At 34.0% G+C, this 60,948-nt stretch overlaps 1 protein-coding gene, 1 long non-coding RNA gene and 1 other non-coding gene across 3 annotated transcripts; 1 reads left to right on the forward strand and 2 right to left on the reverse strand.

Annotated features, from left to right (window-relative positions):
• Positions 1-7,211: 7,211 nt before the first annotated feature.
• LOC146905303 (transcription factor TCP20-like) lies at positions 7,212-8,732 on the reverse strand. The gene is made up of 2 exons (XM_085723090.1): positions 7,563-8,732; positions 7,212-7,475 (listed from the first exon to the last, which is right to left on the reverse strand). Exon 1 carries the CDS (start codon positions 8,599-8,601, stop codon positions 7,729-7,731), a length of 873 nt encoding a protein of 290 aa, XP_085579216.1. The 5' UTR covers positions 8,602-8,732; the 3' UTR covers positions 7,212-7,475; positions 7,563-7,728.
• A 28,565-nt stretch (positions 8,733-37,297) lies between these two features.
• On the reverse strand, positions 37,298-52,629 carry LOC146905304 (uncharacterized). The gene is made up of 2 exons (XR_015017743.1): positions 50,703-52,629; positions 37,298-38,127 (listed from the first exon to the last, which is right to left on the reverse strand). It is a non-coding gene; the product is annotated as an uncharacterized LOC146905304 (long non-coding RNA).
• Positions 48,734-48,840, forward strand: LOC146905305 (small nucleolar RNA R71). Its single transcript, XR_015020931.1, has one exon. It is a non-coding gene; the product is annotated as a small nucleolar RNA R71 (small nucleolar RNA).
• Positions 52,630-60,948: the final 8,319 nt, after the last annotated feature.

Genomic DNA, 60,948 nt, shown 5'->3' on the forward strand with positions numbered 1-60,948 from the left:
TTTGAATGTACTATTTTTCTATCTTCAAGGAATTTAAAAAGGCGACTCCAATAAAAATAGTTATATCTTTATTGTTATATCGCTATTTTATCACTATTCCCACTCTCACAAAAATAGTTATATCTTTATAAAATTTAACCTTTTTGGTCTCAATAAACAATGATTTATTGTTTCAATTTTAAATATGATGATAAAGTACAACATAATGTCAAAATTCTGGAATGAAATCAAACTAAAAAAAATCAAATAATATTTGAAAAACCTATTTTTGTGTAAAACCCGTTAAAGAATTTTAAATAAAATGTATCCCGTGCTTGGCACGGGGCGTTACACTAGTATAATACAAAAGATGAAGTGAGAAAGATAATTAATTATGTAATCGGGGGATAAGGTTGTTGCATGACACGTTTGATTTGTAGACAAATCAATTTAAAACTATGGCACGCCCAAATAAAGAAACAGTATATCTAAGCTTAAGTATCAAGTTGGGCAAAATACTTTCTTTGTTGGCATGTAATGATATTGTCTCATGATTTTTCTTTTTCTTTTCACACACTGAAACTTCTCCATCAAGGCATATGACTTGGTGTATCCTTAAAAACGAAGGTAAAATATTTGTAGAAAAATTCAAATGCAAAAATTATATGAAAATCTCTTTTTTATTTTTATTTTGGCTTAAAATGAATGAATATGAAATTAGTATTTATGTTTCAATTGCAAGAATTGGCTCTCTCCTAAATAAAAAATAATATTTGTCGTGAATGAATGACACAAGAATCTGTCATGACAAAGTCGACATGTTTTAATTGTATCATTCATATGTTTCAATTGATTAGAAGGGACAAAAACCGTGAATCAAATAGTTAGGTACATTCATACGTTTCAATTGATTAGAAGGGACGCAACTCCTACAGGACCTGGTTGTAATTATTATTTAAGAATGGCTTAAATAGGTCTTTCGTCCCTGCAAATATAGGTCATTTGAATTTTCGTCCCTGAAGTTACTAATCCTTCCAATCTGCCACTGCAAATATTAATCATTTGACTTTTGGTCCTAATTAGGTTTTTTTGATGAGGTGGGTTGTCATTAGTGACGTGGTGCCCATGTGGCAAGTGATGATTGAGCGAGGTGATTGACTTAAATAGGTCTTTCGTCCCTGCAAATATAGATCATTTGAATTTTCGTCTCTGAAGTTACTAATCAGATGTAATTAGGACCATTTTTCAAATGATTAATATTTGCAGTGACAGATTGGAAGGATTAATAACTTCAAGGACGAAAATTCAAATGATCTGTATTTGCAGGGATGAAAGACCTATCTAAGCCTTTAGGGATTCAGTTTGTGCAATTGGAGCATAGATTCCAAAATTGAATATTTGTGACTAAGGGTGGAAATAGGTTAGGTGGAGCTATGTTTTGAAAGGCCCGAGTCTAGTTTGTCGAATTTTTTGAAGGCTTGAGTCTGACCTGTGACCTGTCATAGACTTACATTTTAGGCATGAATCTGACCTTTTGAAAGTCTGACACGACATGCTAACCTGTTTAAAAGCATATTTCATATGAACATCTTTAAATAAGCACTGCGATCTAAGTTTAAATAGACTAGCGGACTAATATATCAATTAGATTAAACTCTCTTTTGATAATCAACATGAATTTTTAGGGACTTTGACTATATATTGTATCATATTTCAATTCTAGTTTATAATAATACATTTAAATATGCAAAAAATTAATGTATACTAATAAACTTAAATTACTGAAAAAGTTAAATTAATTTTTTTTTTTTAATTCAGAGAACAAAATATAATATAATAATAAATAATATTATTCATATATATTTACTTAAATAGGTCGTTTTAATAGGCCTACGAGACTTTTTGAATGACATGTGGTCTGACCTTTTAAGATAAATAAGCTTCTAAAAAAGTCTGAGCCTTCTCTATTTAAGAAAAAGTCTGACCTGATCTGATCTTCCGTAAGATAGGTCGTAGACCCCTGTAGGCGGTCTAACCTATTTCCATCCCTATTTGTGACATCTAAAGGACTAAAAGTGCACTTAATTTTTTGTAAATTAGATTTTTTTTCCAACAATCTAGTAGTACCTAGACTCATAAATCTTCAGCGTGGAATTCTGGGTCGATCTCTGATCTTTACATATCAACATCGTTGCAGTTAACAATCATGTTGCATTTACATGACGACTTAAACATGGCATTCAATCTATGATATTTACATATCAACATCGTTGCAGCTAACAACTAGGTTGTATTTACATGATTGATTTTCTTTTATTTTTTGACAATAAGATACTTTTCAATAGGTTCAATCCGGTAAAAAGTCACTCAACATAGAAATCTTTGGAGACCTAAAATTAAGTGATTGATAGAGTCAATCAATCACACTTTTTTTCTTTCTTATTTTCAAAAAGAAAATGTGCATGATTGGTGAGAATCGGTGGATGCATAAATGAAATGAAATGAAATGTAAATTAGAATCACAAAGAGATTGGAGTGAGAAAGCAAAATCATGGTAGCCACTCATGGCCATGCTTTGAGTTGACAAAAATCAATTGCGAAAACACAAAGCTCTTCATGCCTACTTTAAATTGCAATAAACAAATCATAGTGTTTGTTCAATATATAATATCTAATTAACTACCATATATCTTGTGAACTAGAAGGAATAAGTTATAATTCATTCACACTATATATTTTGTAGGGTGAAGTTTAGCCTGGGAAAGGCTATTTTTTCCCACCATATGGGAAAGTTAGTTTTTGACCATTAGATCAAAAGAAGAACACATTCTTATCATACTCCCTCATCACTAGATTTTCTCCTTTTTTCTTCAACCTCACAACCATCAACCAAGACGGTGATAACAAACAACATCATCTTCATCATGTTCTTAAAAAAAACCAGAAAAAGTAAATTAAACAACAAGCCGAACAATTTTTAATTTCAGTTTGGTGCACTTAATTAAGAGTATTTAAAAGATTATTATCCCCAAATATCTTCATCTTCTACCTATAGAAATATGTGTTTTATTAATTTCTGATAAACTCCTCCATTTTTTTTTTCTTCTTGTTCTTCTTCAAACAAACCATACGATAACGGCAAGATCACAGTTTCGGATCTGCATAACCCTTTCTTTGTTCTTGTTTTATTTTCTTTCACCGAAAGCACTGTTCATCGTCATCTTCATCATTAGATGGGTTTCCCCCAACCCATTTTTTGACCCGATTCAAATTGTGCATTATGGGCATCGATTTCAGATTCTAAAAACATAATTATTATATGAATGCTTTCAAATACTAAATTTGTATGTTAGATGGGTTGAAAGTATTCAAACTGTGCATTCTGTTATAAAAGATGATTCTTTTGATATTGATAGAGAAAACACATAAGTCTATTGGTATTGCATAAGGGTTGAATTAAAGAAAAGATGGAGGGTGTGAGATCTGTGTTACAGTCCAGCCACAGTTACAGTTGAAACCGCACAAAGGTAGGGGAAGGGTGGTGGTGGAAGATGATGTGGAAAAAATTGAGTGTTGAGAGACCATGGTAAAATTTTGTTCCCTATTTAATCTAATGGTCAAAAACTAACTTTCCTATGGTGGGAAAAAGTAGCCTTTCCCAGGCTAAACGTCACCATTTTGTAGAAGGAAGAAGTTATAATTGGATTCACACCAGCTGTTTCAGAAAATTATAGCATAAATTGCACTTTTCGCCCCCGAAGTTTTAAAATGTTGTGATTTTGAGTTCCTATTAAAAAAAATAGCAGTTTTGGCCTCTTTCGTCCCAAAATTGCTAAGAAGACACAATGTGTCCCAAAATAGGGGGCATAATCGCAACTTTTTGAGAAGATGTCAAAAGATCATATTTCCCTTGTGTTAAGGGGTCAAAAGAACATATTTCCCTAAACATGGAAGATCACTTTTGCCATTTTTTTTAATAGGGGACCAAAATCGCAACATTTTGAAACTTAGGAGGCGAAAAGTGCAGTTTAGAAAAAAATATATGATATATTCAACAAAATGAAGACAAAGTCATTATCAAGACAAAGTGTACACACCTTTGTCATCTACTACAATCAAAACTGTTTGAAGATTGGGAACGCCAAATCCACTTGCAATCAAAAAGATAAGCTCACGATTTCATTATCACTCGCTAACACACTCCTTATGAAAAACAACTGGGTGCATCGTAACAGACGTCTATAGAAACACCCACTTTTGTTTTAAAAAAAGTACGTTAGCAAACTACACACACCTTCAAGTATGTTTGACCATTTTTTTAGGTATAACTTTCTAAAATACTTATTCTAAAAAATAAGGCTAAACTGCACTTTTTGACCTCTAAGTTTTAAAAAGTTACGATTTTGGCCCCCTATTTAAAAAAATGACAATTTTGGTCCCTTTCGTCCCAAAATTGTTGTGAAGATGCCACGTGTCCCAAAAAAGGGGCCATAATCGCAACTTTTTGAAAAGATAAGGGGTCAAAAGATCATATTTCCTTTATGTTAGGGGGTCAAAAGAGCATATTTCCCTAAACATAGGGGGTCACTTTTATCATTTTTTTCATAGGGGACCAAAATCGCAACTTTGTAAAACTTAAAGGGTGAAAAATGCATTTTAGCCAATAAATAAATGGATGTAAGTTAGCAAATCTCAAATATATAACAAGAATATATTTATGTTTATATTAAATGTCATTGAAGCACTAGTAGTCTGATGATGGCACCTTCATTGTCATTGTCATATACTTGTTTAAATATTAAGAGCTCAAACATCCACTTGCATTGGAAGCCAAAAAATGAGCTCATAAAAACCACCATGCAGTGGTACTAAAAACTACACACACATTTTGGCAGTTTGTCAGTGTTTTCTGGAGCCGCAATATTCTTTGTATTTATTAATTAAAATTAAGAAATTGAAAATTACATTATTTCATTAAACGGTCGCTTAAGTCATTAAATGTATGAAGGCTACCACTATGGTTTGCAAAGTAACCAAAATTACAAAGAATATGCTCAAATATATCTTTCGTTAATCAATTTGATACTCAAATATGTTTTTCCTTAGTAAATTTGGTCGATCAATGATGTTTTCTGCATTCCCGACACCTTACTTTTGAAGGGGGCACTCGAGCTTTCACTGACCCAAAACCCTCGAATGACCCCCCCCGACATCAAAAGCTTCAAACCCAGAGGTAATTTTGATACACCCAAGGTTATAATTATAAAAACATCGTCCCTTAGATTTAGCGATTAAAATGACTATTTACTCATTTATTAAACTAACATTAATGGCTATTTAACAACTATTCTGACGGATTTGAACTCCATCTCTTGAGATTACAATACCAATATCTTGGTACTATGTTGACACCTTATGGAGAGCCGCAATACTCTTAAACAAATTACTTGTTTGAAAAATTTCACCTTCTTCAAGATAAGAGTCTATTATATATATTTTTGATTAGAACAACATTCAACAACTAGATCATGTAATCAATATAATATTATTAACATATAATTTAGGCAGCCAAAGTTTCAACTTCAACAGGGTTAGCACATGACAGATTACTCTTACCACCTCATTACCCTATTAATCAATTGGTAGAGTAGTTAAAAAGTTGAAACAATATGCTGATGCTTAAAAAACTCATTCAAAGTGCATGAGTATAAAACCAATACTAGTTTGCATATGACCTATGAATCACGGATACGGACACAAACACCGGATACGATGCGGATACTGACACGCCAACACCGTTAATAATATGAGAAAATCACATAATTCAGTGTAATTATATGTGTCGGTGTCGTGTTGGACAAGATATGTGTCCGACACCGGGACACGCCTAATCAAGGGAGTGTCCGTACTTCATAGCATATGACTCACTGGCACAAACATAAACATCAGACACCGCATTGATGTAAAGTTAATGTAACTACATGTGCCGGTGTCATGTCGGTGTACGACATTGACATGTGTCAGACGCCAAAGGCATCTTATCTGAAGTGTCAGTGCTGCATAAGTTTGCAATATTTCTAACCAAGATAAGGGTGAATGCTTTGAAGCAAGAATGAAGAAAGGATGCTTAATTTGCATTGGTGAAGCTATGTCTAATGTTCAATCTTCTACAAAGTCACCTTTACCACTTCCATATCCAATTGCTTGCAACTCCTATGTAACTAAAAAGATTATAGACTCTTTAAAGAAACACTTACATGAGGAATTTAACTGATTGTGAATTAAGGTCTTAAAAGTGAATCAAGCAAAGTTCAGATGCAAAACAATTAGGAGAGTACTAAAGAAAGGAAAAAATGACATTTATCATAAGGGACCTGGTTTTGTGACAGTAGAAAAATGGTGCAAGCATTGTCCATTAAGCATCAATACAAACACCGACACAAACACCGATAATAATTTAAGAAGGAAATAATTGAATATAACCAATGGTGAAGCACGAATACGGACAGCGACACCGCTAATAATTTAAGAAAATCACATAATTGATAATTTAGTGTAATTATATGTTTCAGTGTCATATCAATGTCGGACACGACACGTGTCCGACACCGGGACACAGCTATTACGAGAAGTGTCTGTGCTTCATAGACTAACCACATAGAAAAGACATCTTTTAATTTGAAGTGTCGGTGCTACATAGAAAATCGGAGTCATTAGATAAATTAGATGACTGATATTTTGAGTGTGTTTTGTATCTAATTTGTTGAGATCAAAACGGGAGACATCTGATTTTTGCTGTCCAACATGCAACAGCTTCAATTTCTTGATTGAAGTGACTGCATTATTTTTTAATTGCAGCAGATTCAGCCGAGCTGCAGAGTTGTAAATACTTACATTGAACAACTTTAGCTTCTTTAGAAGCGATGAAACACTGACACAGATATCGGACATGACAAATTGAGCCTAATAGTAATTTGAGAAAATAGAATAATTGAATGTAACCACATGTCTCGAGTGTCAGACACACCTCTAAAGTGTTGGTCCTAAATAGTTTAGACTTGATGCATATTTGGAATCATGCTGAGATTGAACGGTGATTTTGTTGACGTTTTAAAGTCTAGTTTCTGCCACAATTATGGTGGTGGGATGTGGTTATTTGTCAAACTCACCATCAATCCAAACATGAATCGAGAGCGTGTTTCAAATTGACAAATTCATAAAAGTATTTTGCATTTTGCAAGTGTCTTTTCACACATAGATTAAAATTTCTGAGATGATAAAGTTCTAATAATACCAGATAGATCCAATAAGAACTTTGACACATATATGATCATGAAACATTGAAACTATATCATCAATTTTCACACACAAACTGATCATCACTCCATCCTGATCTATATATAAGAACAAAAAATAATCAACACACCTCTGAATTCAACAATAAGTTTTAAGGCCAAACCAAATCAACAAAGCTATATCTGGCCATCCAATTCCACCTGCAACAAATTATTAACATCATCATAAACAAAAACAACTAAACATAACAAATAAATCAAAAACCAAATAACATGTAGAATCCTCACTTGTATCAGAAGACTTGAGTACTGTGGACCAAACCAAGCCAAATCTGTCTTCTATTGAATTTCACTATTTCCTCAAACTCTACCAAATATACAACAAATAAAAAACACTTTTTTTTTTTTTTTTTTATAAAACCTCAAACTCTGCACAAATTCATGAAAAATCTCTCTACTGTTCTGAATTGTGAGAATCATCTTTAGGAGTATTATTATTCTGCTGATTCTGGTGCTGAACCCTAGTTTGATTTTGACCAATCTGCTGATAAATCTGAGTCAAAGCTTGTTGATTCAACACACCAATATGTCCATCTTGTGACAACCCTAATTCCAAACCAGGCATCTGCTGATTTGCACCCCCCAAAATTGATGTAAAACTCATCCCTCCCACTCCCAAATTTGTTCCTGTTGGCATATCAAATCCAGAAAACCCAATTTTCTGAAAATAATTTCCACTATTATTTTCACCAACAGTAGTAGCTACTAAACCACCAGAAGATGATGATTGATGAAATCCATATCCACCAACTTGATGATGAGGCCATAAACTTGTAGAACTAACATGATGACCTTGATGGGCCTGATGGGCCTGGTGGGCTTGATGGGTCTGAGCCCAATTATTCCTATCATTCAACTGCAAACCAGAAGACAAAGATGAACCTTGTGGTGTCAAAGTATTACCAGAAGAAGCTAAAGCTGAAGCTGGTATTGTTCCTGTTCCTGTTGCAGCTATGATTGATGGTTCAGATTGTTGTAAAAGCCATTGAATTGTTTCACCATCTGATTTATGACCTAACTCTCTTGTTAGTTGAAAGATTCTTGCTGCACATAAAGCTGGCATCCTTATTCTTCTTCCTCTTCCTTCAACTTTTGTGTGTCTGTCTTTGTTTGATGTTCTTTTTGGTGCTAGTTGTTTCTTTGTTTCATCTTTTGTTGTTGTTGTTGTTGTTTCAGATAACACAATTTGAAGATTTTTTGCCTCTGATTCTTTGTTCTCTCCCATGTTTGCAAGTTGTGATTGTTGCTTTGAGTTTTTGGGATCCATGAATAGAAAAAAAGATTAAATATATAAAAAAAATAGATTTTTTTTTTATGGGTTTTGTATGATTGAAGGTGTGAACTGAAAAGTCTTAAACTTTCATGAGTTTTCACTGTTTCTGGCAAGATTTGAGGGACAAAGCTTTTGATGATAATAATAATATATAATTGGAAAAATATTAAAATCCCAATGTGCTGTTTCTATGTCAAAAAATTTAGTATATGTTATTTTAATGAAAAAATTGTGTCTTTTTTTCTCTCTGTTGTCTTTTCTTACCTCTTTCTTTGTGTAAGTGGGTTTTGAGTTTGACCAGCCAGATATGAATGAATTTTTTGAAAGTAACTTTAACTGCTAGTTTCACTTACATTGGATACTACAACAACACTGTGTTATGTCATGTTTCTCTATGCTAGGTACAAAGTACAAACATGAAACAAAAACCATCTTACATTTATAGATCTCCTTGGTTATTTCTGAAAATAGATTGCTTGTGGTAAAAGAATGGAGTGGATTATCTCAATTGAAAAATCAATTGAGAGAACAATAGGAAGATCTTGACTATTACTCTCCACAATATTCTTTTAATATTTCTTTTTCTACTTCAATGATTTCTTTGTGATGTCGGTCAATTTTCAAAACATTAATTATGAATAATAATTTGGTAAATGTATGATACAAGTTATCTTTTTATTTTTTTATTTTTTTTGGTACAATGATACAAGTTATCTAATCTTTTAGCTTGATACTAAAAATGAAGTTCCATTTAAACCTTGTCTCAAATTAAATATTGTTTTTGAAATTTTTTCCTTCAAATTATATGTCGTTTACAATATCAATGAAACATTAATGTTACTTTTTATACTACATCCGTCCCTAATTATATCGGCCTTTTGAAAAAAATACGGGAATTAAGAAAGTTGATTGTTGAATTATTTTTGTTGACAATTGTTATTGTTTTACATGTTTACCCTTTATGAAAGAGAATTAGCGGATGTTTTCATAGAGTATTTATTATACATTGCATAAAAATATGCAACATAAATAGGGATGTAAAGAAATAATTAATGTACATTGAAATTTGAAAGGGGTCTTATAAAAAGAAACAAAGAAAAAACACAAAATGGTCTTATAATTAGGGACAAAAGTAGTATTATATTTTTAACTATTTATTACTTTTTTTTTTCAATTCTTTCATTTATCGTTCTCATATCATTTATTAAGGACAACTTTGTAAAACAACTGATAATATCTCTTTCCCACACAAAATTAATTACATTTTTTGATACGTGGAAAATCTCAAAACATCATATAATTTGGGGCGAAGGGAATATGACATTGAGAGGGATGAGTGAAATTTGTCTCGTCTGAGGGTATTCTCTCTGTCCCATATAAATGGTAGCATGCATTGGCTTGTTGTGGCTCAAAGAAGGTGATGCAAACTCCAAAATTTTCATGGTGTCATGTCTAGCTAGAAGAGGGGAAATGTCATAACTAGTGTTGTTGTTAATCGTGAAAGGATTGAAAGTGAGAATAATGTGAGGAAACCATGTTCAATCATTTTGGGAAGCACTTCGAGTCGATTCCTTTATTGAGGCCTAATGTGGAAAATTTTATTTTCAAGACACTTAAAAGTGTGGAAGTGGCCCAATTAGAGATTCCATTTATGAAGGAGGTTAAGAGGGAGGTCTCTGATTAGAGTGTTACTTTTCCCACCCTATGGCCTTCTCGCGCGCCCTGCAAAAATTCCAAAAATACCCCTGGTCCGGATTATGTTTTCCGGACCATATTGTTAGTGTTTCCGGATTATAAAATCCGAACAAAGACGATATGAATATTTTGTGTCTTTCTTTGATGTCAAGGGTCTCTGTTGACCGTTATATGAACCCCACACAAGCTGAAATGCTATTGCAGGGTTCATAGGAACGGTCAACAATGACCATGACACCACAAACACTCCTACAAAACTTAAAAAATTTGAAGAGAATGGTAGAAAAGAGGTGAAGAGAGTTCCGGAAATTATAATCCGAACAAAGACGAAATGAATATTTTGTGTCTTTCTTTGATGTCAAGGGTCTCTGTTGACCGTTATATGAACCCCACACAAGCTGAAATGATATTGCAGGGTTCATAGGAACGGTCAACAATGACCATGACACCACCGACACTCCTACAATACTTAAAAAATTTGAAGAAAATGGAAGGAAAGAGGTGAAGTGAAGAATGAATGTATTTGTTGAAGATAGAAGCCTATTTATAGCCTTAAACAAGTCCTAGGTCATTAATACAGTCAATGAAAACGTGTTAGTAGTTGTAACCGTCCAACCACTAATTGATGACACTCTTTCAAAAGAAGCCAAGCAATTTTTCAAAAGAAGCCAATGCTGAAGCATTCCGGATTATACATTCCGGAATGTCCTTAGCCCTACAAAGAAGTGCAAACGTTCCCCTCGTTCACCATAATCCCCTCTTAGGAGATTAGAATAAGGCTCTTAGGAGATTAAAAATAGATTTAGGATGTTATGTAATAAGCTTAAAATGCTTGAAAATTATTGTAATGTATTGTTCATATATTAATAAAATGAGTTGTTTTTATGTTTGTGTCTTTTTATTTATATTTATTATTTTATTCGCATTTTATTTTACGAATTGTAGAGCTTAAAATTGCAAAAGTTCTGCTAAAATACATATCCGGATTTTATAATCCGGAGACATCTGAAAATTAATAACAATACATTCCGGATTACGAAATCCGGGTTAGGGGTAAAATTGGAAAAAAAATAGGGCACGCGAGGAAAGCCATAGGGTGGGAAAAGTAATACTCCTCTGATTATGATACTTTCAAGAGTTTAGATCCATATAGTATCAACTTTAGTCTTACTAAGGATTTCTGGGTTGATCTCAAAGCTGATTTTATGAGGTTTTTAAGTGAATTTTATTCCAATAGTAAGTTGGTGAGAGGCTCTAACTGTACTTTTACAGTGTTAATTCCTAAAGTGTTAAGTCCTTATAAGCTATCTGACTTCCGCTCTATCTCTCTAATTGGTTGTATCTATAACGTTTTGGCGAAGGTGTTAACTAAAGATTGAGATTAGTAATTTACATTGTGTTTTATGAATCTCAATCAACTTTTATTAAGGGTAGACAAACTGTGGATGGTATTGTCATTGCCAATGAAATGGTGAATGAGGCTAAGAAACTGATGAAATAGCTTATTTTGTTTAAAGTTGATTTCAAGTAAGCCTGTGATTGTATTAAGTGGGAGTAGTTTGTTGATGTTAATTTTAAATTGGGTTTTCTATGTAAATGGCGTTGTTGGATCATGAAATGTGATAGAACAGCTACGATGCCAATTCTAGTTATTGGAAGTCCTATTGAGGAGTTCTCTTTAGGCAGAGATTTACGCCAAGGTGGTCAAATATCTCCCTTTTTCTTTCTTTCTTGTTTTAGTTGTTGGAGGGTTAAATATGATGCTAAATAGATTTGAGGAGGCGGAGTTGTTTACTGGTTACGGCGTTGGTTAAAATTTTAATTTTGGGATTTTCCATCTTCAAATTGTGATGAAACGTTGAGTTTGGGTGCGAAGAGTTGGGGTAACATTAGAGCATTGAAGGCAATTTTGATCTTATAATATTTCTAGATAACCTTGTTTTGCAAGATATTGTTGTGGACAAATGGATTTGAAAATATGAACCACGAGACGACTATTCAGTAAAAGGAGTTTATCACATTGATCCGAAGAGAGCAACATACTCTTCCTCCTTTCTTGGATATTATTTGGAACAAAGTTGGGCCTTATATAGCTTCATTATTTGCGTGGAGATTTTGGAATAATAGAATTTCGACCAAATATAACTTGATTTGTCGCATAGTTGCTCCTTAGAATCAATGGCCCGTTCAGGAAAGGAGGTGGAATCTTAATCATCATTTCTTGGATTGTGATTTTTTTTTAGCATTTAGTCTCATGTTTTGCAATGGTTAGGAAATTGTATTATGTTACCGTATGATGTTTGTATCCATGCTTTGCAATTTTTTGGTTTACATTTATTTTGAAAGGACATCCGACAATTTGATTTTCAAGTAATGTGGTTGACATGTATTTGAGATATTTGGAAGGAGCACAATTCTTTGATTTTTTTTGCAACAAGCAAATCTCTCCGGAGCATTTACTTGATCTTGTTGAACTTTTTCTTGGTGGTGGCTAAAGGCTCAAAAACCTAATTTATTTTTATTTTAATTCTTGATGATTTAATCCATATGTTTGCAATGGTTTTACCACCTTCTAATGTCATTCTTTCGACTTTTGTTTTCAACTCTTCTTTGTGTAATTTTAGGCCTCTTTAGCCCCTTTTACGCACACCTTGTGGTTGATTGGATCTTATTTTTAATATAATTTCATTTGACTTCTTAAAAAAATAGTTTTCTTTTAATGTTCTATTTAATTGCAACATTATAATATAACATTATTTTTATTATCATAGTTATTTTTGAAAGAACAAATATTATCATAGTTATTTTGTAAAAAAAAAAAAAAAAAAAAAAGCCATATCTGGCAGGGGAAAAGAATGTCATGCAGGATGGTTTTCATGTGGGTTTTCAAAGATGTAGTTTTCAAAACAGAATCAAATAACCTCTCAAAAAAATAAAACAGAATCAAATAATAAAATTAAATAATGGGATCAACCATAATAACCATAAGTAATGGTCTCACTAAAGAGAGGTATGTCCCATTTTAGAAACAAATAGGAGTCAAAGATATGTTGTGTTCAGTAAGTGACATAATTCACAATGGAAGCAGATTCAGTGACTTTGGCACTTGGTAACTTTGTGACTTTGACCAATAAAATTTTGACACATGACAAAATCTTTTAAAACCAGCTTTTACAAAAAACGACTTAGAAGGTTAAGAATATATAAAATAAATCCAAAAGGAAAAATGATTTTACTACCATTTATTTTAGATCCAAATTATCAAGATATTATTCAGGTGAAAGCACAAATTAAATGGTGCGAAGAAACAGCTCGATATTATCTAAAAGAAGATTTTGATTATTTTCTCTTTAAAGAAAATATAGAATTAGCTGATTCGTTAAGAAAAAATCTTCAAAAACTAGCCAAATAAATCATGGATGGTCTTATTAATCCATTTGGAAAAATAATACCTCAACCATTTATATTAGAACCTAATTATAATAATATAATTAGAATGAGAAACCAAATTAATTGGTTAAGAGAAACGGCATATTGGTTCCTAATATTTGAAGATAATTACACTACATACTGGGAGTATGAAAATTTTGCAAATCTTTTAAGCCTTAAAATACAAAAGTTTATACATGGCTAGTAAAGGTGTAAGTGAAAATATACAAGATATTTTTGAAAATCTAACAGTACTTCAGAAACAGTTAGATAAAATAGTAGAAGTTCTACTAGAAAAAGAGTTTGAAGAAAAACTCAATGAAAAATTATCTAACTTAGAAGAAAACCAAAAATTGTTAGATGAGAAACTTTGTGTTAAAATAGATGATTTGATCGATCTATTAAAACTCTTACCCATAAGAGATAAATGTCTAACCCTAGAAGAATTACAAACTTTTGTCAAAAAAGAAGGGGGAGATATGGTAGAAATTTCAGAAAATATTGAAAAATCAGGAAAAGAAATTAACTTTTTCGCGCCGTTACCCTAATATGGACGAAACAGAAGAAGAGATAGCTAACCAGCTAAATGAATTACAAACATTAATGGCTTCCCTAGACATTAATAGAAAAAACCAAATAACCGAAGAATCTGATGATGAAAACAAGTTTGTTTACGACTTTGGATCAGAAAGTTCTTTCAGTATGGAAGAAGAACCACAAGTAGGGCTTGTGAAAACCAATGAGCAACCAGAGTCATCAGAAATGGGACGTAAAAGAGGACGTCAAGAGGATAGTGAAAGATTTATTGATCAACAAATCATTCAAAATAAAATGGATGAAAGAAAATTCAAACAAATACCATCTAAATATATACCTACAATAAATCGTCACAAAGAAGATAATGTTTTAAACATTGATTGTAGTGAAGATACTAAAAAGGAACTAAGAAGTTGGTACCATGATCACATGGTAACAATCCAATTAGACCCTACACTTGGGAAACTAAGTCCAAAGAGTATTTTCAACTACTTAAAAACTAAAACCATAGGTAATGCTTGGAGTTTTATGTCTGAACAATCAGACTCAGAACTTCCATCAACAACCGAAGAAGTAATAAATCATGTTTATTCAATTCTGAAAAAAGAATTCGTAGGCTTTGATGCACCAGAAGCAGAAGCAGACCTAATGAATACAAACATCCATAGGATCTTTAATCTAAGAATTTGTGATATGTGTTATGTTGAACCATTTATATGTGAATTTAGCAAATACTATTATGCAATATCTCCACAAAAGAGATTACAATATAATCTTTTAGGATTATTCTACAATAAACTTCCATCATCTGTTGGAACAATAATGGAAAAAATAATCCAAGAACACTTAGAAGTAATCGTAGGACTAGACGATACTCTAGGAACAAGAATAACTGCTTTAAGAAAATGGATATCTGAAAAATGCATGGAAAAAACTGCTAAAAGAGAAGCAAAAATAAATGTTTGCTGTGATAGAATTCAAAACAAAGTAGGAAACTATGGTTGTAGTAAACCTAGAAGAAAGAAAAAGAAAAAAGTTTTTAGAAAAATTGATCGTTCTGAATATAGAAGGAAAAAGAAATTTCCAAAAAAATTCAATAAACAAAAATATTTTAGGAGAAATAAAAAATATCCTAAAAAGAATTCATGTCCTAAAGGAAAGAAAACATGCACATGTTGGTTGTGTAATGAAGAAGGACATTATGCAAATGAATGTCCTAAAAAGAAAGATTCTAAAAAAGAAACCTTGAAATTAATTTGGGAAGTAGGTTTTGAACCAATAGAATCAGATATAGATTCTGACGAAAGTAGTATTTTTGAATATACTACCGAAGAAGAAATTGAAGAATGAGTAGAAAAATTTTAAAAAATGGAAATCCTAATGCAACATTTATCCAGGTAACACTGAATAAAAAGAAAATTATGGGATACATTGATACGGGTGCTACTTTATGTTTTGGTAGAAAATCCATAATTAAGGAAGGATGGATTAGACTACAAAAACCAAAAGAAATTATCTTTGCTGATAAGAAAAAACACCAAATATGGTTTGTTCTAAAACATGTTTTTATTAAAATTGAACATAGATACTTCTATGTAAAATCAATTTATGAACATGACTCTGGAATAGATTTGATAATAGGAAATAACTTTTTAAAGTTATATAATCCTTTTATTCAAAAAACTGACACTATAACATTAAATTGGTTTGATGTCAATAATCCAAAAGAAAGTGAATTTGTTACAACAAACATTATAACAAAAAATGAAATTTTAAAGGCAATTTCAGAAAATCTTAACATACTTAGATGTATGTGGGATAAAAGAAAGTTTTACTTAACAACTGAACAAAATCTAGAACATCATCTAGATCAAGTTTGTTCTGAAAATCCATTAGATACTATAATAAATAAAATACAAGATTTAATTGTTATAAAACTTAAGGATCCTAAAAAGGAAGTTAAAGCACTATACAAAATCCCTTATTCAGGAGAAGATAAGGAAGAATTTAAAAAAGAAATAACAGAACTATTAGAGAAAGGATTAATAAGTCCTTCAATTAGTCCACATTCAGCGCCAGCTTTTTATGTCAGAAAACATAATGAGATAAAAAGAGGAAAAGCTCGAATGGTGATTAATTATAAAAAACTTAATGAGGCAACTATAAGTGACTCATATAAGTTACCAAGAAAAGATTACGTTTTTGAAAAAATAAGAGGATGTAATTGGTTTTCATCTTTAGATGCAAAATCTGGATATTGGCAGTTAAGGTTATCAGAAGAAACTAAACCTTTAACAGCTTTCAGTTGCCCAGAAGGACATTTTGAATGGAATGTTTTACCATTTGGTTTAAAACAAGCACCATCAATATATCAAAGATTTATGGACAATACTCTTAAAGGTCTTGATCATATTTGTTTTGTATATATCGATGATATATTAATCTTTACTAAAGGAAGTAAAGAACAACATATCAAAGATGTTACTACTGTTTTAAACAGAATAAAAGATAGAGGAATTGTTCTATCTAGAAAAAAGTCAATACTTTTGAAACAAGAAATCGAATTCCTTGGTCTTATCATAAGAGAAGGAGGAAAACTCGATTTATCACCGCATGTTCAAGAAAAAATTTTACTTTTTCCCGATCAATTAGCGGATAGAAAACAAATCCAAAGATTTTTGGGATGTTTAAATTATATTGCTAATGAAGGATTTCTCCAAGATTTAGCAAATGATAGAAAAGTTTTACAGAAGAAGATATCTGAAAAAGTGCCATGGTCATGGACACAAAAAGATACTGAGGCTGTAAAATCTTTAAAAGAAAAATTAAAAGTTTTACCACAACTATACAACCCAACAGAAAATGATTTTTTGGTTGTAAATGTTGATGCAAATCAGTTTACATGGGCCGGAGTCATGAGAGCTCTACCTAATGGTAAACAAAAATTGGGATTAAATCTCAATGGATATGTTGAGGATGAAACCCCACAACAATCCTATACCATTGTGGGCGCAACCCCACAGTTAAAATCAGATATCCCTAATGGGCGATCAGATAAAACATCAGTTTCAACTGATTCAAAACTTGATTATTCAAGCAATAACATCCGAATTAAGGATAAAGATCTTGTCTTATGCAAGTATGTTTCAGGTTCTTTTAAAGATGCTGAAACAAGATATCATATCAATGAGAAAGAAACTCTTTCTTGTTTAAATGTTTTAGAAAAATGGAGAATGGATTTAATTCCATCAAGATTTTTATTACGAACAGATTCAACTTATGCTAGCGGATTTTGGCGCTACAATTTAAAAGTTGATCATAAACAAGGAAGACTTGTTAGATGGCAAATGCGTATCCAACAATTCTATCCTTACATTCAACTAATAAAATCAGAAAACAATTGTTTTGCAGATACTCTGACAAGAGAATGGAGCAAGCTCTAAAGGTTCTCTACAATAGCTTAAAGCAAAAAGATGAACAGATTGAAATTCATAGCCAAAAGCTAAAACAACTCTCTTCAGAGAGGGGGGAGATGGTTAAAATGATCGAAAGTCTAACCAAGATCATAAATGTTGAAGCTCCAACAGCAACAACAACAATAACAGAAGAACCAACAAAAAAGACTTTGAATGAACAACAAAGTTTTTCATCAACATCCTCAGCAGGCTCTATGCCAGAAGAAGATACAAAAAAGTCATGGGCTGACAAAGTCGAACAAGAAGATGAGGAGTCAAAAAATGGTTTAGACCAGCCAAGCGATGTTGCCGACCTACAACCAGCAAAGAAGGTGTATGTCATCTTTGATGGTCCAATGAAAGGCATCTACAACAACTGGGCAATTGCAAGCCTCCACATTAATGGCAAAAATGTCAGACACAAAGCTTATCCAACAATGGAAGAAGCAAAAGAAGCTTACAAGGCCTCCTACAAGGAAATGGCTATAGCAAAAGATATTGGCCAACCATCAAAAATGGAATCTAAAAAGAAGGTTTCAGTAGGATCAATTATAAACCTCCAAAAAGAAAAAAATAAGATAAAGACCATTGATGATTTCATGGGAAAGTGGAGATGGCTAGCCAACTTCAAGGAAGAACTAGCAATTGAATGTTTTTATCCAGTTAATACCAAACATGGGGTAAAAGCCAATACAGTTCCAGGAATATCCAAGGAATTACTTAAAGAATTCTATGACTATGGAATGCTCAAGACTGTATATCTTGAGGAAAAAGAAGGTTATAGATTTCAAGAACTTGCTGATCTTCCAAAAGAGATCGGTGATACAGCAAAAAGATTTAATGACTTCCTTGCCAAAGGAAGAGAAATATTTCTCCAATTCGAACAAACATATCCATGGTTCGAAGAAGAAAATAACCAGATGGCTGTAAGACCAAGAACAGCTATAAAGATAGGTATTTCAAACAAAACTTATCTAGAACCAAATGCAACAAGTGTTGGATGGACATTAACCTCATTTGTTCAACAAATGAAACGTTTTTACGATTATCTAATCAAATATGGGTCATCCATCACCAATTATAAAGTCTTATATGTCTCAGATTATTGTTTCATGGTCTGTGACTCAAAGAAAAAGGTCTCTACAGAGCACCTCAAACAAACACTTCAATTTGAAGAATTATTCTCAGGATTCGAAAATGGTCTCCATAGAATTCCAGACGAAGTACAACAGGAATGTTGTCAATACTTCTCAACCTACAAAGGGCATATCTGTAAATGGTGTGCAAAAGACAAAGTGTCGGCAGAAGAAACCAAAATACCGACAACTTCAGCAGCAAGAGATAAAGCTACAGAAAAAGCCTAGATACGTGTCATGTAGAAGTCATGATGTAATAGTGGAACCTTATCATCTGAGTCAGATGGGGACCACTTAGAGATAAGAATCTTATCACTTTAGGTGATAATGCGTTTTCTTTTTCTTTGCGTGTTTCAATTGTTTTTCTTTTTTGCTGTCATGGATAAGGACAGGTGAACCACTTGTAAGTCCTTTCCTTCTATAAATAAGAGCCTCGATGCTCACTTGTAAATTACAACAAAAATCAATGAAGTAAGTACCTTTAGTTTGAGGAACATATTGTGGGAAAGGACTTCGTAGGATTTGAAGTTGTCATAACCAAATCGAAAGATTTTTAGTTTCAATATCAATAATCGAAAGATTATTTCAAATTCCAAAGGATCGAAAGATCAGAACCATCAAAAATCCAAGACAAAGTCAGGTATGATTCTAAATATTTTATAATTTTACATTTCATAATGGAATATAGTATGATAAGAGAAAATTCATCTGGTTTTGTAGCAGATGTATTAATAGATCATATAGAAAAGGTAGATTTTACCTTAAAACCTGAAGAAAATTTCAAACAAAAAAGTATTTTTTCCTTGATAAAAGAAAAATTATCCAGAGAAAACATACTAAAATATGGAATGATGGTAGGAGAGGTTGCTATACCAATGGAATCAACAAACGGATCTGTTGTAATATCCTTAATTGATAGTGAACAAATTAATAGCAGATTAAAACATCTATCGTTAGAAAAAAGACAGAAGATAGGATATATTCATATATCAACTATCCAAATAATCATAAAAAGTACTTTTATGAAAGGAATAGATGCAGAACTAGAACTTCTTATTGAAGACGCTAGGATGAATGAAAAACATTCACTAATAACCCAAGGTGAGGGAAATTTAAAGTGTGGAAAAATAAAATTTGACATAAATCTACAGATAGGATTAAGTCTAAATGATATAGATCTAGACAGATCCTTAGTAATTCATTATAAACTTAAGGACCAAACCCTTATGAGACCAGGAAACCATCCTTTTAGCATAAGTTATAAAATGAATTATGCATTAAGTAATTCTCATTATAGTATAGAATTCAGTGGAAAAGAAAAAATACAAATAGATGAACTATTTGCCCCACTAATAAAATTAGAATCACCAATTCTAAAACCATTAAAGAGGTCAAAATCTATTATGACTATAGAAAGAACACCTCTTCTAGAACAAGAAGAAAGCACAAGTGAACCAAAGTTTCTACCCGCAAGAAATTCATTAGATAGTTATGAAAAAAGAAAGCTTAATAAAGCTTTATCAGAAATAAAAACTGAACTTTCAGGTATTAATAAAAAATTATAATGCCAGGAATAACAATAAAAAATGAACTAAAATTATTCAGAATAAAACTAGACAACCTAGTTAACAAAATAGAAGAAAATTTCTTTAGAATAGAAATGAAAAACACAATTTGGGGAATCCATGATCTAATGATCTTACAAATCTCATACATAGATGAAATGATAAAAGAATTAGAAGAAACAGAAAATATTTCTGTTACACAAAAAGAAAGAGCCACAACCCTGTTATGGCCATCCCAAAAATTAACTGAATTTGAACAATCTTTAGAAAAAATTATATAATGCCTGGTTTAGGCCTTATAACAGAAATAAAACTCTTTAAAGAAAGATTAGAGAACATAGTCTCTGATATAGAATTCTATCATAGAAGAATTGTCTTAAGACAAATTCTTTTCCATTCCAAAGAATTAGTTCAATACCATATAGAATATATCGAAGACTTTCTAAGAGAAATAGAAGATTTAGAAAATCTTACAAATACACAAAGAGAAAGAGCTAAAACACTCTTAAAACCATTTCAAGGTTTAATTAAAATCGAACAAATGTTAAATCAAGTTCGAGAAAATTCCGCTGGCGACCCTGCCCACAACCTGGTATCAGAGCCAGTAATACAATCCTAAGGGATAAAAATAAAACTGAAAATAAAGATAAAAATATTATTTTTCAGGAAAAGACAAAAAACTTTTAAAATCGCTTTTTCAAATAACCGGTTTAAAAAGATAAAAGCAAAATGAAACAATCTAGTGCGTTAAAAAATCTTCAACGGACAAGATTTGTTGAAAGTCACATGACTTTTCCCGCCCAAAAGTCATGGAATCCTGGTCCATTCACAATCCATGTAATAGTGGGTCCTTGCTTCCTTAAATACACTATAGTTTGTGGCAGTGATAACGCACCATGTATATAAGACGGTGGTGTTTAGCCTGGGAAGGGACAGTTTTTTTCCCACCATGGGAAAGTGTCCTTTTCCAGGACAGGTGGGAGTGAATGAACCGGCTGAGAAAAATAAAGAAAAAATAAAAAACTGTTTTTTAATGTTGTTTGCTTTTTCTAGTACCCCACCCTGTTTACTAAGTACAACACTTCAGTAATATATCAGAACACTACCCTCCTTCCGCCTTCTCGTTTACGCCCTTTCAAACCTTCAATTTCATCGGCTAACTTTTTGTTAATTTGACAGATTTCAACTTTGAAATAATTTTCCATTTCATTTAATTTTCCAATGCTTTCCTTCTCAAGTAAATGAACATCTGCTTCATAAGTTCTATGTGTTTTGAAAATCTGGATCTCAGTTTCGGTTTTCACAGATTTGATCTCTTTTTCCATCAGTTCGTTAATTGATGATAATAAAGTCTTATAAGATGATGTTTTCAGTTTCAGTTTTCAGTTTTCACAGATTTGTAATAATAAAGTCTTATAAGATGATGTTTGCTAAATACTCCCTCCGGTCCTATTTATAAGAAAAGTTTGACTTTTTAGATTCATTGAGTAATTGATGAATCTTGTCTAAAATATAGACCAAATACATCATTTATGCAATGAATCAAAAAAGTCAAATGTTTCTTATAAATGGGACCGGAGGGAGTAGTTGCTAACGAAAGATCCAATTTCAAAGTTCTAGGAAAAATTACTTCAAAATATAATTCTAAAAATAAAATGTTGATTCAATATTTATTAATTCGGTGGTCAATCAATATGGAAATTGTGAAGTGATTTTTTTTTTTTTTAATTACTCAGAAGCAACAATTGGCATTTGAATATAATAGTCCACATGATTTATTTTTATGTCTCACATCATTTATATTTTTAATCAAATTTTAAAAATTACTTAGTTCCTTCTCAAATTTAATTTAATATAGCAACATATAATAAGTAAAAACAAAGGGGCCAAAAGAAATTAGCTAGGTAAGAAACAACAAGCCGAAAAGAAATTTCAAAGGCCCATTATTTTGTACTGAATAAATAAATAAATATAACAAATGATTATTGGTTATTAAATGATTTCCGTGGGATCCACATATTGGTCACACAATAACCAACAAAAAGTATCAACCATTACCAGGTAATTAATCTTGACCATTCAAATATAAAACTATTAAATCAATGGCTAAAAGTGCAACTTTCCCATGATGGGAAAAAAGTATTCATTCCCATACTAAACCCCACCATATAAGACATATATCACTTCTCATACACTTCTGTTGCGTTCTGCATATTTTGCATTGGACTTTTTAGTTAGACTCATGTTTTGGTGTGAGGAAGTTTTCTGAGCAACACAACGGAAATAATTTATTTACTTGAAAATAAACTGAAAGTGAATCATTAATTTAATTCTTCACATTGTTAAATTGGATGATTTAATCTTACAAATTACAGTTTTAATAATCACTTAAATTGAAAATTCTTGATTAAATAAAAATTAAATTAACCAGTCAAAAGGACTTATAACATGATCAGGAAATTATTTTAAAATTTCAATAATCTTTTTAGAACAAATTATTCAATTGTTTACAATTGGATCCTAGTAAAAAAAAGGACGAAAAATGATAAAATAATGATCCCAGTAAAATAATGAAATTTGTTGAGAAAATAGTGGCATGATTTCTCTTAAAAAAAAATAAAAAATAGTGGCATGATTTTTCTCATGGAAAGTGACAACAACATTTTTTTTTAGATTCAATCGCATCATATATATACCAGTATTTTGACAGCTGTGAAAGCTTGTTTATATAACCTTGTATTGGATTTGGTGGTGCTTTTATCCAAGGCTCTGTTTGTTTTGTCGCGAATAGGAAAAAGAAATATCAATTGATATCAAAAGGAAAAATATCAAGTTCACCGACATATTTTTTTAATCAACGTTTCCTACGTTTTTTTGACACAAAAGTAGACAATATATACCGTATAAAATACATTAGACGATCATAAATTTACAAGTGGTTGAATATGGGCTCCGAAGAAAAAAAGGGAACAATTCATATTTATCGAGCTTTCTCTCCTAGGGTTTATGACTTTATGTCTTCATAGCCAATTATATCCCTATGTGAGAGTTTTGATGTCTATCGATTGACACAATCAATCTGATCATGAATTTTTCTAACGTGTTTTGTTGCTACTTATCTTCCAACCCTTCAATCCGTTTGTTTGCTGCCGACGTTTAATTACCATCAATTTTGATTGTGTATTGTCACGTTCTTATGGTCTCATTTGCCATGGCTGATTTACCATATCTTGCTTTTGAAGATCTATGGTGGTTATCTTAGAATTGCCAATGTCATCAACTCCCTTTATTGATTGGTTCAGGTACTATTCAAATTTAACAACTTTTTTATTTATATAAGGTGATTTGGCTTGATGTTAACAACCTCTATTGAAAATAGGATAACTTCCTTTAGGATTGAAAAATGTGTGTCATTAGTTGGAACTATATAAGGGGATAACTCGAGTGCAATTCCTAATATAAAATATCTCGTCCGACACTTTAATCTGAATCTTCTCAAGGTGATTTGGCTTGATGTTAACAACCTCTATTGAAAATAGGATAACTTCCTTTAGGATTGAAAAATGTGTGTCATTAGTTGGAACTGTATAAGGGGATAACTCGAGTGCAATTCCTAATATAAAATATCTCGTCCGACACTTTAATCTGAATCTTCTCTTCTTAAGCGAGACATTAGCTCACAAGAATAAGATTGAAGATTTACGTTATGTGCTCAACTATGAGTCTTATTTTTCTGTTGACCGTTCTTGTCGAGGGGACGGTCTTGCTTTGTTTTGGCGGAGTACTTTTAATTGTCAAATTGTCAATTTCTATTATAACCATATAACTGTTGATATTGTTGATCCTACTTGCAGTTTATGGAAACTACCCTAATGGGGATAAAGGCGAGCTTTGTGGGATTTCATTCATCAATTGTCTAGTCAAATGAATGCCCCATGGTGTATTTTTGAAGATTTCAATGATATTTTTGGATGAAAGTGAGAAAAGAGGTCGTACTACTCGTTCGTATTTGTTAATTAATGGTTTTAGACAAGTTATCCTTGATTTTGGATTATCTGATGTACTGGTTAATGGTTATCCTTTTACATGTTATAAAAGTCTAGGCACACCACATGCGGTTGAGGAAAGATTAGATAGAGCTCTAGAAAATAATGCATTGTTTAATATTTTTCCAGATGTGAGGCTCAAAAATCTTGTAGCTCCCGCATAGGATTGTTACCCCATCTTGTTGGATAGAACTCCAGTGGTGCGTTCCCTCCCATTTGTCTCGTCGAAGCTTCCGTTTTGAGAATTGCTGGAGCCATGAGCCTGACTTCAAAGACATGGTAACTGATTGCTGGCACATGAACCATAATCATTCTATTTTACCTAAACTGAGGTGTTGTGCATATGATATCTTGATAACTCGCGCAATAACAGATCCAGGGCCATCAAAATTAATTGCTTTAGCTGAGAAAACAGATGAAGCGTTTTTTCAGTACAAGATGATACTTATTGATGCCAGAGAGCTAAAAAATTGTAATATAAAGATGGGGTCATGGGGATCGCAACACTAAATTTTTACATGCAGCAACTTCAGCTAGGAAGAAAGTGAACCAACTCACATCCCTTCAGAATGATCATGGTAACAAGCTAACATACAATAAGGCTATGAGCTCTATAGAAAAAAATTATTTTATTAATTTATTTTGGAGAAAAATAACGCGGTTGCCCCTGTTATTAGCGTTATCTGCACCACATTTACAAGTGATGACTATGTGCTTTCAACAACACCTTTTACCAAAGAGGAATTTCATACGGAGATGTTCTTTATGGATCCCGACAAATGATCTGATTTGGATGGTTATAATCCAAGTTTTTGTCAGAATTCTGGAATTTATATAGTGGTGAGATATTCCAATAATGTTGTGCATGGTTAGATACATGTCAATTTCTGGCTTCTCTTCATATGACAAACATTGTTCTCATCCCAAAATGTAATTCTCAGACTATGATGAAAGATTGGCGGCCGATAGCGCTGTGTAATGTTCTCTATAAATTGACATCTAAGGTTCTCGCAAATAGGTTTAAGCTTATTCTCCCACAGTGTATCTGTGATAATCATTAAACCTTGGTACATGGGAGGTCAATTCGTGATAATGCCATGGTTGCAATATAAGTCATCCTTCAAATGAAAACAAAGACTCGTGGTAGTGAGGGTGTGTGATGCTGAAACTGGATATTAGTAAAGCGTATGATCATACTGACTATGATTTTTTTGAAGTAGGTGATGCTGAAAATGAGTTTTAATGATAAATGGATACATTGGATAAGTATGCGTGTGGAGTCGATTGACTACTTTGTGTTGATCAATTATGAATTGGTGGGTCCAGTTATTGTTGGGCAAGGTTTTCATAAAGGAGACCCTTTGTCCCTGTATTTGTTTATTATTTGTGTAGAGGGGGTGTCCTCTTACATTCGAGATGCTGATGATCGTGGTGTCATTAATGGTACTCGAGTTTGTAGAGGTTCACCTATAATGTCTCATCTTATCTTTGCCAATGATTGCTTCCTATTCTTTGAATTTGAGGTGAACCAAGCTCACATAATGAAAGACATTCTCATTACTTACAAGGAAGCCTCGGGACAAGCCATTAGCTTACCCAAATCTGAAAGTTACTGTAGTTAGAATATGTCAGATAAGTTTACCCTTATTAACATTTTGGGAGTGTAGTGTGTTCTTGGCAAAAATATTTGGGGCTACCATCTATGATAGAGTTTGGCATAAGATCAACTCTTGGAATAAAATGTACCTTTTTAAGGCGGGGAGGGAAATACTGATTAAATCGATTCTTAAGGCTTTTCTGACATATGTCATGAGCATCTTTCAGTTACCAATAACCCTTATTACATCAATAGAGAAAATGATGAATTCTTTTTGGTGGGGGCATGGTGGCTCCAATAGCCACGACATCAATTGGATGTGGTGGAAGAAACTATTGATGCATAAAAACTATGGTGGAATGGGATTTAAGGACCTCTCAGCTTTTAAAGTCATGTACTTTCCTACAAAAAGATATCTCACGACCACCTTGGGTAATAATCCTAGTTAAGTTCGATGTAGTATTCTATGCACTTGATTTATTGTTCATGGTGGATCACAGTGGAGTATAGGCTCAAGTAATTCTATTCCCATTCTTGAAGAACCTTGGTTGTTGAATGGTGGTTATATTGATGGTAATATCATAGGAGCACATTTTGTTAGTGACTTTACGGTTGATAGTTTAAAGGATATTAATTCCAAAAGTTGGAATGGTGATTTAGTGCAACATGTTTTTAGTGAAAACATAACTACTTCTATTCCAAACATGTCGTTGTTTAATCAGGTTCCAAATGACAGGTTGGTTTGGAAAGATGATAAAAATGGTTTGTATTATGTTTAAAGTGCATCAAGTCATGTGTTGAAGATTTGGTTGATATGAACCATTTGAGGCGACCAAGTTCTGGTCTGACATCTGGCAGCTAAAAGTTCCTCGCAAGGTTAAAAACCTTGTTTGGAGAATGTGTTGGGGATGTTTGCTAATGCGTGTTCGTGAGTCTTAGTGTCCAACAAACTATGTTAGTTGTAATTCCAATCATGAAGATTTTGCTCATATTATTTTTGAGTTTAAGATTTTGCCCATATTATTTTTGAGTGTCCGTTTTCTTTGTTAGAAAATATATCTTAGGAACATGCTTATCATTTGAAAGTCATTTGATGGAGTTTATCGAAGCACCGTAACCTTAAACTCTGGAAGACGAGAATGAACTTTATGCTAACGTAGTTGACAAAGTGCTTGAACTCATTGAAGACTGGTGTGATGCTAATATCATTCATTGTGTGAGTGGCAATCAGCAATCCACGTCAACTTCGCATGAGGCTTCCCATGTCGTCGAGCTCCTCGTCAAATATAGGTTGTGATGTGCATTGGCAAAGGCCGACTGTAACGCCCTCCTTGTTAGTTAATTATTTTTCTTGAGATAGAGTCGAATTATATGATTTATTTAATTATGTGATATGTTGATATTTTATTGAGTGGCTTTATTTTATTATTTATTAGAATATATTTAGTGGGAGAATATAATTAGTGGAAGAATATATTTAGTGGAAAAATATAATTATTTAGAATAATGAGGCTTTGGGGCAGAATTGGAATTAAGAGAAAATAAGTAGGTTAATGATTTATATATAAAGAGGAGAGTCAGAGTTAGAAAATAAGGATTACGTGCAAACTGTTTTTTTTTTTTTTGGAGAAGAGAAGTCTGTAGAATCCTTGCAATCAATCAATCTAAGGTAAGGGTGGGACTATCATTCAATAATCTTGAGTATTCTGAAATTTCATTTAGCATGTTGTAGGTTTAGTTTTTGAGAATTGGAGAATTAGGGTTAAGAGTGATAATTGATGATTTATGTTATGTTGTTGTTGATTTGTGGTTGTTGATGATTGTTGTCGTTAATGTCATATTATGAATTGTGTATGAATTATGTTGAGTTGTTGTTGTTGATTGTGATGATTTTGAATGAATGTGAAGTTTGAATAATATAAGTTTCTTTTCCTGATTTTTTCTTATCTCTGTCCCGAATTTTGAAATAGAAACTGATATTGATCGGTACAGAATTGGTCTTAGGTATGGATGTTAGTTTTCTAATGCCGTTGGTCTGATGTCAAAATGATTTATAGAACTTGAGTTATGATCAAATTACTGCACGTAGGTCACAGTGAATTTTTATGGACTTTCTGCACAACTTTTTCGATTTTGAAACGAAAACTGGTATTGATCGGTACAGAATTGGTCTTAGACGTAAACACAAAAGTTGTAGGTATGAATGTTAGTTTTCTAATGCCGTTGGTCTAATGTCAAAATGATTTATAGAACTTGAGTTATGGTCACATTACTGCACGTAGGTCACAGTGAATTTTTATGGACTTTTTGCACAACTTTTTCGAAATTGAAATGAAAACTGGTATTGATCGGTACAAAATTGGCCTTGAGTGTAAACATGAAAGTTTTAGGTAATTTTGTTAGCTTTCCAGTGGCTTTGGTTTGACGTGAATATGATTTTTAGTTTTTGAGTTATGATGAAAATACTCCAAGGATGTCTTAGCAAAATTGTACGGTGACAACATTCTTTGTTTCATGTTTTTGCGTCTGTTTCTCACGTTTTCTGTTTTGAATTGGTCTTTGGTATAAACATGAAAGTTGCTTGATAGTTGTGATATCTTTCCAGTAGCCTTGGTTTGACATGAAAATTGTTGTGTATAATTTATTATGTTTTTACAAAGATGTTATATGATGAATTGTTGATGTTTAAATATGATGTTATATGATGAATTGTTGATGTTTAAATACGATGTTATATGACGTTGTTTATGATTGATGAATATGAAATTATGATGTGAAGTCGATGTCGTTGTCGTTACCACAGTTGTCGTCAATGTCTTCAAAGTTGTAAGTAGTTTGTCAATGTCGTTTAAGTTGTAAGTTGTTTGTCGATGTCGTTGAAGTTGTTGGTCGTCAAAGTATTGTTGTTGAGTCCATGCATACTCATTTAAAGACAAGGGCTCATGCCCTAGGAGCTTTTGCTCAACAAAGACGAGGGCTCTTGCCCTAGGAGCTTTTACTCAATAGCGACGAGGGCTCATGCCCTAGGAGTATATTTATGCTCACAAGCGACGAGGGCTTATGCCCTAGAATGGTACCACATGCATGAGTAAAATGATAGAGTTGCATAGTCGAGTTAAGTTGCTTTGTCGAGTCAAGTTGTTAAGTTGATTTATGAAGTTGATATTGATGTTGATTATGAAGTTGATTATGATGATGATAATGATGCTACGTGACCATTGCTATGATATGTTGATGATGTTTATGTTGTTAAGTATAATTGTTGAATTATATACTTAACATTATTGTTTGTGAATCTCACCCCTTCTGCTTGGAAATGTTGCTCTTCGTATGAGTAACTTGCAGGTGATCGAGAATAAGTAGTTGTTTATTGATGTCGTGAGTGGCTATCTCTCACTGTGTCTTTAGGTGCTTTGATACGTAACGGGATGGGAACTTTTGTGGCTATTTTCTATTCCTTACGTACTGCTTATGATTTACATGACTATGATTTAGTTTTTGGATTTTTACGAGATGTTTTAACGAGGCCTTCGTGCCAAGACTAATTATGTTGTTGAATTAAAATCCGCTGCGAAGTTTTTGAATATTTATGTTGACCAATTTATGAAGGATGAATTGTTATTTATTCCATTTATGATTTTTAAGAAGTGTAGCATTCCGTTTATGTTGAATGACTCTGATTTATATGTGAAGTTTTTATGTTGGGAAAACGGGGTGTTACACCGACCCCTGGTCCTATTAATTGCAATATTGATGTTTCCTTTTCGCAGTATATGAATCATATATGCATTGGTATATGTGTGTGCGCGATGATGATGGAGCTTTTGTTCTAGTCAAAACCATGAGTTCTCTCCTTTACGTTCTGTTCTTGTTGGTGCAGCTTTAGGTTTGTTTAATGCTATGTAATGGTTAAGTGGCATTCATATAGACGATGTCGACTATGTGGTGGATTCTAAAACTACCAATGATGCTTTTCACTCCAATAGACCTCACTTATGTTTCAGGATTTTTCATATCATATCAGGGTGCTAGAGACCAAGATTCTCAAATCCAAACCGGACCAGACGGTTCAGCCATGAACCGTCACCAATCTAGTCAGGCTGCACATGCAAACCGGCCTGTCAAAAAACTGGTGGAAAAATCGCTAAACTAGTGAAAACCCTGGGAAACCGGTACAAAACCAGACGATTTCCGGTTTCCTCTGGTCTGAAAAAGAAAAACGGGAGAGATATAATTTTTGTTACCAGATCCAAATCTAAAGAAAAAGTAGATCTTAAATAAGAATCATAAGTTGTTGAAAGGAAAAAAAATTGATATTAAATAGGAGAATATAAAATGAAGAAACTGATGAAAGGAAAGAAGTTGCTGCCAAATGAAAGATCTTGTTAATAGGTTGTTGCCAAATGCAATGCAATTGTGGTTTCTATAAAAAATTTAGGGTTTCATCATGGAAACTTGGGCTTCATAAAATAATAAGAGAAGCCCATGTTAAATTGTTATGGTCCACCTAAGTATATTACTATTACTATAGAACATACATAAAGAGATGTACGGTCATTACTTTTTTTTAGGGAATTAGTCACTTTAGTCCCTGGATTGGAAAGGAGCAGTCACTTTAGTCCCTGAATGCAGATAAATTGTAAAACAGTCCCTGAATGTAGACTTTGTTGGTCAATTTCAGGGACTAAAGTAACGAATGGAGTCTACATTCAGAGACTAAATTGACTAACGGAGTCTGCATTCAGGGACTAAATTGACTAAAAGAGTCTACATTCAATGACTATTTTGCAATTTATCTGCATTCAGGGACTAAATTGACGACTCATTTCCTATTCAGGGACTAAAGTGACTAATTTCCCTTTTTTTTTGAACATAATCTCCAACAATATAGCCAAGCAAAGAGACGTGTTATAATATGTTATAATAAATCAATAATATTTGTATGTATCCGGTTTGACCCCGGTTCAACCCCAGTCGAACCTTTAAACCTTAAACCCATATATGCATCGGTTTAATGTTCGGTCCGGTTTTAATTACCTTGCTAGAGACACTTTTATTCACAGTTCACAAACTCTCGTGTGGAGTTCAACAAGCGATAAACAAATACGGTAGCTCATACTTTAGCTGGAGAAGCCGTGTAATTAGATAGTCCCACTATTTATGTTCATATCCCTCATTGTATTACTGATATTATTATTAATAAAATGCTATAAGATCCTTGTGAGCTTAGCTCAGTTGGTAGAGATATTGCATATTATATGCAGGGGCTGAGGTTTGAACCCCGGACACTCCACTTCTCTACATTTAAATGTGTGAGCTCTAACCACTAAACTACTTGACAAAAAAATAAAATAAATAAATGCTATAAGCATCCTTTTTTTTTTTTGAAAGGACATTTGACATACAATTTTGGATTATTCTTTCGCTCGTCATATGAAAAAAAAAAACACTATTTTGAGCATGAATTATAAATGGTGTTGTTATATGATGTCGGAATTCTCTATCCAAATGATATTGCTCTTAAATAGAATTAGTTGGCAAAGCTTGTGGATTCGACAATCATATAAAACAAACGAAGCTGATAAGAATAATATTGTCCCTCTCAAAAAAAAAAAAAAAGAATAATATTGTCAGTTTGCTCTATATGTCTATCACTAAATGGATGTTACTGCACTTAGTTTTATATATATAGTTGTTCATACGATGTAAATGTGGGCGAATATTTATGTTACGAAGCTAACTCCTTGACTAGGAATAGATTCAAGATAAAAGAATTTAGGGTTAACAAGTCTTTACCCGTGTAATATAGGTCATTTCCGGTTTTCCCCCTGTAATTTTTTTTTTGATTTACCCCCCTTAAGATTTTTTTGTTTTGATTTACCCCTAATAGGCCAAACAAAAATGAAAATTTCTTAAAAAAAAAAAAAATTGGTTTTTGTTTGGCCTACTAGGGGGTAAATTAAAAAAAGAAATTTACAGGGGGGAAAACCGGAAGTGGCCTATATTACAGGGGGGTAAAGACCTATTAACCCTAGAATTTAAGTATATCGGAATCTAAGTATACAATTGTTCCCCCCTCCTGTCAAAACCCATGACCGCGGAAACCTTGTTCCAATACCTCGCCATCTCCATGGAATCTGTTAGTGTCATCCTTGTAAGGGAGGAAGGAATGAACCAGAGCCTAGTGTATTTCGTCTCCAAAGATCTCATCGACCTAGAAACCTGATACCAAAAGATTGTGAAAATAGCATTGACACTAATTGTTAAAATAGAATTTTTTGTGATGAATGTTTTAATGATAACAAACCTTATGAAATAAAGGGTAAGTTTTATGAATGGTGATCTACTGATGTTTTCACTTAGGGCTTTATACATAAGTAGACAAGAAAGAAGTCTCTTACAAGTGCATATATATACTTAATGGAAGAATACCAAAAAAGTAACATCGCAATAGTGTTGATTGAAGATTAAACAAAAAGATGAATTTTATGATTAATTGATTTATCCTTGCCACCACATGGTTTTCAACAAGGTCTTAAAGATTCAAGGAAGAAGAGGTTAATGGTTGAAAGCTACACAAGATTACTTTAAAGTCATGTGACAAAACACAAATTGAGTTCTGTTACATACCTTGAGTATTTAAAAGATATGAAGATTCAAGAATGATCTTCAAATAGCTTCTAAAAGAGTTTAAGAAAAAGGCATAAAAGTTTCATTAAAAATAATGATTGATTGTACCTTCATGACTACATGCATTCCTAAACTAAAACATCCCAAAGATACTCAATGGACAATAAACGGTTTGTGCAATCACCAAGAGGAATTATGGGAAGTATGCACTATCAACAAAATAATTCAAGGTTAATTCACCAAGAATATATTGTTATCTCATAGAAGGGAGCCCCTAACATGAACCTCTTTTTTGAGGGTTCAACCATGGTCCTTGTTAATTGACCTACAATAGTGGGTAATTACATTTCTTTTTTATTTTCTGTTCTCCATTTCTTCATTTCACATCCTCTTTCATCCTTCATATGAGTCTTTACATGGCTGAGTGTTTGCAATTGGAAATATAAATCATCAAATTCACAACAACCTGTTAAGTGTTAACTCCCTCGTTGATACCACAAATTTAATTTCATTATCCACACAACGGTTTAAATTCAAATTCAACAATTTAACTTCAATATCCAAAACGTCAGTTCATAAACCTCATTCTCCTTAAGACTAAACAAGAAAGGCAAGCTTCAATAAGATTTTCTTTAAAATTATGAAAACGCCGACACCTAAAGTCTAACTCCTTCACGATAATTGGTGGGTCCAGAATCATCGGCGACGGCAACGAATCAAGGATTTTGGAGCAAACATTTTTTTTAATCTGGATTTCTGGAACCAGTTCACACAATTGACAAAGAGATCCATGGTTGAAGTTGGGAAACCGTTTTTCAACAAGGGAACCGATTTCAACAGTTGGATTTCTTCAGTTGATGATGTTTCTTCGTATAATTGCTTGTGGTTCTTACTTTCTCTATGTTGAAGTTTTTTTATTGAAGGGTTCTATATGGTCGAAGTTGTTCAATGTTAGATTTAGAGAGAGAGAGAGAAAGATATTAAGAGAGTGGTGTGGGTTCAATTTTGGTGAAGATTCACATGGATGGAGGAAGGTGTACATTATGAAATAAAGAGATGGAAGACGATTATTGAAATTGAAGACTGATTTGTCACCAAATCGTAACTGGAAAGGAAGTATATAACCCACTATTGCCTGTCATATGACCAGGACCATGAGTGGACCTTAAAAAAAGAGGTCCATATTAGGGGCTCCCCTCATAGAATAGAACATTATCAACTCCGATGAAAGAATGTTCTCACGATGAAGATGCTTATTACACTCGAAATTATTCTTATTATTTCATCAAAATGATTAGTTTCAACTTTGAATAGAAACCAATTCATGAATAAGTTATTCATTAATGATATTGATTGAAGAATTATCAAATAAGAAAATTCATGATCATATGCATGTAGATTCTATCATAAAGGACTTAGGATGATTAAAGAATTTTCCATCCCTATTCAATATATGATTTAAAATATACGAAATGAAATAAATTTTAACTTCAAGAAAGGTTTCTCATGACCCAAATAGAACATTATGGACATACAAAGAAGAAGGAACATCCTCATCAAAACCAATGAGCAAAATGACAAGCATGAGTTTTATGCTATATTTAAGATTTGAATCATTATGATCAAGACAAATACATTATTTTCGTCTCACCAAAAGAAGACATATGCCATAATGACATAAATGAAATGTATCAAATATGTCACACAAGGCCTTTCCATTAGAAGGAAGATTCTACAGTAACAGGTTGAAGGATTTCAATCCGTAAAAAGAAAAGGAACCATATCAAGTAACATCACGCTGAACGTTCTAGTCATCCATTGAGAACGTTCTGCTCACATTACAAAGGAATAAAAAGATAATATGACTCAAAGGCAAGAATCAAACATCAAAGTATTATTGCACACAGTGGCGGATCCAGGAATTTCAATAAGTGGGGTCAATATTGTTTATCATAAATACTTATGCAAAAATATACAAATTTATAACCAATAAAATAATGACAATATTATCATTAACAAAGAAACTACTTTTGACAATTGCAGTCGTCACATATAGTAGTAATGTTTGAGTACTTCTTGTGCTATTTTTTAGTAATGTTAACTTCAAAAGTAAATACAACGTTGGATAAAAGAAGTTTTATAATATCCAGAAACTTTTTTGAGAGATCAGTCCTTTCATCTGAATTAGAAAAGTATTCAAAAGAACGAACATCTATTTTTCTAGTATATTTCATCAAAAGCAATTCAAAAATAAATTCATTTTAAACTTGGATTCGTAAATTCAATCTAAAAATAAATCCACGGGCTACCTTAATTTTCTTTTTATCCTTTTTGTTTTAATGAAAAATCAATCATTTTTTAAAAGTTAAAACTGAAATGCCAATTGTTTTAAAAAAAAAGCTTAAATGGAAATGTTTTGTTCTCAATCCATATTAGTAGACGGTGATAACTCTAATCTACTTTTTATAAATGAAGTAGAAAGTATGAGAGTAATACTACTCTTTTAACAAATGTAATTTAAAATTAATTTACATATATGACATTGTTTTACCTTTAATGTATTTCTTTGGTTATGTGGGGTCAACATATAATTTAAAGTGGGGTCAAGATATCAAATTATACTATTATTGGTTGAAATAAAAACCACAAAGTGGGGTCAAGCGACCCCAATATACACAACGTGCATCCGTGCCTGATTTCATCAAAAGCAATTCAAAAATAAATTCAATTTTAAACTTGGATTCGTAAATTCAATCTAAAAATAAATCCACGGGCTACCTTAATTTTCTTTTTATCCTTTTAAGAGCATTTCCTTTTTGTTTTAATGAAAAATCAATCATTTTTTAAAAGTTAAAACTGAAATGCCAATTGTTTTAAAAAAAAAAAAGCTTAAATGGAAATGTTTTGTTCTCAATCCATATTAGTAGACGGTGATAACTCTAATCTACTTTTTATAAATGAAGTAGAAAGTATGAGAGTAATACTACTCTTTTAACAAATGTAATTTAAAATTAATTTACATATATGACATTGTTTTACCTTTAATGTATTTCTTTGGTTATGTGGGGTCAACATATAATTTAAAGTGGGGTCAAGATATCAAATTATACTATTATTGGTTGAAATAAAAACCACAAAGTGGGGTCAAGTGACCCCAATATACACAACGTGCATCCGTGCCTGATTGCACATGGGCCACGATAGCAAAACAACAAAGATTACAACATAAGGTCCTTAAAAGAGTTCAACTCATTAAGGAAATTAAGAAGGATCCATAAAAAATGGTATCTCATTAAGGAATCATTAGGAAAAAGCATATATTCACATCATATGACATCAAGATGAGATCATTTGTTATCAAATGGCTGGCAAGTTTCTACAACAATTCTACAACTCATGAAAACTTGCAAAACTTGTTTATTCCGTGCTCAAGTTGGCTAGTATGGAGAGAACATTATGGGAAACGATGATAACATTCTGGATGAAACAAATAAACATGATTTCTCTCCAAGTAACAAGGTGAAGCGTTTTTCACATTGAAAAACGTGTCCAACATCTCTTTTTCTAAGCTTATCTTCAAGGCACATCAGGTTCTATAAATAGGGGAAGATATGAAGGTTTATGGCAAGAGTTTTGAAAATCAAAATTAATCTTACATAAGTGAAATCATCACTACATGTAAACTCTTCACAAACAACAAACTCCAAGCTCTCTCACTCCAACTTTGGAATATACTCATTTGAAGTTGTTCATTAGAATCTCATGCATGAGTTGAGAAACATCCTTGATCCAAAATCATTTTATCATACACAATTCTATTTACTTCTCAAGTCCATTCGTTACAACATTTTCTGATAGAATTGTATCAACCTTTCTTATGCGAAAGCAATGAATTGCCAAATCATGACGAGGTTGATAATACAAACTGTAATAGACTGATCTTGTGTTATCAATAAAATATAGTGTTGCTCAGAAGTTTATGATAGGTCGATACTATAAGGGAAAATCTCACACGAAGTGTGAGGACTGGAAGTAGCCTGCTTTGAGTGAACCATGATAAATTTCTTGTGTGATCTTCTTACCCTTATCATTTTATTATTTCCTTTAAACACTATTCCCACACTATCACTATCATAAATTCTATTAATAACATATCTAGAATATTCTAGTCCTAATTCAATATAACAGGTTAATATTTATATTTATGTAGAATATTTTGGTCCTTAATTAATCATTATGGCTAAATTGGATTTTTGACCCCTTAACTATTTTGCTAGTATCGTTTTGGTCCCTTGATTAAAATTTGATTTATTTTGGTATCTTAAATTTCTATCTGTTACACATTTTGGTCCTTTCCGTTAGTTTTAATTCAAAAATGTTAGAGTTTCTTCAGTTTATTCTGAAATTTTTCTGGGATTTTGGTTGTGGAAGGTTGATGGAGATGATATGAAGATGAAGAAGAGGGGAAGAAGATGAAAAAACCCTAACGTTTTTGAATTAAAACTAACGTAAAGGACCAAAATGTGTAACAGAGAGAAAGTTAAGATACCAAAATAAATCAAATTTTAATTAAGGGACCAAAGCGATACTAGCAAAATAGTTAAGGGACCAAAAATGTAATTTAGCCAATCATTAATATTGTTTTATCATTCTTGCTCTAAATTAACCATATAACTATTATCCAGAACACTTTGGTCCTTGATAAAACAGCTACTTAATATCTAGGAATTTTACCCTTAATTGATCATTAATATTGTTTTATCATTTAACTTCTAAATTAACGATATAACTATTATACAAAACAATCGGGTCCTTAGTAAACTGCTTAAATATTTAACTATACTTTATTCAGAATATTTTAGTCCTTGATAAAACAACTTCTTAATATCTAAGACATTCTAATCTTATTTGTCTAACCTTTACCTCAAATTTTCTTGAGTATATAAAGGCACATACCTTCGCCAACTTCCTATAACATCCCACTCATTCCATGGTCGAACCATGCACAAAATGGACAGTCTTCACTGATGGCTCATTCAACAACAGGGGAAGCAGAGCAGGGCTATTCCTCGAAAGCGACGAGGATCTCGTGGTAGAGGATTCACTTCAATTGCATCAAATATGGAGGCGCAAGAAGTCAAACTCCAAACTGATTCACCTCATCATCTAGCAGATAAAAGGCGATGCCAAGTCAGCTAACTAGCTAACACCAGAACCTCCGGGATCATTCACTCTTTCATACAAGAAACTCTCGACACCCCAGCTACTCCATACTGGTTTCCACATTTGGGATAATTGATGGGGATGTAGAATGGACATGGATGACCCCCATCGTTGAATACATCAAACACAATACTACCGTAAGATCAAATCAATATGACATCCATAAAGAAGAAAGCTTGCAGGTGTTGTAAAAACTGCTACAAATACCTGCAAAACAAAATTGGTGAGAAAGTCTGAGACACGCTGATCGCGCTGTCCTCAAGGATTTTCCGCGTATAATACGCTAACCCCCAGGATTTAACAGACTCTTCTTGATGGTAATCAAGGATACAGAACTAGCAAGAATATAATTTAATCAGGAAGATGAAACCCAAGATGTGTATTAGCTTGATGAAAATTGATTTTGTATTGGTAATGTATATGTCTAAAAGCATGAAAGTGAGGATAATTTTTTTTCGATGGAAAACACGTGAGGGAGAACTCTTATTTTGTTTCAATACTGATCAGCAAAGAGTAGTTTAGAGCTTTTCTATATATGCCTTCAATATATGCCAGAAGGAGACGTTGTCCATTAATACTATTCCATTGACCAAGTAAGCCATAATTAATTTGTGGTCATATCAATATGAAACAAAGTATGAAAATTATAACTTTTGAAATATAACAAATAGTATAAAAATACAACAATCCCCCACATATTTCAAAAGTTCAAAAATTAGTTTAGAAAACACTTTTTGGGTTTACATCTTGGATGTAATGCATCAAACTGGTGTAGCAAGCTATATGAACCAGTGCTAGAATGATAGTACTTAACACACAGTGAAATTGGTGTAGCAAGCTATATGAACCAAAGACACTTATGTATGTTAGCGGTCTACCACTCGCATCACACCCCCACAATTCTTGCCGTTAACGCGGTGGTGCGCTAATAGGCCGTGCGCGTGCCTGGTTATTTCATGAGTGCTCCAGAGATTTCGCCAAGATCTCATACAAGCAGCCCCACTTGACACTCACATAGGTGATTTCATCAAGTGTATGCTACAAATCATACACCACCCATAAGGGATATGAAATTCATTAAAAGCTACAAATGCTTATCCTCTCAATAATGCAGTGTCTAGCACTTCTCACTCACACCATAGGAAAGGGACGTAAACAAAAATTAATTATCTAATTTTTGGTGCTAGCAGAACTAATAAGTGACTTGTTCTTACCCATATGAACCTTATTCATGGGATCTCCAATCACAAAGGTTGGGTTCCCATCACTTATTAATTTCAAGTGGCTTTAAGTCCCATTCCCCTCAATGTGTCACAAATTATTTTCCTCCCCAGGGGTTTTGTCAAAGGGTCCGCTAAGTTCACTTCTGACCTCACATAATCGATCGATATTGTTCCATCTTTTAACAGCTGTTTTACCACATTATGTCTCAATTGAATATGTCTATTCTTACCATTGAACGATTTGTTCTTTGCCACGGCTATTGCCGATTTACAATCACAATGCATTGACACTGATGGAGTTGGTTTTATTCCTAAAGGAATATTAGCTAAGAGATTTCTTAACCACTCAGCCTCACTACCAGCCAATTCTAAAGCTATGAACTCTGATTCCATAGTTGATCTAGCAATTATGGATTGTTTGGATGATCTCCACATAACTGCACCTCCACCAAGTGTAAATACATAACCACTAGTAGATTTTGTCTCATCTGAATCAGAGATCCAGTTAGCATCACTGTATCCTTCTAACACAGCGGGGAATCCACTATACTCAATACCATAATTCATGGTACCTCTTAAATATTTCATTACTCTAGCAAGTGCCTCCCAGTGATCCTGATTAGGATTATGTGTATATCTACTCAATCTACCTACTGCATATGCAATATCAGGACGAGAAAAATTCATCAAATGCAGTAAGCTCCCAATAATTTGGGCATATTGAGTTTGATCAACAGGATCACCTTTATTTTTCTTTAAATGAGAGTTAGAATCATAAGGGGTACTCACTGACTTAGAGTCATAATGACCAAACTTTCTTAGAAGTTTCTCAACATAATGTTCTTGAGATAGTATTATACTATCATCCTTCCTTATGATTTTAACTCCCAAAATTACACTTGCTTCACCCATGTCTTTCATATCAAATTTAGAAGCAAGAAAAGACTTGGTTCTAATCACAATATCAATACAAGAACCAAAAATGAGCATGTCATCAACATATAAACTTATAATCACACATTCATTGTTCACACATTTAGTGTAAACACATTTATCAACTTCAATTGATGAAAATCCATCACTAATCAAAACTTGATTAAACTTTTCATGCCATTGTTTTGGTGCTTGTTTCAAACCATATAATGATTTAAGAAGTTTACAAACTTTATTTTCTTGACCAGAAACTACACATCCTTCGGGTTGTGACATATAAATTTCTTCCTCTAAATCACCATTCAAAAATGCTGTTTTTACATCCATTTGATGAATAACAAGTTTATAAATAGAAGCAAGAGCTATTAAAACACGAATTGATGAAATTCTAGTCACAGGAGCAAACGTATCAAAGTAATCAATATTTTGTTTTTGAGAAAATCCTTTTGCTTTTTCTACTCAATTGATTTCTACCTCAGCTTTGTATAAAAGAAACTTATCAAACGCTTCATCTTTATGTTTCAATAAATAAACTTTGGTGTATCGAGAAAAATCATCTATAAAAGTTATATAATATTTATTACCTCCTCTAGACATAGTTTTCTTTAAATCTCCTAAATCAGTATGAATTAAACTAAGAAGATCAGATTCACGTTGCACAGACATACATTTCTTTTTAGTCAATTTTGATTCTAAACAAATATCACATTTACCAGATTGCATATCATTTAAAGTAATCATGCCAAGACTTTGCAATTTATTAACATAAGAAGAATTAACATGTCCTAATCTAGCATGCCATATATCATATGAATCAATCAAGTAAGCAAAAGAAGAAACTTTATAATTCATAATTTCAGAAATATTAAGTACAAAGAGTCCTTGATCAAAATAGCCTTTTCCCACAAATTTATTTTTCTTTGTCATTACAATCTTGTCAGATTCAAATGACACATTAACCCCATTCTTTACCAACAAGGGCACTGAAATTAAATTTGTACTTATACTAGGTACATGAAGTACGTTAGTGAGAGCCAAAGTCTTTCCCGATGTGAGTTTTAAAAGAACTTTTCCTTTTCCTGAAACTATTGTAGTTTTTGAATCATTGAGATAAACAATTTTTTCATCATCCTCTGCAATAGTGTAGGAGGTGAAAGCACCTCTGCTTACACATATATGCCTAGTAGTTCCAGAGTCTACAATCCATTTACTCACATTGGTCATAATTTTGACATGAGAAATGACCGCAACAATTATATCATCTCCTTTAGCTTCAGCCAAATTGACTTTAGCTTTCGGAGGATAGTCATTTCTCATTTCAAGACTTGACTTTCCACTAACGCAAGACATACCACTTCTTTTAAAATTGGCGTTAACAACACCATTGAAAAAATTTATTTTATGGTTATTTTGATCAGACTCTTTGATAGATCTCTGGCAAGTGCACCAAATACTATCGAAGTAGTAAAAATATCGATCCCACGAGGACTGTTTTTAACTTCAATAATTCAATTTCGTTATATAATTAGGATGTGTAAAGTTTATTTTTAGTTTGCCACTAGGCAGAAGATTTGGTTTGATTTTATGAAATCAAATAAAAGAGAATAAAGATTTGATTAAGAAAATATGAGAGAAAGATGAGATCAGATCCGTCGAATCCTCTAAGTTCCCCTAATTGGTCTACTACACCTATTTGTTATGAACCCTCTTCTAGTTTACGATGATTAACAAATTAGCCCTAATCAATCCCTTGAGTTAGGACCCTCTTCTTAAACTACAGCCCCTAATTCCTTAGGTGGTCTAATAATTCTTGAAGGTTTTACCGAACGTTAACCTATTATCACTAACAAACGATTATCTATTCCTAGACTAACCCTGTTTATTAGAACAATTCAATTAGGTCTAAGTCGAAAGCCATGGTCAGTGGTCATTCGTTCTCACAAAATCAAGTTATATGTGATCAAGATATAAAAAGCATTAAGAACAATTGAATTGAATAAACTAGAATTGAATTCATAAACAAAATAGAGTTTCACAGCAACATGTGTCAATTAGGGTTACAAAGATTCATCTCGGATCTAATCTCTAAGAGATTTAGCTACTCATAATCGAGTTTACAAATAGCATAATCAATGAAATAATTAAAACATACATGAATTGGTAAAAGGTTGAAGAAATTGCCCTTTTAGCCGTCTCCGATGTCTCAAAATCGCACTTTGCTCTCCAAAATCGTAACCCTTGTTCTTCAGTTTGAGTGCAGTATTTATAGAAGTCATGGGCCTGACCCATCAAAATCGCGCCGCGCCTTGTTAATTGGCGTGCCGCGATTTCCTCTTTACAGGAAGTGTGTATTTTTGCTTCAAAAATCGCAGCACGGCTTGAAATTGGCGTGGCGCGATTTCCTTCGAACAGACTTCAACATTTAAGCTTTTTGCACTCCAGAACAGTAGAAATTGCATAAGAACTCTATCAAAATGTCACAATAAGTCCCTAATATTACGTAATGACAGAATGTCATCACAACCCCAAACTTAAACCATTCCTTGTCCTCAAGGAATTTGCTTGCAACAGTGACAAACGACAGTAAAATAACAGTTACCTGACAAAACGATAGTACCCAAAAGTTCATTCTCCTTCTAGCTAAAGATGAGCTAGTTTGACTTGTTCGCATCCACCAATTCACAACTCCTCGCATCAAATTGAAACAGGGTTCTACCAGTCGACATGCAGGTCTACATATTACCATACGCTTGAAAAGTTTCTAAATACCAATCAAAGTCAATATCATTACACACTTTTGAGGTCTTTAGGGTTATAACGGGGCTTAGGTGAAAGGTGGGATATATTTGGATAAGTAGGCTACAAAAAAAATTTGAGTTAGGCATTCCTACGGAAGTTAAAGCACAAAATTCATTCCTTCATTCATTCACCTTGTGGAAATACAATCACTGCAAAGGTACTAGAGAACATTTTTAACATTTAGGGACACTCGAGTTTGAAGTTACTCGGATTTTAGATGTTTTGTCCCTTTTTCATCATTCAATTTCTTCTTGTTTTTTTTTTGATACACCATTTTTGTGTGTATTTTGCATGTCAATTTCATTTTTGTTCTCTAATTCTCTAGTACCCCCACCCCAAACTTAGTTGGTTGCAAATTCCAATAGCAACCCCAAACTTAATCTTTAGCAACATTCTACAATGCCTTAACTCAGAAATTCATTAAGGGACAAGTCCTAAAGTCTCTAGGCTTGTAATGTAGTTTGTCACCGAACAAAAAGTTCTAATCCTACCGGCTCACAATTGGTTAAGAAAGGATAAATTTAACAAATTAAAACAGGGTAGGCTTCAAAAAGGCTCACAGGACCAAGCATTTTTGCCTCAGTGTGTAATTGACAAAGACCAATCAATAATAGAGAAACAATGCAAGTTCTAGAAATGTAGTTGCATGGAAAACTAATCTAAATATAAGTAAATTGAAAAACAAGATTTGGCAATGAACCTTATGGCTGAGATTTCTGGGAGTATGTGACTACCTAGCAACGCCGTACACTTCGCCTTTGAATCAAGTCACCCCTCCTTTAGAACTTTTGGAACACCGTTTCATCAAACAACTGTTACTAAACTGGAATAGGTCACATGAAACAAAACAAATTCATTAATAATAAACAAGTGCAGGAGAAATTACAATAGGGAAATAAGTTCAATGGACTTCGACATTAAAAAGAAAATAAAAAGAAAATACACCAAAAGAAAAATTACTGAAAATAACATGTAGTGGGTTGCCTCCCACCCAGCGCTTCTTTATCGTCACTAGCTTGACTGCTAAGGATTCTCAGAGGTCCTTCAGAATGAGTGCCACCCTTCCTTTTGGTAGGTCACCACCTAGGTATGGTTTAACTCTTTGTCCATTTACTTTGAAACTTCGATCTCCTTCAGGTGTCACTAGTTCAACAGCTCCATATGGTGACACACTTTTGACCAAGAATGGTCCAGACCATTTTGATTTGAGCTTCCCAGGAAACAGCTTCAACCTAGAGTTATACAACAAAACTAGCTGTCCACAGTTAATATCCCTAGGCACTAAGTTTTTGTCATGATACCTTTTTGTCCTGGCTTTATAGATGAGCGCATTTTCATACGCTCTAAGCCTCATCTCCTCAAGTTCATTAAGTTTCAAAATTCTTTTCTTACCAGCGGCTACTTGATCAAAATTTAAGGCCTTAATGGCCCAATAAGCTTTATGTTCTAGCTCGACTGGAAGATGACATGCCTTCCCATATACTAACTGATAGGGTGAGAACCCAAGATGGGTCTTAAAGGCTGTCCTATATGCCCACAGTGCGTCATCTAATTTCCTAGACCAATCTTTCCTATTTGACGCAACTGTCTTCTCCAGAATCTGTTTCAGCTGTCGGTTTGAAACCTCTGCTTGACCACTAGTTTGTGGGTGATAGGGAGTTGCAACTTTGTGCTTAATGTTATACTTTTTGAGCACATTTTCAAGAAAATTATTGCAAAAATGCTTCCCCCCATCACTGATCAATACTCTAGGGGTTCCAAACCTAGTGAAAATATTCTTTTGAAGGAAGTTGACAACCGTTTTGGCATCATTAGCAACACATGGTATCGCTTCAACCCACTTTGTGACATAATCAACACAGACTAGAATATGGAGATAAGAGTAAAAGGAAGGGAATGGTCCCATAAAATCAATACCCCAACAATCAAATGGTTCAACTTCAATGATTCCTTTTAGGGGCATTTCATTCCTCTTTGATATGTTACCTGTCCTTTGGCATCTGTCACATCTTGTGACAAAGTCGTGGCAATCTTTGAAAAGGGTGGGCCACCAGAATCCACTTTGCAAAATTTTTGCAGCTGTTCTTTCTCCACTGTGGTGGCCTCCATAAGCTGAGCTATGGCAGTGCCACATGATACTATGTGCTTCCTCACCTGCAACACAACGTCTAATCAAACCGTCAGTACCTACCTTAAACAGATATGGGTCATCCCACAAGTAGTGGTTTGCATCTTTGAAGAACTTTTTCCTCTGAGGGTAGGTCAGATCATCAGGAACTATGTTGCCGGCCTTAAAGTTTGCCATGTCAGCAAACCAAGGTCTTTCTCCAATAGCAAACAGCTGTTCATCAGGGAACTCGGCCTTGATGGCCTTCTCCTTCTTTGTTACCTCATCATTCTCCAGCCTTGAGAGGTGGTCAGCTACCACGTTCTCGACTCCCTTCTTGTCACGAATTTCAAGATCAAATTCTTGCAATAATAGGATCCACCTCAACAGTCGAGGCTTTGAATCCCCTTTAGTTAAGAGATATTTGAGAGCTGCATGATCTGTAAAAACAATGACTTTGGAGCCTATTAGATAAGAACGAAATTTTTCCAATGCAAAGATTACCGCAAGCAACTCCTTTTCAGTTGTGGAATAGTTAACTTGATTTTCATTTAAAACCTTGCTTGCATAGTAAATTGCATGAAAAAATTTGTTCTTGCGTTGGCCTAGGACTGCACCAACAGCATAATCACTTGCATCACACATAAGTTCAAAAGGTAAATTCCAATCGGGTGCAATGATTATTGGTGCAGTCACCAACTTGTTTTTAATCAAAGAAAAAGCATTTAGACATTCAGAATCAAAATTAAACTCATTTTCTTTGACTAAAAGGTTACAGAGGGGTTTGGAAATTTTAGAAAAGTCTTTTATGAACCGCCGATAGAAACCGGCATGCCCCAAGAAACTCCTCACTCCTTTAACATTGATGGGTGGAGGAAGTTTCTCTATAACCTCTATCTTGGCTTGGTCTACCTCAATGCCTTTAGCACTTATTTTATGCCCCAAAACTATACCTTCAGTTACCATAAAATGACATTTTTCCCAATTCAAAACAAGGTTAGTTTCGGTGCATCTTTTAAGTACAGCATTTAAATGGAACAAGCATTGATCAAAAGACTTACCAAAAACAGAAAAGTCGTCCATAAATACCTCAATGTTCTTCTCTATCATATCAGAGAAGATGGAAAGCATGCACCTTTGAAAGGTTGTCGGCGCATTACACAGCCCAAAGGGCATCCTTCGATAAGCAAACACTCCAAATGGACAAGTGAAGGCAGTCTTTTCTTGATCTTCCGGAGCCACTGCAATTTGATTATACCCCGAATACCCATCCAAGAAGCAATAAAAGGCTTGGCCAGCTAATCTCTCAATCATTTGATCCATGAATGGTAATGGAAAGTGGTCCTTTCTTGTTGCGGTATTCAACCTCCGGTAGTCTATACACATTCTCCAACCAGTGACGGTGCGGGTAAGTATCAATTCATTTTTTTCATTTGCTACCACCGTCATTCCTCCTTTCTTGGGTACCACATGAACTGGACTCACCCATGAGCTATCTGAGATAGGGTAGATCATACCTGCATCTAGTAACTTCAGCACCTCTTTCTTCACCACTTCCTTCATTGTTGGGTTAAGTCTCCTTTGAGGTTGAACTACCGGTTTGTATTCAGCCTCTATGTGTATTTTATGCATGCAATAAGCTGGACTAATACCCTTCAAATCAGAAATGTTCCACCCCAAAGCTCCTTGATTGTCTCTTAACACCCTCATTAATTTTTCTTCTTCCAAAGGTGTCAAGGTATTGCTGATGATTACTGGTTTAGAGGCATCCTTAGTGAGAAAAACATATTTCAAGTGAGAAGGGAGTTCTTTTAATTCTGGATTTTTCTCTCCTTCTCCACTCAAAATAGGAGCATCCATAGAGTGCTTACCCCTTAATTCTTCTATTTTTACCGGACCCAACTCTTGCTTGCTTGCTGCTAGTTGCTTCACACAATCACTTACTTCAAGATCTTCATCATCTTCACCTTTTGCTATAGATTTCACAATTGCACGTTCAAGAGGGTGTGTTGGTTGATGTTCACAAGAGTCATCTTTAACTATTTCTTCAACAATGTCAATCCGGTAACACTTGGGATTTTCATCTTTGTGCTTCATGGCCTCAAATATATTAAACACTACTTGCTCCTTATGAAATCTCAACATTAGCTCTCCTTTCTCAATGTCAATCAAAGCACGGCCAGTTGCAAGGAAAGGTCTTCCTAGAATGAGTGGCATATCCTCATCTTCAGCCATATCTAAGATCACAAAATCCGCTGGAAACACCAAGTCATTAACCTTGACTAGTACATCTTCAAGTATACCGAAGGGATAAGAGATCGACCGATCAGCTAAAGTAATGGTCATTCTTGTTGGTTTTGGTTCCCCACACTTAAGCTTCTTCATCATTGAGAGTGGCATCAGATTTATACTTGCTCCCAAATCACATAAAGCTCTACCAATGTCTACCGGTCCAATTGAACAAGGGATAGTAAAAGCACCAGGATCCTTCAGCTTAGGTGGTAGCTTCTTTTGAAGAATAGCACTACAATTCTCAGAAAGTGCAATGTTCTCATCATCCTTAGGCTTCCTTCGTTTAGTCAACAAGTCTTTCATGAACTTAGCATATAACGGCATTTGATCAAGGGCTTCACCGAAAGGAATATTCACCTGAAGTTGTGAGAAAAGTTGCATGAACTTCTTGAATTGGCCTTCATCCTTTTCTTTCTTCTTCGAAAGGTGAGGGTATGGAAGCTTCACATATGATGGAACAATTTGTGGTTTATCTCCATCTTTCAAAATTTGACTCTTCGACTTCCTCAAGATTGAATCTTCATCAATTAACTTCTCACTTTTTTCTCCCTCTATTTTTTTCTTCCTTTCGTTTTCAACTACACCCTCATCATTTTTTTCCTTTTCAACTACACCCTCATCATTTTTTTCAACTACATCATTCTCCTCTACCTCAACTACTTCATCAACTTTCTTTGGAGCTTTTGGAACTAAAGGTGTCAAAACCTTTTTGCTCCTCAATTCAATAGCATTACAAGACTCATTCTTAGGGTTATCTTTAGTGTTACCTGAGAATCCGCCTTTGTTTTGTTCAGCCAACTGCTTAGCCAATTGCCCCAGTTGAGTTTCAAGCATCTTCCTAGAAGCTTCATTGTTCTTTCTTTCAGCTTCTTGACTCTTCTTCATCTCTTCAAAGTTGCCTTGAGTCATCTTCATGAAGTTCATCATAGTTTCCTCAAGAGCTGATGGCTTCCTTTGTTGTTGTTGAGGAGGAGTGAGCATCTGAGAGTTCAAAGCATTGTTATTTGAGTAGCTTAGATTGGGATGCTTGTTGATGCCTGAATTGTAGTATTGATTCTGCCTTTGATAACCTCCCATGAAGTTAGCTTCTTCATTTGATCCTTCCGGAACACATTCACCGTTGGGATGTTCTTCACCACATAAGTCACATTTGATTGCAGCCACTTGTTGTTGCTTTTGAGCCAAAGTGAAGCCTTGAAACTCCTTAGTTAGAGCTTCGATTTGTTTATTCATAGCTGCTTGGTTAGCAAGGATAGCAGTTTGTTCACTCACCCCAAACACTCCTCTTTCTTTCTTTTTAGCTTGATCACGATACTCATTGCCAGCCATGTTTTCAATTAGAGCTTGAACTTCATGATCAGTTTTGCTCTTGAGACTACCTCCCGCGGAAGCATCTAAGAACATTCGAGTGTTTGGTGTTACCCCCTCAGTGAAGATTTGGAGGTATTGCTTCTCGGTGAACTCATGATTAGGGCATCTCTTGAGAAGCAAATTGAATCGCTCCCAAGCATCATACAATGATTCACCTTCTCCTTGCTTGAAGTTAGAGATCTCCATCTTCTTGTCCCAATACTTAGACATAGGGAAGTATTTCTCCAAGAACTTCAGCTCTAACTCTTCCCATGTTTGGACAGTCCCGTTCGGTATTGTTAGCAACCAATCTTTTGCTCTTCCCGTCAAGGTGAAAGGAAATAGCCTTAGCTTCTTTTGTGCTTCAGTCACGGTGGCAGTTGCACACAAAACTCGCAGGTTTCAGCAAAGCGGCTCAAGTGTTCATGAGGACTCATAGCTTCAGTCCCATCGAATTGCTTGTCCCTCAAACCGTTGAGGACAGTTGTCTTGATGTCGAAGGCTACGGGGTTAGCTGGTTGAAAAGTGTGGGTCAGTTGACCGCGATGAGTGGCTAACCCGTAGTCTCCTAGCTTAGGTCTCGGTGGTACAACTCCTTCTCCTTCCATAGTTGCAGATTTAGGAGAAGAGACTGTTTCAGATTCACTTGAGAGTTGTTCCGGTATTTGTTCTCGAACACCCGGTGGAACGGACTGAGCTAACCTTTGCGATCGGACAGCTTTCCGAAGTGCTCTAGCAGTCCTTTCAATTTCTGGATCGTACTCTAAGTCGTCTGAGCTCTGTTTACCTCGCATAAACAGCAAAATACCTTAGTAGCACTGCACAACGCAAAATAATCAAGTGAATATGAAAACAGAAAAATAAAAATAAAAAAAAAACAGAAAAGTAAATTGCAAAAACCCTAAATTATAACGTAATTGCCTTGTTGAAATAATTCAACAGTCCCCGGCAACGGCGCCAAAAACTTGATAGATCTCTGGCAAGTGCACCAAATACTATCGAAGTAGTAAAAATATCGATCCCACGAGGACTGTTTTTAACTTCAATAATTCAATTTCGTTATATAATTAGGATGTGTAAAGTTTATTTTTAGTTTGCCACTAGGCAGAAGATTTGGTTTGATTTTATGAAATCAAATAAAAGAGAATAAAGATTTGATTAAGAAAATATGAGAGAAAGATGAGATCAGATCCGTCGAATCCTCTAAGTTCCCCTAATTGGTCTACTGCACCTATTTGTTATGAACCCTCTTCTAGTTTACGATGATTAACAAATTAGCCCTAATCAATCCCTTGAGTTAGGACCCTCTTCTTAAACTACAGCCCCTAATTCCTTAGGTGGTCTAATAATTCTTGAAGGTTTTACCGAACGTTAACCTATTATCACTAACAAACGATTATCTATTCCTAGACTAACCCTGTTTATTAGAACAATTCAATTAGGTCTAAGTCGAAAGCCATGGTCAGTGGTCATTCGTTCTCACAAAATCAAGTTATATGTGATCAAGATATAAAAAGCATTAAGAACAATTGAATTGAATAAACTAGAATTGAATTCATAAACAAAATAGAGTTTCACAGCAACATGTGTCAATTAGGGTTACAAAGATTCATCTCGGATCTAATCTCTAAGAGATTTAGCTACTCATAATCGAGTTTACAAATAGCATAATCAATGAAATAATTAAAACATACATGAATTGGTAAAAGGTTGAAGAAATCGCCCTTTTAGCCGTCTCCGATGTCTCAAAATCGCACTTTGCTCTCCAAAATCGTAACCCTTGTTCTTCAGTTTGAGTGCAGTATTTATAGAAGTCATGGGCCTGACCCATCAAAATCGCGCCGCGCCTTGTTAATTGGCGTGCCGCGATTTCCTCTTTACAGGAAGTGTGTATTTTTGCTTCAAAAATCGCAGCACGGCTTGAAATTGGCGTGGCGCGATTTCCTTCGAACAGACTTCAACATTTAAGCTTTTTGCACTCCAGAACAGTAGAAATTGCATAAGAACTCTATCAAAATGTCACAATAAGTCCCTAATATTACGTAATGACAGAATGTCATCACTCTTTGTTATCGTACCTTTTCATTGCAGCTTTGTTTTGCACCATATTTTTTTCGAGCAGCCATGAAAGAAGGAAAATCCTTGAGATTGTTGTAAAAACTGCTACAAATACCTGCAAAACAAAATTGGTGAGAAAGTCTGAGACACGCTGATCGCGCTGTCCTCAAGGATTTTCCGCGTATAATACGCTAACCCCCCAGGATTTAACAGACTCTTCTTGATGGTAATCAAGGATACAGAACTAGCAAGAATATAATTTAATCAGGAAGATGAAACCCAAGATGTGTATTAGCTTGATGAAAATTGATTTTGTATTGGTAATGTATATGTCTAAAAGCATGAAAGTGAGGATAATTTTTTTTCGATGGAAAACACGTGAGGGAGAACTCTTATTTTGTTTCAATACTGATCAGCAAAGAGTAGTTAAGAGCTTTTCTATATATGCCTTCAATATATGCCAGAAGGAGACGTTGTCCATTAATACTATTCCGTTGGCAAATTAATACAAATAAGTTACAAATTAAAACCATTTTACAAAACTGATGGAATGGAATAATATAGGCATATAGATGTTTGCAATTAACTCACTCATTGACCAAGTAAGCCATAATTAATTTGTGGTCATATCAATATGAAACAAAGTATGAAAATTATAACTTTTGAAATATAACAAATAGTATAAAAATACAACAGCAGGAACTTGGTAATAGAAGACAAGTTATACAACGGAGGATTCTCCATTCCCCTCCTTAAATGCTTCGATAATAGGGAAGTTGCATCCTCCCCAAAGTCTATGAGGGTATATTATCAGGATAACAATTGGGGGGCTTGGCTTTGGCCAAGAAGGTCCTAAAGGGGGGATACTATTGCCTGACCATGACCTATCCCTCCTAGACTAGGCTCACCACTTTGATAGCACTATGATGCTTCTAAAAAGGGACCATGGACATATAAGGACCTTTTCCCCGGGCTCCAGGCAAAATAAAGTTACTTATCTTTGACGGCGAGTATTGCACAAAATGGATCAAAGTCGAGCCCATAGAAAAGATCACACCGAATGACGTTATCAAGTTCTTCAAGAAGAATATCTTGGCCTGTTGTATGATCCCGCAATCTGTTATTTATCACAGACAACATGAACCAATTCGCAAACAACAAAATAACTACTTAAAGACCTAGGGGTCAAACAACATTTTTTGTCCGTTGAGCACCCTCTAACCAATGGACAGGACAAATCAGCCAACAACAGAGTCCTCCTCATGGGGTTGTAGAGAATATTATAAGGCTTAAATGGTATCTAGGTCGAGGAACTACACCACATACTTTAGACATATCGAACTATTGTGCTTTTGACTACATGAGAAACCCCCATTAAGAATCACTTATAGTTGCAATAAAGCAAATTATAGTTGCCAAGTATAACAAAAGGTAGGCCCTATAAAATTCCAACTTGGGGACCTGGTCCTCTGAATAGTTGATGTCGGAGGGAAAAATGGCAGAGAAGGAAAATTAGGAGGTTCCATATAAAGTAAAGATGAATATGGGCAACAGAGCCTACACCCTTGAAACTCTCCTCGTGAGAATTGAAGAGAATAACTTTTCACAACAGCATTAATACTATGGATGATCATAACACATGAACTTCATATGCATACTTCAGTTGCAGTCTGCATTGTTTGATTTATAGTGAGTGTATTTTTTGTATTCAGGTGAAGGAAGTTTTCGAAATATGGGAAAAACTAGGGAGTAGACATTAGTTGTTCATGTCAATATCAATTAACTTTTTTTTATATTAGTTGGTGAAGGCAAAGTTTTTAAATTGAGGATAATTATCATTCGTGGAAGTGCATCATGATCTAGAAGGCGGAGAAAGAGTTTGTTTGAGGAATATTTCATGCCAGTAAAGAAGATTTTGATGTTTCTAATGACTATATTGTAACTTCTTGCAAATAATCAATCATTTTTAACTTCTCAGAGATAGTGGTCATACATTTGTAACTTCTCATATCCATAAGAATTGCGTAGTTTATTTTTTGTCAGATAGCCTAGTGGCTAGAATTCACCTTAGGTGAATAAATGAGGTGTCCGGGGTTTGAACCCCAACCCTTGCATATAATAATGCATTGTTCTACCAACTGAGGTATGCTCACGGGACAATTGCACACGTTTTATAATGATTAAAAAATTCCATTTAGATTAATTATCGGATAAATAAAAGTATAAATTATTATGTGCCAAAAAAGAAATATATTTGCTTTGTAATAGTATACTATTAAATATTATATTTAAACTATTTAGGATTTAATATAAAAAAAAAAAAACCCCCACAGTTTGAGTATCCATTTTCGAGGAAAAAATAAGAAAAAAAAACAGAATATTTTATAGTGCTTATATTTTTGCTTTTAAGAGTGCTTATTAATATGAAACACTATTTTATACCAATTTTGGATAACGTTTAAAAAAGAAAGTTTTATAGAAATACAGTGTACTTGTACACAAAAATTTCATAATAAACCAGTTTCTAACAACGCATATTGATAAAATGAGCTATCTTAAGATACCTTGTTATAGCAATTTAAGGTTAAAGCGCTATCAAACACCAACTTTAGATAGATCTTAGTAGGGAAAGCCCTATCTAAAGCCATTATTAGTAGCGTTTTTTACTTATTTTAAAGCACTATTTAGACCTTTAAAAGCGTCATATTACATTGCACTTTAATTTTAAGGCCCTTTTTTTTGGTGTAGTAAAGCAAAAATGATCTAATATGATTGTTTTCCCTGTCCATAAGGTTTTGAAAACGAATTGATGCTAAAAAGAAAAAGAAAACAAAAGAGTCATGCCACTCATGACCTACTTCAAATAATAATTTCTTAGCCCTAACATGATTTTATACTACTCCCACATGATAAAGCATAGATGAAATCTTATATATGTTTGAGTTTTGTGGATAAAAAAAGGTGAGTTGGAGAAGACGTCTTATTCAAGACGGTCACATAGATTTTCTAGTTGAGATTAATCATTGACAAAATACTTGGTAGGAAAATATTGCTGCTACATCGTCCACGAAGGAGAAGCTTAGTAACATGAGATGGAACACCAATGAAAATGAGGTTCATAATTTGATCTCTGGTACTAATAAATTTTTCTCTCCACACAGACTGACCAATGAGATTTGCCTATACAAAAAATAAAATAAAAATTGTAGCAACAATATTACATAAGTTTTTCCTTCAAAAAAAAATTACATAAGTTTTGGCGTGTTCGCACGTCCTATGTGACAACATATACACTAACCTCAAATTTGATTCGTCGCAACTTTTCACAATATTAAAGAAGACAACTTAACTATATCTACTACAGCTTTGACATTTTTTTATTTTTTTTTTTATGAAAAGTTAGTGTGAGTTCCTCGCAGACATCTAGAGATTGGAAACCTCAAGTCTCATTGGCATGCATGATTCGATCTTAAATTCTTATGAGATATGGGTTGAATCCTTATCAACCAGATCAACCTTCACTAACCATTTTAAAACCTTAATCTCAAATATCCTGAAACTTCCGGCTAGAAAACAATCAATTCATAAAATTATAACAAAATTTGAACTATATCCCATTTTTTATTGTTCAAAAAAAAAATGAATTTGATCTATAGGCTAGCTATATCATCGTGATTACTCATGTCATTCAAATTTGCATTCTCTTTCCTTATACACCTTTCTTGTAATTACTTGATAAGTCATAATTTATGTGGTTTTTAAGTGTTTATTTCAATAGAATTGTGTGTGTTTTAGTCTCTTTATAGAACTAGTTTACTTCAAAAGCTCGTGTTTTATTTTCAGGACAAAAATGATGTTGAACAAGTGAAGGATTGAAAGCATGGATGAAAAGTCAAGAAAAAAAAAATCAAGTTTTGGAGCACTTTTCAACAGCACGGTCGTGCCCCATTCCGTGCTAGTCGTGCGCCACTGAAGGCCAAACCGTGCACAACAGGTGCGAACCACACGCACGGACCGTGCGCATGCCACGCACGACCGTGCGCCTCTCTAGTGGCCAGTTCTGGCCGCTTTCTTATCAGGCACGGTCGTGTGCCTCACAAGCACGACCGTGCGCGTCTCTCAGGCATATTTTGCTGTTATAAACTCTTGGTTTCTGCCCATTATTGCCATGTAATGCGAGTTTAATGCCTTGTCTAAGGTTATAGGCTATATATAGGGCTCATATTTGACTTGTAAAACATCTTGGATCATTGAGAACTTATTATACATTTGCAATCAAAGTCATCATTTGGGTTCTAAATTTTTGCTTTATTTTTCTGCACTTTTACATTATTGTTCTCTATTTCCTTGCTCTTTACATTCTTGCAATTTATATTCAACAATTTATTTTAATGTCTTTATATTCCATGTCTTTTATTTTATTTCCTTTGTCTACAATGAACATGAGTGAGTAGACTCTCATGCACTGGATTGTTAGAAAGTCTAATGACTAAATCTTATTCAAACCAAGTCTAGAACCTTATTTTATTTAAATTCTTTTCTAATCTAATCTCATCACCTTTAAGTCTTATTTCAAATAACAATTGAAGGATCGAAATATGAAGATTGTTATTGGAACAAATGAGATTAGACAAAGTGAGCAAAACATGAGAATAGTTTTGTGAACTTTCAGACAATAAGATTCAAACTTAATGGGTTTCAATAACAATCAACCATGAAAATAGGTTTGATTGTTATGGAAATACATTCATGTCTTCTGAAAAGAAACATGAAATACCTATGAAAATCTTATCTTAAGAAAATGAATTTAACATAGAATAAGGGACTAGATAAGGAATTTGTTTAGTTTTGTCATTAAGATCGACCACAATCCAAAGGCTTTTTATTATATCTGAATTTTAATCAAAGAAACTGTTGAACTTCTAAACTTTAATCATTTTAGCTAATTACAATTGAGAACGAAATCAGTAATTACTTAACTCTCTCCGGAACGATAATTTTTACTACTCGATAAGAACCGTACGCTTGCGGATATCGTGTCATTACTCTATTATGTATCTTGATCAGTAAGTTGTTTTATAGAAATACAGTGCACTCATGAGCCAAAATAAAGATGAAAGCAAATAACAAATGAATATGATTTTTTTAACCATCTCGTTCTTAGGAAAAGGGGCTTAGTAATTGGAATTCGGTTGAAAGGTAAGTAAATGAATTAAGATGAAATGATAGTTTTATTTATATTTGCAATTTAAACAACAAAAGTTTACAATAACAAAGACTAAATTTGTGATTCACTCCGAAAAAAGAAGAAGCTAGGCTTTATCTTTATTTTAAATCTTTGCTTTGAGACCTATTCTTCTATTTTGCGTAATAATGATAATAATGATAATGATATGTTCGACTTCATGTGTGTTGCTGGTTGAATTAGGAATCACATGTGCTTCCCACCATGCAGACATGGGAGGCCCCTCTTTAAAGCTAGGTGTTGAAATTTTATACCCAATTTTCACAAGAGTTCAAAGCTTGAATAGGACATTATCCGCTCTTTCTCACTAGATTTCTTTCTTTTTAATCTCTAAACCCCCTTTTTTTAAAAATAAAAATAAAAATCTTAAAAGATTCATTCCCGTATAAGATAAGCTTAATTGTCTTATTTTGACAAATGAATTTAATTTTGTCTTACACACTTTAATTTTAAATAATACTCACATATTATAGCAACAACTTTTGTTTAGATAAACTAGGGAATGTATCCTTTCATATTTTCTCTCTCATCTCATGTTTTCCAACTGTATGATCAATCACACCATTATATGAAAAATGTGAGATTAATTTTTTTTTTTTTTTAATTAAGAGCATGATATAATGACATCAAAAAGACTAGAAGATATCTTAACTATGTTTGCATCCATTGTAGCCTCTAATCTTATATGAGATTTGCTAATATACACCCATTTGTGACCATTCAGTTGGATAATACATCTTTAATTATCGATTTCTCGACCTCTTGTAATTGCCGATACTTTTTTGGCGGGTATTTCTTGGTGGCCTCAAAGTTGTATGATTATCGGTACCGTTTTAGGAAAGGCTAAGGGGCGCTATTGATTTAATATAGAGGATGAGGTGGAGATAGGTAAATTAATGGTTTCTGAAGAGAGTGATATCGTTGAAAAGAGGCGTATGGAGTCTTACGAGGTTGTCTGATGATAGTGGAGTCCTTTAATGTTAGAGGTCTAGTCGGTAGGATAAAAAGAGTAGGGTCATGTTTATTTTATTGAATCATTTGGAAACTAAGTTGGAATTTTTCTATGAGGCGCTTGTTTTCTATTTTTGGGGGAATTCTAACTATGATTAAAGTTTCCCCCGTCAATTGGAAATAGTGGTGGGATGTTGTCTATTTGGTGTAAGTCTAAATGTATTCTTTTCTTCTCGTCTCTGGGACAAGGATTTCTTGGGGTGTGTTTGGAGTGGGGGTATCTAGAATTAGGTGTTGTGTTGTTAGTATTTATTCTGGCTACATTCTATAAGAGAAAAGATTTATGTGGATAGAGTTCATGGCTGCTAAAAGCTCTTTTGGTGGTGATATCTGGTGTGTTTTGAGGGATTTTAATTCAGCTCTGATTCCTAACGAAAGGGTGGGTGCTCCAATACTCTTGCTATGGATTGTGATCTTCAATGGCCGAGTTTGGTACTTTTGTCAACCAGATGGCTCTTATTGATCTCCCCTGCTTCGCAGGCGCTTTACTTGGGTTTGGCCTCACATAACGGCTATGAGTTGTCTGGATCATATCTTCATCTTTGAAGGTTGGTGGGATTTTAAGGGAACACATACCAATGGGCTCTCAATAGGGATGTGTATGATCATTGTTCGTTGGTTCTTTGTTACTTCTCTCAACTTTGGGGGTCCTAAACTCTTTAGATTTACTGGCTGGACCACCCTGGCTTTGCAGATTCAGTGACCCAAAATTGGATTGCCATCAATCACACAAAGTTGATGGTGTTCATTTTAAAGGAAAAACTTAAGATTCTTAAGGGTATTTTGAAAGACTGGAGCATGGAGACCTTTGGTACTCTTGACTTCATATTAGACCAACTTAGGAATAGTGCTAAGGACTGGATGTTTTGGTTGAGGATAGACACTTGTCTCCTGGAGAGGTGGAGGTTAGGAACCAACTTTTGGCCAATGTATGGTCCCTCCTCAAGATCAAAAATTCCCAATTGTTTCAAAGTCAAGAGTTAGATGGTTGAAAGAAGGAGACACTGACACAATCTATTTCCACTCATGCGTGAGGAAAAAGGGAAGGAGGAATTCTATTTTGGCGATTTGGGTTGGTGATAGATGATGAAGGATATGGTAGAGGTTAGTTCATAGGTTGTTAATTTCTTTACTAATCACTTATCTGAAGTGGGGCAAGATTAGCTAACCATAGATGGAATAGATTTTAATCAAATCTCAATTATTGATGTTGATTTGTTGTTAAACCCTTTTCTGACTTCTGATATTGACGAGGCAGTCACTAGTGTGAACGGTAATAAGAGTCTAGGGCTTGATTGTTTTAACCTCTCTTTTAAAAATATTTTGGCACCTCCATCCATCTAGGGGACTTCCATCCATTCTCGCTGCTTGGCTCATTTTATAAGTTTGTAGCTAAGGTATTGGCGAGGCAGTTAATTCCTATTATGGATAAAATCATATATGCTAACCAATCTGCCTTTACTAAGGGTGGTCAACTTATGGATGGGGTGGTCGCTATTAATGAGATTATTGATCTTGCTCGGAAAGACCGCAAAGAGTGTCTAATCTATAAAGTGGATTTTGAAAAAGGCATATGATTCGATGAAATGGTGTTTTTTTAGACTATATGATGAGGAGGCTTGGGTTTGGTGAGTGGTCATGTACTTATATATGTGTGTGTGTTTTCACCGGTAGTCTGTTCATGTTTGTTAATGGATCCCCCACACAAGAAATTACTATCCATAAAGCTCTTAATCAGGGGGATCAGCCGACTTCTTTTCTCTTTCTACTTTTTGTGGAAGATCTAACTGATTAAATTAGGATAGCATATGAGTTAGGTGAATTTGTTGGGTTCAAAGTGGGTAGTGATGGTTTGGAGGTGTCCAATTTGCAGTATGCATATGTCACCCTCCTAATCAATGAAGCTTATTTGGAGAACTTATGGACTATTAATATCATACTTCATTGTATTGAACTTGCCTCAGGTATGCGGGTTAATTTTGCATAGAGGTATGCTTCAACTAAGACCTTTTGTCATCTTGGGATGAGTGTTGAACCCTTAAGGTCTGCTTTGCCTTGGTGGAAAGGGGTTTCTCTGCTTGGTTACAATGTGGAAGTCTCGTTAGATTGGTTTGGGAAGGCGTTGTCTCGATTAGTCCAAGATGGAAGGAAGACGTCTTTCTAGGGTGATATTTGGCTAAGACATACACCTTGTTGGTTGCGCTTCCCCAAGTTTTTCCAAGTGTTTGAGCAGTAAATTAAATATATAGGCTCGATGCAAGACTAGAGGGGCGTCGTTTGAGAGTTGGACATGCTGTGGCGTCGACCATTATGTGCTTGGGAGCATGAGGTTGTGCATGAGTTATTTGCTCTACTTTAAAGGGGCATTTATTGGATGGAGTGGATATTGGTCTTAGAGGCACTCCCCGGATTGGAAGTACTTTGTCTGTTCAGCTTAGTTATCCCTTTCAATAGTCGTAATTTAATCTAGAGTGAGGTCAGAGTTAGCTAGTAACTCTCTAAATCTGGTTTGGCATTGTTGGGCTCCTTGTAAAGTTCAGGTGTTTCCCAGGAAACTCATCATTGACAGGGCCCTAACGGGTCCCAAATCTCTTTTAACTTAAGGTGATATCTGACCCGGTAAACAATTTGTGCCAGCTTTGTGATGGGAGTGTGGAATCGGTGGATCATCTGTTTGTTACATGTGGGGTTGCCTTCAAGTTTGGTACTGATTATACAGGTTGTTAGGGTGAGAGTGAGTTTTGCCGTGTAATATGCTAGACTTGTTCCAAGGGCCATCAAACCTTAAACACTGAAACCCGTAGAAACTCTGGTAGATGGTTGCAACTGACAGCTGGAGAGAAATGAAACCAAACCTCTGAGAGAGTAAGAACCCACATGTATGTACTCGTATGATCAACATGCGCAACTTGACAGCTGGTAGATAGTAAAACTCCACGAACTCATCACTTAGATAGAAAACACTAAAGGTTGAATAATACATGACTATTAATTAATTCCAACAAATGAATAGAGGAGATTAAAAGAATCGTATCCGCCGCTAACATTATGCAATCAAAACAGGTAAATCTTGCTATGTTGCAAACAAATCAAATCGCAAAACCCCTTTACCCTTTATCTTTTATTGTTTTATTCATTTTTATTGTTCCCAAATAAGTAAAACGTATTATCTAGTTGGAACGACAATCCATGTGGATACGATATTCTACTTACACATTATTACTTGGTAAATGATTTGGTACACTTTTCTAAATCTAACCATCACCATCCAAAAGGAAATAAAGGAGTGAAGGTTCAAGTTAAGTTTTTCCATGTTATTTGGGAATGGTACTAAAATATAGTCATTTCGATGCAAGATGTTGTTGATGGACTACAAAAGTATATTCACAATTCTTTGCGGCATTCTTGAACGATATCAGATTTTTGAAAAAACAAATTGATTATTATGTCTGATTAATACATGAACAACATATAACTCTCACATCCAGCAATGTTTATATATGAAGCAACCTATTATTTGTCCTTCGATTCAGATTTGAACAACATACAATGAAGATACCAAAACAAATTCATACAAAGTTCTTGAATCACACAATTAAAAAAGAGGTCAAATAAAAATTCTTACACGGATTTCCGTTAAGGAACCAATGAACCTTGCATCCCCAATCCTTTGAACCACATTGCACCAGCATCATCGATCCATTCGATAATATGATGACTACATCAGAAGAATGCAGTTTAATTACGAATCAAACCTTTAAAAAATAAAGGACTTGTAAGAACTAACAAATATAAATAGAAAAAAAAATAAAGGAATAAATAATGTCATCCCTTAAAATGATATCATTATTTGTTGCTGCCTAACACCATGATGTATACCATCAATTCTAGAAAAATAAACTTCATATACTACTCACAAATAATTGATGCTTAATTTAGATGTTTATGTCATAAATAATTAATTCACAAACCTAAAGTTACAGAGGATAACCTGATAAGCTCCAAACCAC

This window comes from Medicago sativa, chromosome 7, assembly GCF_051527215.1.
Source record: "Medicago sativa cultivar Bolivia chromosome 7, Bolivia_mono, whole genome shotgun sequence".
Lineage (NCBI taxonomy): Eukaryota > Viridiplantae > Streptophyta > Magnoliopsida > Fabales > Fabaceae > Medicago > Medicago sativa.

Coding starts and splice junctions, on each gene's coding strand:
- LOC146905303 (XM_085723090.1), bottom strand. CDS start 8,601: ATGGATCCCAAAAACTCAAAGCAACAATCACAACTTGCAAACATGGGA.